Below are 72,089 nucleotides of genomic sequence, written 5' to 3' on the forward strand. Positions count from 1 at the left end.
GAAAAATTTAAGACAGTGACATATACTCTAAAAGATGGGAAACAAGGTCAAAGATGTGATTTAGTCATTGAAAAGATTTCAGTGTATGAGTTCATGAAGATTTTTCATGAAAAGATTATTTACGAGTATGCAAGGCATACCCATAGAGCTCGATGGCTAGATTTTCAATTCAAGTTGTGCAAGGATACGTTTCCATTAGATACCATTGTTTCAGTTGTAGATTTTGTAGAGAATTACACACTGCAACCACAAAATGAGGTGCAAGAAAAGTATTATACTTCTCAACAGGTTTCCATATTTGTTCACATAACATTCATGCATTCACCTACAAGTACAGAGGATGACAGGAAGATTTTGAGGAAGTACCATTTTTACATCAGCGATGATCAATCACATTCTATGGAGTTTGTACATGGTTGTTTTCAACTATTTTATGGAGTTTGGCTAATAGGGGCATAACATATCATTAGCACATTATTTGGTTACACAATTGTGCATCTCAATTCAAGAATGCAAGTATGTTCTATTGGTTGAGCAAGATGCACAGGTTGTGTAGAATTCAATATATGTGGAATTTCACAGAGGCTAGTCATGGTAAGGAAGAGCATGATGGTGCAGGTGCATGCATTAAAAGAGCGTTGGCTTGTGAAGAACTAAAGTAAAAAGATGGAGCAATATTGACAGATGCAAAATCCATTGTCCAATGGTGTAACGCTACAATGGGTCTAGGTAAGAAAGGTGAGTCTATGGTTCATAGATTTTTTAAGTTGATAGATAATACTAACATTGCACCATATCAAGATTGTTGCACACTAACAGGATCTAGTGAGTTACACTCTTTTAGAAGCTTTGATGTAGGTTCATGGAGTATCCACACACGGAAAATGACATGCTATTGTCCATCATGTGCAGAAGAAAATTGGGATGACTATGAGTCGACAAAATTGGTGGACAAATGGGATATATGGGTTTTGTACCCAATTGACACCTATCATCCCCCACAAGCACTAGAAATGGTAGAGATGGATTCGTCTATTGACATTGAATACTTGTCAGATCTAGTGCAACCTGGTAATATATATATTTATATATCTTTGTAATTTCAATATGTAAGTTTATAACTTTTACCCAAGTAGTTTCTGAATTAATGACCACTTTTTGTACATTTGTCACTCCAGGCCATGTTTTTGCTGTTATTGCACCTGAAGACAATGAAGAAGGGATAGATTATTATTTGTGTCATTGTGTTGAAACCAAACAAAAATTGGATCACTCAATTATAGATGGTGAAGGTTTAGAGTACCATGTCGATGTGGTGGTTGTAACAGGCACATGGCTTCTTTATTATTCAAACCTTGTTGTTGCATCAAATGTTCACTTGATAAAATATGGTAGAAAACTACATAATAAGATTCTTTGGAAAGTTCGCGAGTCAGACCATGAGGCAATACTTGAGACATTAAAAATTTGAGTAGATCTAGTTGGCTCATTAGATTGAATAGGGGGAGAGAGAGAGAGAGAGAGAGAGAGAGAGAGAGAGAGAGAGAGAGAGAGAGAGAGAGAGAGAGAGAGAGAGGGATAATTCCTATCTTAGATTTTTTATTGTGCTAATTCTTCATTTGCTGGTCACCAAAGAAGAGGGCTAATAAAGTTGACGCACAAGTGATAAAGGGTGAGATGCCAAAATCATCTATGAAATGGTATTATCAATTCACATCCACAATATTTATTAGTGTTGTTTTTTCAAGTACCATTGTATGTTAATCATCTTATGCTCGGAATTATAGAGGATCACAATAATCAAAAAGTAAGAAGGAAAATAGGTATCGATCTAATGATAATGGGGCAGCAAAAAATATAGTTCTCTCTAAGGATAATATAGCTATTTAATGTAGCTATTTAATTCATGGATATTTGATGGTCATTTCCCTCTATTTTTTAGTCCTTTTTCACAACACTATTTCTAACATGGTGTTGTTCAAGTTCATGAATGATCACAATGTTCGTGACTATACAACAAGTGTGTGTGTTTGATGCAAAGCCCTCCTATATTCCCCTAGGAACCAAAACTCAACTCTAGGATTCTCTTGTATTCTTGGAATCTACCCAAGGAATTAGACTCTACTAGGGTTCAAGAGGAGGTTTCTGACTTGGTAACATCTTCCTATAACCATGTCTAAGAGGTTATAACCCAAATCTTCATTTTTTCTTCTAAACACTCACATTGTTCATCATGCACCTAGTGTACCCTGGTGCCTCCAACATACCAAAACTCATCCTTGGCTTCATACCATTACCCCAACCTAACATGTTCCAACTCCTTTCATGCTCTCAGCAACTCATCTCTTACACTTTCTCGATTTTCCCTCTTCTAGGCTTGTTCCAACTAGTCCTTGCCAGTCACTAATTTGTTGTTTTCTCCAAACTTTCCCACATAACTTCCTAAAAAATTGGGTGATTAAAATACCCCTTTCCTCACTCTAAAATATACTTCAAAACCAACTACACTTGTTTTGTAAAATATCACTCAAAACTAGCTATTTCAATCTGCCAACTAGGCCTAGTTTAAGGCCATTTACAAAGCAACTCACAATCCCTTGACTTTTGGAACACCCATGACCCAAAATAGTCTTAAGAGATAACTCAAATGCAAGGATTCTTCTATTTTTTTGGTCTCATGATCAACTTCACAAACCACTAATAGATGTTTGAACTATCCATAGCTAGGAATCCCTCCTAGAATTTGTGACAAAATTGAAGAGTAGTGAAGTTCTCAAGGAAAAACCTCGAAAGTAGTTCCAAAGAGAAAAAAGAAGCTAAGCCCTATGTCTCATATTCTAAAGATAAAATCTCACCTCATGTTTCTCTTGAAGAATTTTCTCTTGATAAAAAAATGTGAAAAGAAAAGCTTCGACTACTAAAAGTAACCTTGACAAAACTAGAAAATTGAAACCCCAAAAGAAGAAAATATATTGGCATTGACCAGGGAGATTTTGACAAGGAAACCCAATAAGAGGAGGATAGAAAAATTATACATGGAAAAAAATAAGAAAAATTAGTCTATCTTAGGAGAAAGGACAATGTTGAGGTTTAGAAGTAAGAAAGACACTATGAAGAAAGTTAAAGAAGAGGAAGCGGCTTGTAAAGCAAAGAAAGAGTATACCTTTGTGGATCGTAAAGAAACCATTAGTTCTAAGGAAAAAGATTATGAGAAAGAGGAATAAATTGAGGATTCAAAGGACGAAAAGTCTACTCATACTTTAGTAAATCAAAGGAATGTGCAAGAAATGAGGAATTTAGAGTGTAATTCCCTACCCATGTAGGAAATAGGAAGGAAAACCCTATTCAAGAAAGCCAAATGCAGAGTGCTACTATTGAAGGAAATGTCATGGGTTATATTGAGACCCTACACAATATAACTCTTGCATCAAAATAGGTCATTCCTAATACTATCTCAATGGAATAATTTTATTCTTTTTTCACTTCTATATGTATGGTACAAGATGGTCTAATAATCTGAGAACACTAAATAAGTACTTGAAAATAACTAGGAAGGAAGAAGAGAACAAGGATATTTAGGAAGAAGAGGATGAAGAAAGATAGAAAAGATAGCCTAAAGGCATCACCAAACACTAGGAGGATATCAATAGTTCTAAATGATTTTATGCTTTGTTAGTGTCGACAACACTACTATGGTTTTCTAGACTTTGTTGTTATCTTTCTATTTTAATAACATGCTTAAGAATTCAAAGGACTTCATTCCTACTATTAGGTAGATAGGGTCATGTTATAGATAGTATGTTGAACCTTTCAATAGCTTTGTACCTTTCTCTACGCTTTGTACTCAAGTTATTGGTAATTCTTATCATATCACAACTATTCTTCATGGTTCATGCCCATTATGTGTTTCCCAATCTCATGAAGGAAGTTTTTGATCAATGAATCATATATAATGGAACATATCTTGATGTTCTTGACCTTATGTGGACTTGAATCTTGGCTTTCCAATAATTTCACATCTCATGGAAATAGATCCATATTATTTGGTTCCTAGCCTATATTTGTTATACATTTTCTTAGCATTTGGAAATTTAATATTTATTATGTTGATGTGTTGGTCACATAATTATATAAATTTAGGTAGTTATCCTTAATCAAGAAAGTATTATGAAATTAGTAACAAGACTAGATCTCAGAATTTCGAGGACAAGAGATTTGAATTTGAAGTTAGAGTTGTATGCCTAACATGTAAAATTGCATGTTACAGGCTCATTGTAACTAAATTTCTAAATCTAGTAGTTTCATCATCCTTGTCTCTCAAAGAAATATCTTAGTATGAAAAACTATACTAAGGAAAATTATTTATTAGATATCAGATCCAGGGTTATAGAGATGATGAAGTTAAAAGGCTTGAAAGGTATTTGAATACTTTTATAGAGCTTCAATACAAGATAAGATTAAATAAGTTAAGTTTCAAAAAATAACATAAGATTATTACTACCCTAAAGACTAAGTATAATATTAAAAAAGATGAGAAAACGTAAGGAGGAAGAGGTGGAATATTTCAAGATGGAATTTTTAGGTCAACTCAAAATGAGCAAATTTGTAACAATGTGCCAAGTGACCCTTCTAGGTCTTGATGGGCAAATCTCACAAACAGTCAACTCTAGTATGTTTTCAAGCTTTAATATATTTTTTCTAGCCTATCTAGCATGTTCCCATCAACACCTTTCAGTTTCCACACCCTACAAGCCAAAATGCACAATTCACACAAATGTTGTCAATGCATTTTCACAAGTCTGTGATAGAAGCAAGACAAAATGATGGATAAATTTTTATTTTTTCAAATGAATCCTTGAATAAATGATCTTTCTTGATACCCTTTATCCTTTTCTAAAACATATGTAAGACTTAGATGCAACTCCTTTAGAAAATCTCTGAGATTCTACACACTGCCCCTGTTTTCATCAATGAAGCAAGAGTGCATTTACGAAGCAACATATAGAAATATTCAATGTATGGACTTCAAACTCTGGATTGGCTCCTAAAATGACTTCAATTATAAAAATCCACTCTCAATTTTAGTCTATGGGTTCCCTAACCCCAAAAGCCCCAATTCACCTTCTCAAAACCCTTATTCCTAGGGCATCACCAATCTCACATGTGCCAAGCCTTCTTGGACTAATTCAAAATTTAGACATCTATGTTTTATCACCATAAACATGAATCAACTCACAAACACTACCCTCATTAAGGAAAATCTCTTCCTAATTGATTGTGCCCTCTAAATAACCCTTGTTTTCACAACTTTATTTGATTTGGTGGCCACCAATCTCAAGTTAGATCTTCATTTCATGGTTAGAAATATTTTTAGAAGTTAGATAAATGGCATTCCATGAAGAAAAAGTGATCATTTCATGGAACGACCATGATTAGATGCAAAATACTATCAAAATGCTTAGAAATAAGACTGCTAAAGCCAACAGTATAGAAATTTGATGAACAAAACTTCAAGTTTGAATGCTAAACTGAGTAAAGAATCTCAAAAAATGTCTACTAAGATGTTACCAATCATTCCAACACATGAAAACACTCACAAAGAAAAGAGATCTTCAAATTACTCTTGAAACCAAGCACTTTCCTTCTATTTTTCTGAGATAGTCCGTATAATCTGTGTTTACAATCCATACAAAAAAAATATTTATAGACTTGGGAGATAGAAACTAAACCCCTTAACCAACTCCAACTAGTTTCACTTCCTATTCCTTCATAAAATTTAAACTATGGAGTTTCTCTCCAAAATGCCTATGTAGCCGTTACATTCAAGATTTAAATTTTTTAACTATTAAACTATGTTTTTAAAGACCTTTTTGAATCTTTTAACTTATCAAATGACATGCTAAGGTTGTGACAACCTATAGGACCCTATCAAAGGACTCTCCTACCCTATGAAATCCCTAGATCCTATTCAATGGCTCAATTACAACTTTTCCAACATTGAAATCCATCAAGACATCATACAACATTATGACTTTTTTGTGCTTTCAAATGCCATGATTGGTTGAAGGATTGCCCAATTGACTCTAGGAGATTCTTCATGACCTCAGTGATAACTTGGACCTCCAATGTGCCTCTAATAAGCATGTGATGCTCTTGCATCATAGCCTAAGCTTCTCTTGAAACTCATTTTATAGCTCTTAATTTCAAAATAGATACAACTTTTTTATTGTAACATGTAGGCACAAATCTCATAATTTTACTCATGTCCATCATCATCACTTAATGGTGTAGGGGCACCAAGGTCATTCTATGAAGATACATTCATTGAAGACACCAAGGACTAAGGATCCAATGGACTTCTAATATAGGAAGACTCTACCCTGCAAGTGGACTCCACTTCACAAGGCCAACCCTCAAACTTAGGGTACTCAAACAACTTGGATCAACACTTAGGAACTCCCTACCACCAATAGGCCTACTAAGTCAAATACTTCTTAAATGGTTTCAACACTCAACGTTTTAGATGGAAATGGTTATTATAAACTCAAACCAATAAGAAAAATCTCAAACTTGAGGTTTCTCAACACACAACAATTAAATTTCAAAACTGTTACCAACACTTCCTACTAGGACAATTTCTAGTTTTAATGGTCAAAATCCCAAACCATAAAAAGGACCCCCTTCTTATTTTGTATTTTTAAACACTCTTCAACATCCCCTAAGAGATTCCAAAATATTAACCAACAACTCGGATCCAACATCAAGTTATGCCCACTTTGTGTCACTGTCCTAAATGGCCAGTTTAGGCTGGGTTACAAGGAAAACATAAAAAAATGAATTCAAAAACTTGGTTCAACCCCTTGTATCTCTTCTATATATCAAAATTGTCCTTCTACACCCTTCACTTGGGTTAGATTAATCAGTTTAGTAGCTTGATCCTTCTTTTTCCTTCAAATCTAGACCAAACATAAGATTATGTTCAATCTAGGGCTTGCTAGTAAAATTAGATGCCATGCTCCTACAGCTCTAAATCTCTTCCATCTCAAAGAACCCTCTCCTAACTTGTATTCCACAAAGCAACATTGAAATCTCACACTGGGTTTGCAAGTTAGGATTCCATCTTGCTGAAACTCTCAAATTTGGAGTAAATCTGACCTACCTACACTAAAACTGATATAATGTTTTTTAATACAAGATAAAGACCTCAAACCAATTGAAATGGAATCCTGACTCAATCCTCTATCCAACAATATAAGACTTGTACGACCACCAATCTATACAAGTCATACATAATTGAAAAAATAGTAAAAAAACCATAAAATCTATGTTTTTTTATTGACTAATGCTATCCACCATCCATATAATGACCTTTTCCATGTTTGGGGATCTTAATTACATGCCTTCAAGTAGTTATAACTTCCATTTGGATGGTTGGAACACCATATAACCTCATGTTCAGTATGACAACTATTATTTGCAAAAATTTCTCTTAGCAACTTTTTGCACTTTTTTGGAATTTATTGCACTTTTGTAGGTTGGTTCAGTGGTTTTTAGTCTATAATATTCATTTGGAATGATTAGGACTCATTTAGGTTGGTGGTTAGTTGAAATTCCAAAAAGTGCAAAAATTGCAAAGTTGCATTAGCAACTTTTGCAACAATTTAGCAACTCTTAGGAAATAATCATAAAATTGTCTATATTTGTATATTCCTTTGAGGTTTTACTATTTCCAAAACATTTCTAAGTCATAGAATTGGAATCAAGTGAAAAATATAAAAATTGTACTTTTTGTGCAAAGTTGCATTGTTGAAAGTTGTAAAAGTTGTTCAAATTTGCAACTTAGTGGAAAAAGGGTTCTAGGATCGAACTATTTGCTCCATTAGCTCTAGGTGGAAAGGTAAACCCTATTGCCAAACTCATCCTATCACATTTAGTACTCAAACATTCTTAGGCATGTCGAACAGGAATATCCCTAAGGGTCACTAAATGCCATAGGGCTGCGATCTTTGATAGGGCATATCTCAGAGCTCGTGTGAGGTATGGATGCAATTCTAGTTCCTACAGGATGGTATTGCAGAGACCTACAATAACCTCTCTCACTTTTTGGAAATCACACTCTATTTTCATTTTACGATGCCATCTCGAGTGATGCTAAAACTTGCAGTATTGGCTAGTACAAAGTTGCCAAATGCCAAATCTCTCTCACCTTTCATCGTGGGTTTGAACTGTCTACTTTGTTAGCTCTGGGTGGATAGGTAAAGCCTATCCCTAATCTTTTCCTATCCCCTTCAATCCTCTAACATTCTTGGGCACACCGAACCGGAATGTCCCTAAGGGTCACTAAATGCCATAGTGTTGTGATCTTTGATGAGGCATATCTCAGAGCTCATGTGAGGTATGGATAAAATTCTAGTTCCTACAAGATAGTTTTGCAGAGACCTACAATAACCTCTCTCACTTTTTGGAGATCACACTTTGTTTTCATTTTACGATGCCATCTTGGGTGATGCTGAAACTTGCAGTATTGGCCAGTACAAAGTTACCAACTACCAAATCTCTCTCACCTTTCATCATGGGATCAAACTATCTACTCTGTTAGCTCCAAGTGGTTGGGTAAACCCTATCCCTAACCTTTTCCTATCCCCTTTAGCACTCAAATGTTCTCGGGCACGCCAAACCGGAATGTCCCTAAGGGTCACTAAATGCCATAGGGCTACTATCTTTGACGGGGCATATCTTGAAGCTCATGTGAGGTATGGATGTGATTCTAGTTCCTATAGGACCATGTTACAGAGACCTACAATAACCTCTCTAACTTTTTGGAGATCACACTCTATTTTCATTTTACGATGCCATCTCATGTGATGCTGAAACTTGCAGTATTGGCCAATACAAAGTTGCCAACTGCCAAATCTCTCTCACCTTTCATCATGGGATCAAACTATCTACTTTGTTAGCTCCAGGTGGCTAGGTAAAACCTATCCCTTACCTCATCCTATCCCCTTCAGTGCTCGAACATTCTTAGGCATGCCAAACCAGAATGTCCCTAAGGGTCATTAAATGCCATAGGGCTGTGATCTTTGATGGGGCATATCTCAGAGCTCATGTGAGGTATGGATGAAATTATAGTTCCTACAAGATAGTGTTGTAGATACCTACAATAACCTCTCTCACTTTTTGGAGATCACACTCTGTTTTCATTTTATGATGCCATCTCAAGTGATGCTGAAACTTGCAATATTGGCCAGTACAAAGTTGCCAATTGCCAAATCTCTCTCACCTTTCATCATGGGATTGAAATATCTACTCCATTTGCTCTAGGTGGCTAGGTAAACCCTATCCCCAACCTGGTCCTATCCCCTTTAGTGCTTAAACATTCTTAGGCATGTCGAACCAGAATGTCCCTAAGGGTCACTAAATGCCATAGGGCTATAATTTTTGACGGGGCTATCTTGGATCTCATGTGAGGTATGGATGTGATTCTAGTTCCTATAGGACCATGTTGCAGAGACCTACAATAACCTCTCTCACTTTTTGGATATCACACTCTATTTTCATTTTATGATGCCATCTCGAGTGATGCTGAAACTTGCAATATTGGCCAATACAAAGTTGCCAACTGCCAAATCTCTCTCCCCTTTCATCGTGGGATCAAACTATCTACTTTGTTAGTTATGGGTGGCTAGGTAAACCCTATCCCTAACCTTTTCCTATCCCCTTTAGTGCTCAAACATTCTCGGCCATGCCAAATCAAAATGTCCCTAAGGGTCACTAAATGCCATAGGGCTGCGTTCTTTGACAGGGTATATCTTAGACCTCGTGTGAGGTATGGATGCAATTCTAGTTCCTACAGGATGATGTTGTAGAGACCTACAATAATCTCTCTCATTTTTTGGATATCACACTCTATTTTCATTTTACGATGCCATCTCGAGTGATGTTGAAACTTGCAATATTAGCCAGTACAAAGTTGCCAACTACCAAATATCTCTCACCTTTTTTCGTGGGGTCAAAATTTCTACTCCATTAGCTCTAGGTGGCTTGGTAAACCCTATCCCAAACCTCATCATATCCCCTTCAATGCTCAAAAATTCTCAGGCATGCCAAACTAGAATGTCCCTAAGGGTCACTAAATGTCATAGGGCTGTGATCTTTGATAGGGCATATCTCGGAGCTTGTGTGAGGTATGCATGCAATTCTAGTTCCTACAAGATCATGTTGTAGAGACCTAAAATAACCTCTCTCACTTTTTGGAGATCACACTCCATTTTTATTTTACAATGCCATCTCGGGTGATGCTAAAACTTGCAGTATTGGCTAGTACAAAGTTGCCAACTGCAAAATCTCTCTCACCTTTCATCGTGGGATCAAACTGTCTACTCTATTAGCTCTAGGTGGCTGGATAAACCCTATCCCTAACCTTGTCCTATCCCCTTCAATGCTCAAACATTCTTAGGCATTCTTGAGCATTCTCCACTACACTAATTACAAACACTTTTGAGTTTTTTAGGAGTCATTAAGACCTTCAAAATTGACTTGTAACTTTTTATGCCAACTTCAAAAACAAGAAATTTTATTACATTAAATCTAGGCATCATATTTCAACAAAAATTTATTAGTATTCTTATTTAGCCCCATCCAAAGTTTCAAGAAAGGTCTAGGAATAATTTTTGCTGAAATGTAAAATTAATTTAAATAGTAACCTTATGCAAATTCAAGGTTGACATTGTCCATGAACAAATTATTGCTCAATCAACCTTGTCCTCTCCAATTTAGAGTTCTCCCTTGTCTACCAAATTAGTCTACAAAAAAACTCAAAAAAGCCTAATCATTTTCAAATTGATTATGTTTGAGAAGGGTACATTGCACTCACCTTCAAGGTGTGAATCTCTTTGTAATGATAACATTGCTCTCACAAAAACCATAATATTGAAACCCAATGAATGCATGAAAATACCATATTGTAGGTCATGTGTCTAATGGCTTATTGTTTACTCATTTTTTTGATATTCATTACACATCCAAATTGTCACCAACTCTATAACTCTCTATCCTCCACTAAAAACATCAAATTGCTAGAGGCAACTCATTGTTCTATGTTGTTTGTCATGACTAGGGGGGATGATAAGAGTATGAGTAGATATAAAATATTTTCTACAAAATATAAATATATCCCTATGTGACAATGGATAATCAATATCGACTAACTTTAAAGATGTTAAGAAAAAGGGGAAATTTAGTTTAAAACATTGATAAATTGTTAATGAAGATAAAATATTTAATGGACTTATATCAAAGGTAGTGATGTAAAAATATATGATATGAGTCAAAGGGGGAGAAATGAACTATTGGCGAATGTTACTTAGGTAGAGAAGTGTTATAGTTAAGATATGAGTCAAGCAGAGACATGAAGTAGAGAAGTGTTGCAAGGAGATGAAGGTTTTATTAATTCTATGAGTATTTTCATAAGGGGGAATATATAATAGAAAAAAGTGGAAACATTATTGTGTTTCATCATAATTTTAAGATGATAAATATTGGTGAGTAGAGGAGGTTTGAGGCCATGCACCAATTATCTAGTAATTACTTTGAAAGCCAAACCTAGTGTGACCTTATTAGGTCTATGTACTTTACATGGGTTAGCTGCTATAGGAATGGAATTGGGAATCTAGGTTTTGGAGTGTTAAATAAATTTCAAAAGGGTGTCTTAATCTATCCATAGAATAGTTAGATTTCAACCTAAGAGGAATTTAAGTCTAGAAGATCAGAGTAGGAGACTTACAAGGAATTCTATGATAGTCAACATTTTGTACTGTATGACAATTGGAGGATTAAACCAAGAGTTGATTCTCAATCAATTCAACATAAGGAAGGTGTCCCAATAGAAACTTGGGGTTGGTGAAGCCATTGGTGAAGAGTTACATTTATTGGCTTGGAATAGGGCTAGTATCCCTAAAACAAAAAGGTGCAAGATCTTGACTGGAGAAGTACTCACCTTGGAGGAGTTCACAAATGACCCTATCACTTTGGATAGGCCACAAAAATGATATCCTAAAGGAGTAATATATTAGGAATGCCACAAGTTTAGTTTGGTAGATTAGGAAGAAGAAAGTGCTTAAACGTCACTTCTTGCTCAACATCTCTACATTAGTGAGGGGGAGATGAAGAGGATAGATGGCTACATAAATATGGAAAAAATAGAAATATAAAGAGGGGGGGGGGGAATAAGAGAGAGTGAGATACAAGGATAACATGAGCCAAAACTACCAAATTGTAGTGCTTGAATCCTTCATTAGAAAATCAACACCCAAATTTGAATACGAGTCTACAAAATAACATGTTCCTTCCACTTGTCATACTCTTTTATTTCCTTTTAAAGATGCTCTATGATTTTCCATAACATGCATTGTAAATTTGTTAACAAGTATAGCTCCCTCTTACAAGTATCTTATGTGTCATCTTAGATTCGTCCCCCTCTCATGTGAGATATCTCTCTTTCTTATACATCACAACTATTTATTAAACTTTTTATTTTTACCTTAATCTAGTTACTATAGAATAATAACAACACATTCCAATCAACTTGTGATTATGTTACAATCATTAATGTATGCAAACACATAGAACTATCAGTGATTATGTTACCTTTATGATTTTTAAAATGACTTTTTTTTTTCAAATAATCCATCTTTTCTCTACTATCTCTAACATTTTTTAATTGATGATAAAGAATGGTGATTATGTATTGAAGCTCAACAACCTAATTTTGTTTTTTCTTCTTGTCTATATTCTTTTTGTAACAATGATTTTTTCTTCCACACAAACTTTGTGACCACTTGTGATCAAATTTTTATCTTATTTTTAACATAAATGTTTAGAGAACTTTTGATCTAATTTTGTTGGATAGAGTAATTTCAAACTACTGATTTCTTTCATGGAGTTCCTAATAAATCTCAAGGTTCTCATTTAGGTGACCAATTGCCAGGAGGTACATGAATATTGCCTAATAAAGTTTATTGCCAGGAGATCCTAATCAATCTTGATTGATAAAGTTTATTGCCAATCAATATTGTATCAAAAATTCAAACTAATTAGGTATTGAATTAAACTTTTTAAACAAATGATAGAGAAGGAAAACTTTAAACATGAACAAGATCATAAATCATATGAAAATGACATATTGCAAATGATTAACTTATGCTTAAACAGTGATAGATTTTATTGTTAATAAATATATTCTATCAAAGTTTGAATAGATTAGGTATTGAATTTAATGTCATACATAAACATATCTAATTTAATGTCATACATGAACAAACATATAATATAAAATGATAACCAATAATGTGATGTACATTAACAAACACATAATATATTATGATAACCAATAATGTCGTATATGAACAAACATATCATATATTAACCAATAATGTCATAAGTCAAATAATGTCATACATCAAATATAGAATGTCATATACATCAAATGTGTATCGAATATGTCCACTGATGCCTATATATATACATGTCTAGATAAACTATATATTTTCCTTCCCATGAGGGGAAGGAAACAAGTCTCTTGACATCCTCTACCATCGTGTGGAGGGAGACGATGGAGATGATGGGGTCCTCCTGACATGCTCACTCGACCTCTTGTTGAGGCTCTTCTCCAACTCCAACAGATACAAAGAAAGTAGATATGAATCAATATTTATTATATGTTGAAATCAAATATATGTACACACAAAATCAATTATTTTCTTGCCACCATCAAATAGTCACTCTATGAGTCCACCTCGAATGCTCGTGGACAATCAAGCATGATGAGACCCTACAAAAATTCAATAAATATAATCACTTATAAATAATATTAGAAATGTTGAGACTAACTATTATAAATAAAAACTAAAATGAAGAAAATTCTTTCATACCTCCGCCAATGGCTGTGAGCTAGCCACAGTTGCGGCCACTCCACTATCAACAAACTGTCGTAGATGAGGAGGTGTGTCCAACATCATGAGCTGCATGTCATACAATACACGTTACATCTAACATGAAACATGAAATAAATATAAACAAATGAATTAAATTAACATGAAACAACTGTACCTATGTGAATCTCGTATGATGTCTATGCTCTGAGTCCGTAGTAAAGGTTGAGGGTCTTATGGAGAACTGATGCACATGAATAATTTTTTTTTGTCAATCCTTAATATGAATACATAATAAATATATGTATTAATTAAAATGATTAAATTGATACATACCTCTGGACTCATGGAAGGGACAAAAAATGGGCTTGGAGGATCGCTGCTAGGCCCAACAACACTCTGACCTTGAATTTTGAACAATGTCAATAGATGCTTATTAATTAATCATTCACTATACATATGAAATGTGATCAAATTAGTAAATTATAATTCTAATTTACCTATGTGTCAATGCCAAATGTGTCATTTAGGAATTGATCGTTGACAAGCCCATCATCCACACCATCTCTAGCATGAGTGCCAAATGTGCATAGGGATCCACATGAAGTGCACATGTGACCACAATGCACAGAAGGCTCTCCCTCAACTAGTGGGCTCGTGGAATGGATGAAGGTCTGCATCAAAGCATTAATGGTCCCTAGAGTGCTAGCCTCTACATGTCCCTTCACAATTGAAGGAATAGTCACATGCTTGTGTTGTGGCTTGACCATATGTGTCCTAACTAGATTAGGGTCACGACGTGCTCCTGGCCTCTCAAATGATGACCCCCCACCTCTACCCTAGGAGTCTAATATATCGAAATAATTAGGGATCTCCCCAAGGACAAACTCACAATATAATTTCTTCAAAAATACATGGGGACCTCATGATTGTAGCAAGGAGGGGCATCAAAAAACATCCACCATCTATCCCAAAAATTATTTCTAATAGCATCGTGTATGCACCAATGGATGGGGAATCGTTTAGTACCCTCTTTAACAATATTTTTCTCACAGGGTTTTCTAAATAATGCACAAATACTACCTTTTGGTATTTCTTTTTTTTTAACATCTTCATATGACAATTTATTTGCATAAAATATTTTTTGTTCATCCCTCTTAACCTGCTAAATATCTAAATGACCACTAATTGAGGCTATCTGGGTGTTAATGGATTCAAGGGATGATGCCAATTGAGCCCTCATTGGATTGGTTTGTCTAGATTCTTTCAACCAAGCAATGAGTCTTCCTAATTCAGTTTTGCCTCTCTCTATTTCATTTATTATATTTTCTTGTGTTCCTAGTGGAGGTCTTGCAATTGGTTCAGGTTGTGGAATTTGTTGTTCTTCTTGAGGAGGGTTTTGGTTTAGAGGTTCTTGAGGGTTTTGAGGTTCTTTTGGATTTTCTATTTGATTATGGACATTTCTTGATAAAAAATCAATTGAAATCCAAATAAATAAACAAATCTAAATGAAATTTGTAAAAACCCTACAAAACAATATAAAAAACTTACAAAACAATATGAAAAACATATCAAACAATGCAAAGTTAAGTTTATATCACTTACAGCATCATCATGGGTGTGCTTGTGGTCTTGGATTTTGTCGATGAGGAGGCATTTTGGCAAAGGATGGTGAAAATGTTGGATTTTTAACTTGCATATGCACTGCTCTTGGTTGGAATAGCAAAAAATTCTAATGAAAATGATGGGTTGCGAGTGTGTAGCCCATCATATATACTTTTTTGGTTTTTCTAATGGTGCGTACATGCTATAGTGCACATGCAGTATAGTGCATACGTGCTATGGCTCAGGATACCCAAGCCATAACACATGCGCACTATTGAAAATAGGAAGAAAAAAAAAAAACTTGTCACCTGTTTGGCACCACAACTTGGTGCATATACCCATAACCCACAACATAATTGAGTTATGAGAAGGAGAAATAGAACCATTGTAGAAGCTTCTAGGACTATGATATATGATCAAAACTTGAGCATGTCATTTTTGGCTGAAGCATCTATTACATTAGTCTATATTCAAAATTAATGTCCTCACTCACTTTTGGACAACAAAAATCTTGAAGAAACCTTTTCAGGAATGAAAGTTAACATTATTCATTTGAGGATATTTGGATGTCTTGTGTATGTTCATGTACCTAAGGAGAAAATGAAAAAAATAGAACCCATTGGAAGGAAAGGAATCCTAATTGATTGTAGTGAAATAGTATAGGGTTACAAAATCTACATACCTAGACAAAAAATAAAATAGAACTCAGCTAAGATGTCATCTTTTAAGAAGACACTGCTTTCAAAAGAGCCAAAATATTAGATCAACTAGATACAAATGATTCACCCTATTCCCTAGAAGAGGTTCCTACTCTTGAGATTCAGAGGGAGTACCCTAAAGAGACTTCAAATGAAATGAGATCCTTCTAAAGAGTCAAGAAGAGAGTCAAGTGATGATAATTATAAGAGGCCACTTCAAGACGGAAAAACAATATAGCAAGGAGATGAATTTGTAGCACCTTTAGGAAAATTTAGAGAAAGAAAAAAATCTTGCAAATTAACATAGAAAGTATTCATGTGTGAGATTCCAAACTCTAAACCTTCTAATGCTTCTAAAGTTCTCAAGCATCAAGTTTGGAAAGATGTAATGGTAGAAGAATATCAGTCAATACTAAAAAATGATGTTTAGGTCATAGTTCCTAGACCTAAAGGGAAATCTATTGTTTCATCCAAATGGCTCTTCAAAGTTAAGTATGTTGCAGAAGGTAGCATTGAAAAACATGTTAAAAATAGATAATACTTGGGGGGGGGGGGGGTGGTGGTGGTGGTTGAATTAGTATTTTCAATCTTTTTACCCACAACTAAATTTTATTAATTACTTTTCCACATGCATAAGAAAGAGAACCAATAGTGCTAAAGAAAAAACAACCATACAAGAAGATAACTCATAACACCATATTTTATTAACTAGGGAAATCTAGTCAAGGGAAAACCCTGGTGGGGATGGAACCCACAAGATGATTCACCATATAAAGAATTTGATTAAGGATATTGACCCTGTTAGGAGTCTATGAATAATGTATAGTATCTCAAGCCCCTATTAGGAGACTAGGCCTTGTTAGAAGTCTCAACCCTGTTAGGAGTCTATGAAGAATGTATAGTGTCTTGAGTCCCTATTAGGAGATTGGGCCTTATTAGATGCCTCAACCCTATTAGGAGTTGCTTCAACCTTGTTAGGAGTTGGTAGATCATATACAAATGTGTACAAGAAGAGCCCACTGCCCTAACATGCAACTATACAAATAAGTTCTTCAAGAAAATAGATATACATACATAACTGGATCACTTTCCATACTTCACAAATCTTTTGAATGTTAGTAACTGCACATAACTAGATTACATGCTATACTTTGCAATTCTTCTAATTTTTAGTTCTTCACACAAAGGGTAACTAAGAATATATTAAATTGCATCATATCTTGCATCACATATCATTACTTCGAATGGTATTTTTGATTATTCATATTTCACACTAACTTTACAAATGGAGTTCTTTATTTATACCAAACATATTGGTAAATTCTTCCTTAGTCAGCTCACATATCATTCTTAGAGTCAATTCATCAAGAATTAATAATAAAACAATTATTCAAGTTGTTTAACACATTTTGCTGGCATTCTCTATTCTGCATTGTATCATCATTGCATCACTATTTCCTTCATAACCTGAACTCGGTTGGTTGTATGAAAATGCACACCAGTATACATCATCAATATGATGTCATTCATCTCTAGTTAATTTTGCAAGAGAATATTCCAAGGGAATATTCCACTATCATCAAATTTGTCATGCTATTGTAACATTGTCTAATAGTTAGACAATTTTCCTTCACAAATAATCATGACTAATTTGCAAAAGAAATATGTTGCAATAAATGAAAACCATATAACTTACCTTATTTGATTGATTGGTCATATTCCCAACAATCTCCCCCTTTGACATTGATGGAAACATTTTATGAAACTTGGCTAAGTCCCAAACATGTTGTCATACCAATCAAAGTAAATAACCATAACATAGTAAAATCATTTTATTCATGTTTTGAAATGATTACATCCCTTATAACTTTAATTACAAAGTTAGCTTGAAGAAAAAATTACTACTATACTCTTGAATATAACTATCAATTACACTTTTCCTTATTTCTCCCCCTTACAATTACAATTTTCCATATTTCTCCCCCTTTGACATCAATGACAAAGGTGCCAAAAAAAAGAAGGAAAAATCTATCTAAATCTGGTAACTACATCAAAACTTGGAAAAACAATCACTAAAGTTAGTCTTGAACTACACAATGTGTTTCTTCCAACTATCTTTCAGTGCATCAAATACATAAGGCATATGTGGCTAACTCTGTTGCATTCAAATTTGTAGCCACAAATTTTTCATATGAGGATTTTTTTGCCAAGCATTCCTCCAACTAATTTTCTAGCAATTTACCTGTGTGGATAAGTGATCTTTCAAAAGAGTGAATCTCTTCAAAACTTTCTCTTTCTCTTCTTGAGTTTCCCTTATGTTTTCATGAAGTGTCTACATTGTATGCTCAATGGTATCTAACTTCTAATTCTATTTCAGAAAGTTTTTAGTGAGCATTTGAAGCTTAGTTACCTTTTCTTTGATTTTATCATCAAAAATTTGAAGATGGATGTATGCCGAATTTCACTTCGCATAAGTTTGTTTCTCTTCTTCTATACTCTGTCTCAATGCCTTAATGCATATATTCAAAGTTTCTATATCATTTGTTATATTTGTACACATGGTATTAAGGAGTTTACCATCATGCTCCATTTGTGCTTGAATTGTAGCCACATTAGTAAGTGTTGTGAACTCATCATGAAAATTTTTACACAAAATTGTTGTGCACTGTTGAATATCTACAGGTGTGTCAATAGTACTTACTATCTTTTCCATTCTATCTAGAACTGAAGTCAAAGTCATCTTAATAGACTTGACTAATTTCTTCTTTTCAAGAAGTTTACTTAAATAAGATATCATATTTATCTTCTTCCTCTAACTTTATTGTTGCTACTAAGACCACTACTATTTTTGAAGGTGTAGTGGGTGTTGTAGCTGTTGTTGCTAATGGCACACTTGAAGTAGCTGCTTCAATGCTAGATTCAACTTTCTATTCCTTTGGCTCCTGATCTTCTTCTTCATCAAATGAGCTACTATAATACACAATATTTTGAACAATATTGGAATTGAAATCCTTAAATGGGTCCTTAGTTCTATCAACTATCACATTAGTGGTATCCACTTGCATAGATTCACTACCAATGGTGATATATGGTGAATCACTGGAAATTGGTGTTTGAGTTGGTTGCTCAAAACTATGAGGTGGATTTTCTATAGTAGGACTTGCTTCCTCTGTCTGTGCACACTCCTTAGACATTATAAGGCTTGCCTTCTTTGGCTATGCACTCTTTTCTAACATAGGGCTTGTCTTTTCTGGTTGTGCACTCTTCTTTGGCATAGTAGACATGTATGTGACTATAGCCTTTTCAGTTTCTACATTTTCTTTTTCATAATTTCCTCCCATGAGGAGAATGGATCTCTTTTTATTTCTTAATAGTGGTTTTATTCCTTTCGTAATTTTTGTTAACTCTTCCTCATTATTTATAGTACATAAATTTTTCACCATATTAATTCTTATTTGCTTTTCTTCCTCAATTACTCTTCTTTTTTTGTTTAAAAGTCTATTATACAAATCTTTTGGTATCTAACCTCTTATGCTATCAAACCTTTTATCTTTTAAGATCATATTTCTAACTATAGCATTCTCTAGTTATCTTCTATCCATATTATTTTACAAATCATAATATTTTTTTAATTACACAAAATTATTGTCATTAATAATTTGCATGTTGAGATTCTCTACCTTGGGTTTCCATGCCTTTCGTTCAGCTGAGGTCTTTGCTTCTTGATTAGTTGGCTCTATTGGTCCATCACCAATTTCTTCTTTAGATTTAGAAGAACTAATTTGTGAGGTTCTTCTCTTCTTTCTTGCACCACTTTTAGTCTTTTTGACTCTCTTCCTAGGAGGGGTTTTGGTCTTTTCAAGCCTTGTAGACTTCCTAGGTTCTAGTGCTTCCTAAGTCTTTACTAGATTCTTTGCAGGTTATTGTTGTGCCACTACTGCATATGGTATAGTAGGTGCATGCACACTTTTTTGGATAACTATGACCTCTTCAGTAGGTCCAACCATTGCAATGGGTGTAGGGGTCAATAGCTCATATTGACCACTGGCCTTCATTTCCATGGCTATCCCTTTTACCTCATCAAATTCCTTTCTAGACATTCTTGTTTCCTTCAAAATAGAATTGATAACCTTTTCCACCTTTTTCTTAGAGTACTTTATAATATGACTTGTCTTAACTTCTCTCATCTTTTTAGTAAATGTCCCCCACCTAGGACATTTAGAAACAACTTCTAAGTGTAGGATTATCTGTGCATATCCTTCAATTATTTTCTCACTCATCTTGTAACGCATAGGCTCAATAAACCTAACTTGAGGAACTATAACCTCCATACAAGTGAAATCTATTTCAACCATGAAGCATAGTTCATCCCTATACTTTTCTACTAGCACAGGAGGTATCCTATACCTTTGCTTCATTTCATCTTGGAAAGATTTCATTATACTATTAATATTACTGTCTCTAACTATTTCAGGTCTGGATCTATATGTATGAGTGATTGTTTGCATTGCACACTCACTTCCATCCCAATTTATGATACCAAGAAACTTCTTAGTTGCATAGAAGAATATGTGAGTTGGTAGGGATTCAAATCTAAAGATTTCCCTCCTAGACTTCTTGATTCTTGATATATTATCTAACAATTGTGTTTGGATAATGTCACATAGATTAACATCGTTGACTTTTACTACCAGGTAAGCAGCATGAAGAAATCCTACTGGTACTAAATCTATCCTAGATCCATGATTGAATTTGCATACCAAAATTTTGCAAATCAGTCTTACTCCATTATCTTGAATGTTGTTGACCTTCATGTTTCTGCCATCAAAACATGTGTCGAGATTTGTTTCAACTATCTTGTAAACATTCTTTATGTTCACTAGATTGCATCCTTCATTGTTTAAGCCTACGATTTTTTGAATTAGGTCATTATCAATACATATGATAGATTCTCTTAGCCATAGAAGATCATCATGTACTCTACTTAGAATTATCCTTGTCCATTCATGATTGTCGAAGTCTATATAGAACATATGCTTAACTAGGTTTAAGTCATTCTAGGAATTCATGTTCTAGTTTTAGTGACATCATTTTTACAGATTTTCTCCAATTCCACTTTCACTTTCGCAATGACTATAACCTCTTATATCATCTACATGAAGAATATTTTTTGAAACTTGCAAAAATGTTTCAATAGGGTCATTAGGCAATGAGACAAATGGGTGTTTCTTTAAACTGTATCTAGGTCTATTGCTTACATTAAAAACTTCTTGTCTTGCCATTTCCAAAAAATTATGCTCAAAAAATTCAAAAAATACCTTAACTTCACGTATTAGGGTTTTTGGTGAATTCACATGTCTACAAACCTCTTTAACACTTCAAATATTGCTTCGATCTTGCATTCAAAATTTCACACAAAAAAATGATGTTTGTAAATCAATTCATGTCTGTTAAATCTTTCACAATCTGTAGTTCACATTAAATGCACATCTTCCACTTGTTTTGTATATTGTCTCTACATAATAGAGAGTTTATTCTTCTTATATATCCTTATCCTGATCATATTTATTAGTGCACACTTAGCTATAGACTTTTCTCGATATCTAGTGTGTACTATTAACTACATAACCTATGATATTCTTTCTAACACCAGTTATCAATAGCTAATGCTCTGCTTCACTGAGAATGCTTAATTCTAGTAGGAGTCACAAAAAAAAAGTGATTTTACTATATTTTCAAATAAATTAGGATGAGCTTCTTCCTAAACTGTTTGAGAGCTTCCAGCTTCTCTTGCTTTTACAAATATTTCCTTAAATTCTTCTATTACCTCCTTCATTTCTTCCTTCAGACTATCATCATTTCTTCTATTGTTCCTTCTATAATTTTGATTCCTATTTAGGTTTCTCCTATCCATTATGTAGAACTTTGTTGTGTGTCCAAAGTTATTACATAATTGACATATAGGTACATTTCCTCTTTGTTCATTCTATTGGTCATTAGGTGCTCTACAATTCCTTGCAATGTGTCCAAGATTGTTGCATCTATAACAAACAATTTGTCTTCTTTCTCCACTCTCATTACTATGAGATCTTTATCTATTGTCTACATGGTTAATGTTCTTAGACATTATACTATTTGCATTATCATTATCAATTTTAGTTTTCTTATAATCTATTGCATAATGTTCATATCCATGACAATTATGACAATAAAATTTTGAAATAGGTTTAAAAGACTTACCTTTCCAATTGTCTCTAGTATGTTCAAGTTCATCACACCAGGCATGGGATTCCTTTCTTCTAATATCCTCATCTTGATTAGATTCTTTAGATTTCTTAGATTGGGTAACATTCTCTTTGTCTTTAGATGTATCATCTATTTTGCTTATGCTTAGATCCTTTTTGACTTCAGGGGTATCGAGTTCTTTTCTCTCAATAGATTTCTTGGTGGATTGTCAAAGGAAGAATCCAAGTCCAGTCTTGTGATAACTAGGTCTTTGTATAGATATTTGTTCTTCAATCTGTTCACTATTGATATATAATTTATCAAGTTGTTGTTTGGTTTTTACCAACTCACCTTTCACAATAGTGTTGTATTTTTCTAATTTTGCATGTTCTAACTTGATAGATTCCAATTTCGATGTTACCTTGCTTAACTGGGACCTTAGATCTTCATTTTCATCTTTTATATTAGAGTCATTCTTTCTTCCATTTTTCTTGAGACTTAACTTGAGTTCAACTATCTTTAACTCATGTTTTATGATCTCATTTTATTTCTTTAGATCTTCAATATCATCATCACTGGTTTTCTCACAAGGTCCTTTTTGCTTCAGATCATCTATCTTGTTCTTTAATTTACCAATGTAAGCTTTTGAATCTCTGTATCTATCTTTAAGTCCATCTCTTTCATCAGTAAGAATATCAATACATTCAAAAGCTTCTTCAAGATTCTTCTTCAAGTGTTCCATATCCATAGGGATCTTATTCAAGGTATTAAGCCTCTTCTGAATAAGTAGGCTCTTATACCAATTGTTAGAAATAGATAATACTAGGGAGTGGGGGGTGAATTAGTATTTTCAATCTTTTTACCCACAACTAAATATTATTAATTAGTTTTCCACATGCATAAGAAAGAGAACCAATAGTGCTAAACAAAATAAACAACCATATAAGAAGAGAACTCATAACACCATATTTTGTTAACTAGGGAAACCTTGGCCAAGGGAAAACCCCAGTGGGGATGGAACCCACAAGATGATTCACTCTATAAAGAACTTGGTTAAGGATATTGAGTCACTATTAGGAGACTGGTCCCTATTAGAAGCATCAACCCTATTAGGAGTTGGTAGATCATATACAAATGTGTGCAAGAAGAGCCCACTGCCCAAACATGCAACTATACAAATAAGTTCTTCAAAAGAATAGATATACATATAAACCTAGATCACTTACTGTACTTCACAAACCTTATAAATGTCAATAATTATGCATAATTGGATTACTTGCTATACTTCACAATTCTTTGGATTGTCAGTTCCTCACACAAAGGGTAACTACACATATATCAAATTTCATCATATCTCACATCACATATCATTACTTAGCATGGTATTTTTTATTATTCATATTGCACACTAACTTCGCAAATGAATTTCTTTATTTATACCAAAATATTGGTAATTTCTTCTTTAGTCAGCTCATCTATCATTCTTAGAGTCAACTCATCAAGAATTAATAATAAAACAATTATTCAAGTCACTTAACACATTCTATTGACATGATCTATTCTACATTGTATCATCACTGCATCATTATTTCCTTCATAACTTGAATTTGGTTGGTTGTATGGACATGCACATTGGTATACATCATGAATCTCTAGTTAATAGTGCAAGAGAATATTCCAAGGGAATATTCCACTATCATCAAATATATCATGTTGCTATAACACTCTCTAATACTTGGAAAATTTTCCTTCATAAATAATCATGACTAATCTACAAAACAAAAATGTTTCCATAAATGAAAACCATATAACTTACCTTATCTGATTGATTGGTCATATTGGCAACAAAAAATAAAGCCCATTTTATGGCTATAGGATTCTCTCAAAAGGAAGGAATAGACTTTGAAGAATCTTTTGCACCAATTGCTAGGTATACCCTAGTCAAAGTTGTAATAGCCATTGCAGTAGCCAAAGGTTTGAAAATTCATCAAATGGATGTGAAAATTTCCTTTCTAAATGGAACTATTAAGAAAGAAGTATACTTGGAGAAACTTGAAGGGTTTTTGACTCATGATACTACCTCTTATGTGTGTAAATTAAAAGGGGCTCTATATGAACTCAACAAGCTCCCTGAGCTTGATATGAAAAGAATGAAAAATATATAATAACTCTTGGATTCTCCAAGAATGATGTTGATCCAATTATTTATTTTAAAGTAACTAAAGGTGATATGTTGATTCTAATCCTTTATGTTGATGATGTACTGATTACTAGGGAATACCATTTCATTAATCAATGTAAGAAAGAATTGACTTCTAAATTTGACATGAAGGACATAGGGATTCTTCATTACTTCCTTGGATTGGAAGTTTGTTAAAAGTCAAGAAACATCTTCCTACATCAAAAGAGGTATATAATTGACATTCTAAAAAGATTTGGAATGTGAAACTGTCAACCTATGTCAACACCTATGGAAACAAACTTACACAAGCTAAAGGAAATAATTACTAAATCCAAACTTATCGATCCCACTTAATATAGATAGATTATTGAGTCTCTGATGTACCTTGTGAATACTCAACCCGATATCAGCTATGTTGTGAATGCACTAAGTCAGTTCATCTATGAACCTTGAGAAGTACATCATGTTTCTTTGAAGCATATATTAAGATATCTTCAAGGCACTATTAGGTATGAACTTAAATATGAGAATATCATCTTGGAGTTACATGGATATACTAATTTTGATTGGGCCAAAAATTTAAAAGAGTGGAAAAGCACATCAGGATGTTGTTTCAATTTAGGATTATGGTACATGGGCACCTAGGTGGGCTCATGAAGACCTAGGGCCTATGTTTGTTTTATTTTATAGTGGTTCTAGCCACACCACTAGGATAATAAAGGGATTAGTCTAGTCATAAGTTAAGGTATGTGAAGTGTGGGAAGCCTTTGTAGGCCTTAGTTGCTCCTAGTTGCATGATTAGGTCAATTAGGGAATTTTTGTGATTTGGAGAGTAGAATGGAAAAATAAGTAATATAAGGTCCTTCATAAATCTTTTAAGTCCTTTTGGATCTTTTGGTATCCTTTGGAAAAAGTTTGAGGGCCAAACTCATAAAGATGTAAAAGTTGCTAAAAAAATTGTCAATGTTGTCATTGACAACTATTTGTTGCAATCGAAAAACTTTGTGGATGTGGCTTGGTAGATATCTAAAATAGTTAGTGATGCATTGGGACGAGTATTCAATTCCATCCTCAACATTTTGAAAGGGTTGGAAGTCTTAGTTAATTTGTGTGTACGGATTGGACAACAAGAATAGAGTTACAATTCTTATTTTTTGAGAATTTTGGCATTTTATTGATTGAAAATGGAATTGTAGAATTTGGAAGTGTTAGGGAAATTCATTTTAAGGTTCTGTATAGTACTAGTTTGTGATTTTTTAGGTTTCTAGTTGGTTAATAAAATTGTTGTGTTTCATGTCTACCTATTGTTCTGAATCAAGTGATTGAGCAAAATGGAGGCATAGATCATCTTACCATCATGAAACTTGCACAGGCATTTGGGATTAGGAAGATGACCAAGAGGGGCCCTAGGAAGCAAGGGAAATATTTTTTTGGCGATGTCCTAGGCAAGCCAGAGAAGCATGGCTAGGGATCAGAGTATACAACATGGGTGTTTGGAGGGATTGAAAGAAGAGATAACTTCAATCAAACCATGGAATAGGGTAGAGGTAAGAGTGTTGAAGTATCAACTACTAGGGAAGGAAATGGTGGAAGATATTTGGATGGAAAATCTAACATCTTCTTAGATAGACATAGTCTCTTTGCAAACCCTACGTTTTAGGCGCTATTGTGGCCTGTATTTTACAAATGTTTTGGGGGCCTGAGACCTCAATAATCCTTTAATACTTTGAAAAGGGTATCTAAATCAATGGTTACTTTAACCCATTATTAAGGACTTTTGTAGGCTATTCAAGATTTTCATGAAATGGAGGGCTATTTTCTTGTAGCCCCGCTGTAAGCAATTTTGTACAATTTCATGTGATTCTTGGAACTCGATTAGGATTTTAATACCATTTTTGGTAGTGAGTCTTGAAGGGGATCGTAGTACAATATGAGATTCTCATTGCTTCATTTGGAGTGATAATCATGGTGTTGCAGTAGATTTTGGAGTCAGTAAAGAGATAGCAATAAAGGCCAAAGTAAGCCTAGGAAGTAGAAAAAGGGTTATTGTTCTACCTAATTGGTTTTCACTAGTTAAATGGAGTGGTTCCTCATAGATAGGATCCTAAGGAGAAGTAGGGTACAAAGATACTCTATTAGGTTAAGAGAAAGACCTAAGAAGACCCTAGAAGAAGTTTGGGTAGGAGAAAGACTAGTTGCTACATCAAATTAGTTATGATCTCATGGATCTGCAAGAAAAAAGCTTTAGTCACTCATAGTTCAACTGAGGTAGAGTACATTGCAGTAGGAATGGGTGAAAGAGAAGTAGTGTGGCTTCAAAACATGCTTGTGAGTTTATTCTAGGAGCATTTGAAACCCACCACTATTAACTGTAATAACCAAAGTTTCATCAAGTTATCCATGAATCTAAAATTTCATGATAGATTAAAGCATATAGAAATCCCTTACCACTACATAAGAGACATGGTGGAAAGAAGAGATATTCAGTTGGAATATATTAATAAAAGTGATCAAATAGCTGACATTCTCACCAAGCCTCTTCCAAAGGTGAAAGTTGATCATTTCAGAAAGAAACTTGGTCTAGTTGAAATGTGAGTTATGAGATTGAGTCTTAGCTAGATATAAATTTTGTATTAATATAATTAAAGGTGTTTAAAGTCTAAACTCTTTTGTCATATGTGTGACTCTATGACTTATAGGCCTATCTTATGTACATTATTAAAAGGTGATGATCTATTATAAAGAAATGTTGACTCTAACATTATAAAGTGGCAACTTTATAATTATTAGATTACTATCATAATTAATATCATGTGACTTGATAGTCATGTGGACAAGTCATGATAATTAAAAGGACATATTGATAGATGTCATGCGACATGATATCTATAGAAGATCATTATGCTCACTTATAATTGTGGATATTATGAGATGTAATATCTATGGATATACCATGATCTCTTATGGTAGACATCATGAGACTTGACTTTTTTAAGCATATCACAAGTTAGGTGATATCACTTTTCAAAATAAGGAGAACATATATATATCTACTTTGTCTTCCCCAGCTAAGAGGGAGTGTTAAATTGTGTAGCTTTAGTTAGACAATATCTATGATCAATGATATATACATATATATCTATATATTTATCTATATATATATATATAGAGAGATATATATATATATATATATATATATACACCAACATGGTTTACATATGAATACACACACACACACACACACACACACACATAATCCAATTGAATGATATTCTACATATGATCACTACATCTAAACTGATGTTCATATATATATTTATCTAAGATTGTATCTTAGTAATGATTAAAATATATTATGATCCCTATTTGTTTAGATCATTATCAATCTACATAATTATCATTATCGTGTGTGATTGAAATGAGTTCATTATAGTCATTGATATAAGTTTAGACTTTTTTTTGTGTCTAACTAAACTCAAAATGGGTATGATAGTTAAACACCAAACATGTGTGACTATGAATGGGCATGTCTCCATTCGGAGACATGCCCATTTACTCTCACTACCTTCCTTGATATATACTTGATCTGCCTGATATTTCTAGGCATCAAAATCTATTAATGCAATCATATATGAAGGAACATAAGCACCAGACAATTAAGAATGTCTCTATTATATTACTATAGAGAAATACATATATTGTGAAGTAAATCAGATCCATTTCCATTAAAGTTTCAACTTGTAATTAAAATCATGCACCAATGAACATTATATTGAAATCTGATGAGAAATTTACATTATCAATCTTCATGGCTAAAAAAGTTGTAATAGATGTTGAAACTTCCTCAATATTTACCTCATACTACATAGGATTTAGCCATAACATCCTTGGTCTTACTTCTTGAACATAAGTGAAATATGTGTCAACAACAAAGAATATGTGACCATAGTATTGATCCACTATGAAATTAGGTATTCTGAACCTATTTTTCTTTTTTTGTTAGAAATATTTAAAATAACTATCTATTATGGTCTCAAAATTATCACCAATATAAGTAATGAACTCATTTATCTTCTCTGTTACTAGCCTTGTATTGTCCCAAACTAAATCTCTGACAGTGGCAAAATAGTTTTGTAAATAGAAGAATAATAATACAACCAAAGAACTAAACTTATATGATATGTGCTTGGCTTTTCTGATAGCCCCAAGTTCTTGGCAAGTTAAGTAAGTTGCAACTTGGCCAAATCATAGCTATGGTCCTTCTTCACTAGTTTGTATCCCATGTCAGTTGCTACATAGAGTACACTATTTAGTTGGACTAACTTCAATAGAACTTGTGATAAATTACTTGTACGACAAATTTAGTCATTGCATCCTCAATTCTGTTGATTGACATACCTCAGCCATTCCATTTTTTCTTCTTAAGGTTTTCAATTACATCCCTTTCTTGGAATTGAATAGTCTTCACATGATCTAGCATAGGGTAACCAATCACATGATATATTACAATCTTTTCTATTTTGACTGATCCATTCTCCATCCATATTTTCATGCCTTATATCCTTCTCAATATAATATTTACCCATTGTTGGTAAACAGATTTGTCACAGTACAATTTGCCCAACAGAGTGTGTGGAAAATTTTTCACAATAGTTGGAGAGGCCCTTGGTATGTGGCCTTCCTCTGTGTTTAGAGGGGCAGCTCCCTCATATGATATAATTTTTAAAGGATTTTCAAATAAAGAATTTAAACTTCAAAGTTCAAGAGAAAGTCATGAAAAATGAATGCACCACACGCCCTCACAACCTTCTTCGATTAACAAGATCGATAATAGAGGTGCCCAAGAGCTACGCTTGAAAGCAACCAATATTATTAAGCACATTCAGCATCGTTCGTAAACACTCACATAGCACCATGAGAATGTCTACTACAACGTATAACAATTTGGATTTTAAAATAAGAAACCCAAGCACATCTCATTTCATTTTCTTGCACCAAGAAAGCAATGGAGATTTTTCAATTTCAAAGATAAAAAGTGTACATACTTTCCAAAATTTATCCCTAAATCAAAATTTCAGCATAGTGTTCCCTTTTTTTTTTAAACCAAAAAGTCCCTTTACAAAGCCAAAAGGTGTCCTTATATAGATATAGAGGTTAATAACTACCTCTTTGTGGTTAATAACCACCTCCAAAATACTTAATTTTGGAAGGTTAATTAACCTCAAGAAAATTAACCTATACAAGGAAACTTGCAAAAACAAAACTTTAGCTAGAGTTCCTAAAGATGTTTGCATATACAATCACTGATTCTTCTAGCTACTAACTCTATCTACTTGTACACAATTGATCTATCTCAAAAAACCCTGTAAGCATCTAGGATGATCATCATTGATTCATAGTTCAGAATGAACACATTTTCCATCTTGAGTTTGGCTGTGAAGTATCTATCTTGAATTTCTTTTGACTCTTGTTGATAGGCTGAAATGTTACAATCTCCCAGCATGACTGCAACTAGGCTAAGCTTCATCATAGTTTTAGCGTTCGATACATGGTTCTCTATTTTTAAATGAATCTGAACACTGAAGGAATCAAAGAGAAACTGACAATCAACATGCTAAAGATCACTTACTGGCACCCCACTTGTGATAGTAGAAATTAATTCATCTGTACTTTTTGTTTTTAGTTTCTCCAAAGAAGCTATTACCTTTTCAAACTCAGTGATCCTTTTGCTGATGTTTATCACCTTCCAACCAACACTTTTACTCCAGATGTGTGTTTGGCTGTCACTTGGATCAGCAATAATTTTCTCAAGAAGTAGGGTGCTCGTATCTAACTTGGCCATTTCTTTTAATTCATTAGCTACATTTTGCTAGTTGCATTTATGTTCCTTGCTATTTTCCAGCTCCTTAGAAATTTCCTGTATCTGTGCGATGGCTTTCCCATAAATCTCTTTCACTTCAGTTATAAGTTTTGAAGCATCTTCTATCATCCTGTTTATCCAAGCTTCGATCATAATAGTATGTGACTTGTGTTGGTCGATTCTTTCAACAACAATATGATCTAAAATACCATCAAGACCTGTTAGAACTGGTGAAGTGACCATGGCTTGGGCATTAGAAGGATTTCTGATTGAATTAATATAAGCCACCATCATCTGAACTTGTTCCTTGAGTTGCTCCTTAGCTCTTTTCTCTTCCTTTGCCCTTTGCAACATCTGAGTAGCAATCACTTCAAAATTCTCGAACTCTCTTTCTGCATTAGAAGGACCAAGATCAACCTTTTCTAGAATGAAATCTAATTCGAATGCTTCATCAACACTTTTTTTAATTATAGGCTTGGCTAATTCCACACACAAATTAACTAAATTTTTATCAATAGCTAACCTAGAGATCACATTGGTCTTTTTCACCTTAGGAGGCTTCTGAAGAATACTAGAGATTACGTCAAATGGAGGTGGGACCATTTGAACAACTTTCTTCCTCTTCTGAAGACTATCTTGGAACCATAAATGCGTAATTTTTGAAGCTTGTACATCACTTGTTATATTTTCAGCAACCATCATTAAGTCTTCTAAATTAGATAACGGGTTATCTAACTGTGTGATGTCTATTATGGGCATATTAAGAGGAGAAAGACTCAAGTGAGGAATCACTACATCACAAGGGGATGTAACAGGGACATGTGATTCAGAAATTTGAGGACTTCTTTGGCCTTTTTCATTAGATTTATTCCTTTCTTGATTCTTTCTACCTTTTATTCTTGTCCTTTCTCTTTTGACTGTAAACTTATCTGGCTGATTCATATCTTCATCCTATCCTAGAGCACCTGTATCTAGGTGTTGTATCTTCTCACTAGAAGTTGCTTCTATTGCCATCTGAGATGATTCCCCTATATTATTTCTCCTCTCATTATTTTGAAATTCACCAGTTGCTTTTTTGGCTCTAACTTTACTGATCCAGAATCTTGTTCTTTTAAAAACATAGGAAGACCTCTCCTTCAAGCTTTTCAATTCAAGAATTCACCAATCAATAGGAGGGAGCTCAGGCAATTCAATTTTCTCATAATAGTAAGGATCAATCAAAGAAACCACATCGTTATCTACACCTATCACATCAATTTCTATCTTGAAGTCTATTACCTGTCGTATTGTAAGCCAGATCCAATCTCTTTTCCTAACTTCAAAATCATTTTCATAGTCCTCCCAAAAATTTTCTAGAGCCAAGAAGTGACCAAGACTGGGATTTAACTTTAACTCCTTCATTGTGTAGCCCTTATTGTCATAAGGGAAACACATTGTGTATGGATGCAGATTTATCATGGTAATAGATCTTTTGATGTTCCTAGCATCTAATGCTATATCACAACTATAATATTTGATGCTGATAGGAAAAGCTATTTCATCTATCCTCCTATTCTGGTAGAGTTTATTGATTTAACTAATTTTCCTGCACATTTCAATTAAGACCAGTTTATCATCAACAAATCTAGGTAGCATCAGTGGAAACCCATCATAGGCAGCTAACCTAATATAAGTAAACTTCAAGAATTGTAGGAAAACGCTTCCATATTTTTGTACTTTCGTCACTGCTTTTGATGAAATTCTGAGTCCGATGTTCCCTTGATTTTCCCTTATAGTTAGCATGGTGAATGTGTCATTCACTCTTCTAAAATGGTGTAGGCTATTATCATACTGAATTTGAGGAAGATGATTGTAAATGATGGTTGTGTCATCATAAATGCCTTTCTGGTTAAGTCCTGACCAACTTTTGGTGCTTTCAATAGCATAGAAAAGGTATGAAGTCATATAAAAGTAGTCATTTTCTTGGAGTCCCATGAGCTGTCTACGCAGTGAGTCACTGATAATTTTAGCCCAATCAATATTTTTTTTTCCTTCACAAACCATATTAATGAATAGAAACATCCAACCTTCGAACTCGTGTGAATCTTGAAGACCAACGATCCTGCTCAACAAAGTTACCATGTTCGCCACATCTTCTTTTAGTGATGATTTGTGAATGGATTTGCCTGATTGAGATTTTCTTCTTCTTGGTTGGAAGAACCATGATCTTGCCATAGTATTTAAACATTGGGTTTGATTGGCAGTAAAATATTCCTTTGCAATTCTCAGGTTAATGCTAGCATATTGCATCCTAGTGGGCAATCAGAAAATAGTAGCAATAGAGGCAGGATCTAGACGGACAATTACTTCACTGTTCAGTGAAATAACTTCTCTAGTGTTGGGATGATAAGCCTTCAAGCACTCCAATACTAAATCTGGGCACTATACTGAAATGGGATGTCTGCCTGCTTGAGCCAAGCCTCTTTCCCATTTCTTTCCAGCTAATGGAGTCTTTTCTTCATTCACAAGAGATGACCAAAAGTCTTGAAGGAAGACACTTCCTAAAATGGTATCATCGATATCTGGAAGTGTACTTCTTAAAACAAGAGCATAATCTAGCCTCTGATACTTGTACTTCATGATTGATTATCGATCTTTCTTTATCAAATTTGTTAGATGCCTTCAACCTTGTGTCACACTCTTTACTTCTGACCTCAAAGTAACAAATCAACCACCCAACCAAAAAGATCTATCAGCATTATAGTGGACTGAAAATTACCATGTTTTGTAACAGACATTCATAAGAATTTGATCTTGCCCAGACTATAATTCACTCATAAATCTGCGTGATATTAATAATGCTCCAACTCATCTGCAAATTGTTGATTGCCTAAGAAAGTAAGGATGCATCTGAATTTGAAATGAATTAAGGAATCAAGATTTTATAGCTACAGTTCAAGAATGGATATTTCATTTATTCAAACATTTTCCAAGCACTCTATATGTTCTATTTGTGCCCATCACCTTTTTTTATTTTGGCATTATGTCAAACAAGTCAGGGGCGATCTCAGATGTTGCTTACATCCTCTGCAACTTGTTCATGGATCTAGAAATGAGCAATTAAAATTTTCAAACTATCTCTACCTTACCAGCTCAAGGGTAACAATGCAATTTGGCAAAACTGACAAATGGATCGACAACAATTGTTTCCTGAAATAATCTGAATAATCACCTTTTACCTATAATGAGATTGTGTCAATGAAGGATGCAGACACCTTGCATCTCTCATGTATGGAGGCAATAGGGAATCTTTGATAAGGAACGATTAAATATTTGTGTTTGATTAAAAGCATCATTTAAAGCCAAAGCCTAGTCAAACTAGATTATCAATCTTCTTTCGATTCACAATTTGGAATGTGGGAACAAAACTGTGAATTCCAAAATGTTATGATCATGGTGACACCTTTTATAAAGTTGGTGAGTTGATTATGTATTAAGCAGTATTAATGGTTCTACCTTTTGCGTGGAAGGTTTGTTCTCTGAGTTTCACAGCAATATATGCGTATAGCATTTTACACGACCCCAAATAATATCATCATTCTGCATAGATTCTACTCCGAAAAGCCTTGCTGTCACAATATATGCTACCTCTCTGAAATGCCCTTACCAAAATTTATGTCATGATTCGACTTTATATCATCTGACTTGCCAAACTGTGAAGCATCTTGCTTCTGTAATAGAAACAATAACCACAGGTCGAAACTGACTCTAATAAAGCCAAATCATGGGCTAACAATGTATTGCATGAGGTGGCGCACTATTATTGTCTTTTTTTTTAAAATGTTGCTTTCCTCATAGAGAAGTGGCTCATCTTTCTCCATATTTGTGACTGCTATATCCAATGCTATTTGTCCCTCACCATCCTAATCATTAATCACCCTTTTTTTGATGTACCTGCTAGACAATGTAGTAGTGGTGTGATAACCTCTGAACTCCTGTCAAATATTTGCGCTGCATTCATTAGAGATAGCTAAAGAGCATTTCTTCCCTTATGATCTATCAATTCTATACAATCTTTGATATATTCTAATATCATTTTTACCATTTCCACATTCCCCTCTGACTCTTTATGGACGAATTTCAAACAAGTTAATAACTGCCTTATAGAAGTTAGGAAAAATGTGTTTTTAGTGGTTATCATTAACCTTTTGAGACTTTAATGGTTAGGAAAAATGTGTTTTTGGGCATTAACATTAACCTTTTGAGAGGTTAAGAAAAACATATTTTTGAACGTTATCACTAACCTATTGGGAGGTTAGGAAAAACACATTTTGGGTGGCGATCATTAACCTTTAATAAATTGAGGCTCAAAAGTCAGATTTCAGTGATTTCAAGTGTTGTGCAGAGCTGCTAACGAGCATGATACATGGAGGCTTAAAGACTCAAAAAATTCAAAGATAGAATTGCCAATTTAAGGCTTAAAACTAGGCAAGTTTTAAATATTAAGCATGGCTCATAAAATCAAAACAAATTTTATAGCTGGGCAATAGCTGGCTCTAACTGGTGACAAGGACTATACAGGATGAGGCTCGAATCCAAAATGAATAAATCAATGCCTTATCCATTGGACTGTAGAGTCATTTGAGGGACCAATTTACAAAGGAGGGAATGAACACCAAAAATAGGACAACAAAAAGAAGGACCAAAACAACACAAACTGACATCAGCACACCAAAAATGGGACAACCTATATACAAAAAGGTGTACAAACACCTTCTACTGATGATAATGCTTCAGGTGTTGCCCATTATAAGGTAAGGGTAACTAGGTACCACTCAGGTATGACAAAATAATAGAGTTCTTTCTGCATACCTCTTTGATCTGGAAAGGGCCTCTCCATAAGGAGTCAAATTTTCCATGTAATCCTTTTGGCTCTCTATGCTTATCCCAAAGCAAGACAAGATCGCCTTCTTGAAACACCCTCTGCTTAGCCTTTTTAGCAAATAACTTCTTAATATGGGATTGATGTTCTTGAATTCTATCCACAACTACCTCTCTTTCTTCTTCCAACTTTGTCAAATACAACATTCATTTTTCAAGAGCATCTTTGAATTCATGATTCTCAATAGCATTTTGTAATTTCAAGGTGGATAGTTCCAAAGGAAGAGGAAAGGTTGGCTCAGTTCCATACAGGATTTCAAAGGGGGATAATCTTGTTGCTCTCTTTTTAGTAGTATGATCTGCCCACAGTGCATTGTACAGGTACTTGTGCCAAGATCTTTGATTAACATCTATCAATTTTTGCACAATGATCATAATATTTTTATTGCTTGATTCTGCCTAACCATTTCCTTGTGCAAAATAATCAGAGGAATGAGAGAGAATAATCCCATATTGATAGAAAAAGGATGATATCTCTTGGGAAGAGAAGTTGGTAGCATTGTCAGTAACAATTTTGTTCAGGACACCAAACCTAACCAAAATGTTTTGTTTGATAAAATTGCACACCACTTTTGAAGTTTTTTGTTTGACTGGGATCGCTTCCACCCACTTGGTAAAATAGTTAGTTGCCATCAAAATGTGAGTGTGTCTAGCAGTGCATGAAGGATGAATAGGACCGATGAAATCCAAACCCCATTATTGAAAGGGTTCTTTGATTACCACTGGCTTCAAGGGCAGTGCTACTAATTGGACTCTTCCTTTGAAGTATTGACAAGAATCATACTTCTTCACCCATTCTTCTACATCTTTGAACATCCCAGGCCAATAAAAACAATTTCTCAGGATTTTGTAAGCCGTTACTAATGTGGAGTAATGACCTCCACATGCTTCGTTATGAAATAACTGAAGCAACTCCTTTCTTTGTTCAGAATCAACACATCTCAGAAAAGTACCATCTATCCCTTTCTTGTATAAAGCATCACCCCAGAAAATGTATTTTGTAGATTTCAATTTTAAGGTTCTCTTCTCTTTAGGTGATAAATGAGTAGGACATTCTCCATATGTCAGAAAATAGGCAATATTTGAAAACCAGTCATCAACATTACTAATGAATAAAACTAAAGGCATTTCTTCCTCCATCTCTTCTTCACCTTTAGAAGACCCTTCTGCAATTGCCTTACACAAACCTTTTCCTCTGACAAGCTTTGTAGGTTTGACATCAAGATCATATTCTTGTACTTTAGCTATCCAGGAGGCCCTTTTGTTCACACCAATTTCTTGTTGTGTCAGTATAGTCTTCACTTCTGAATCAGGAACAAATACCTTGGAGTGAGAGTTTAGGATGTAGAACCTAAATTGTTTCACTGCTCTGACCAAAGCATATGCATTCTTCTCAATCAAAGAATATTTTAATTCATGTTTCTTAAGAGGGATGCTCATGAATGCTATTGGGGCCTCGGTATGGTCTTTATCAGGTTGTGTAAGTATAGCAGATAAAGTGTTCTCATATGCATAACAATACAAATGAAAATCTTTAGAAAAATCTAGATAAGAAAGGGTAGGGGCATTAGCAATTTCAGTTTTGATTTGTTCAAAAGAGGCCTTACCTTCTTTTGTCCACTTAAAATTAGTATTCCCTTTCATCATATCCACAATTGACTTTTTTATCTCAGAGAAGTCTGGTATGAACCTCCTTATAAAGTTTATCTACCCAAAGAAAGACCTGACTCCTGGTTTACTCATGGGAAGTGACAATTGTTGGATAGCTTTCACCCGTTCAGGATCTATACAAATACCCTCTTTAGAGACAATATGCCCTAGTAATTTACCTTTTGTCACCCCAAATATAGACTTCTTAGGATTTAGTGAGATGCCTTGAGTTTGACATCAATGCAAGATAGCTTCGAGATGATGCACATGATCTCTTCTTTGTTTTGAAAACATTGTAAGATCATCAAGATACATCACAATGATCTTATTCTTGAAATCCTCGACTGAATGATCCATGGCCCTTTGAAAGGTGGCCCCAGCATTTATCAAACCAAAAGGCATATGATTGTAGGCAAATGTACCCCATGGAGTGGTAAAAATTATTTTTTGTTGATCTTCTCGTGTGACATTGATCTGGTTATAATCGGAGAAGCCATCTAGAATTGACATGAGTTCTGAGCTAGATACCAATTGCAAAATATGATCCATGATAGGGAGCCCATAATTATCCTTAAGTGATGCTTGATTCAAATTGCAAAATTCAACACATATTCTTATCTCACCATTCTTCTTCCTGACAGGAATAATATTGGCTACCCATGTGGAATGGTGAATGGGATAAATAATCTTTGCTTTAAGCATCTTATCGACTTCATTGAAAATAGCGTTAGCTACCTTGGGATTGAATTGTCTTTGCTTTTTCTGAAAGGGAGTTGAACCAGGCTTCAAGGGAATCTGATGTTTAAATTTCCCATTCATGAATTCCTTTAGATCTTCATAACCCCAAGAAAAAATGTCTTGGTAGGCTCTCAATAACTTCTTGAATTTTTCTTTCTCTTGAGATGTGAAATCTTTCCCTATTAGGACCATCTTTGGGTTTTCCTCAGAACCAATATTTATTTTCTCATAACTCGAACAATTAGAATGTTTAGTGTCTTCAACTTTCTCTTTCCTTTTGTCTTCTTTATCAAAAGACTCTCTAGGGTGACTAATCCTCTCGAAATGACATTACCTTACAATTGAATAACCTCAGGATCATCTCCTTGTTTTCCATTATGATTATGCGACCCTCCAAATTTTAGGTCTGAAAATGGAGGCCTTCCCTTGAGGAATGCAATTATTTTCCCATCATCATCAAAAACTTGCCAGTGTCGATCATTATGAGGCACACTAGGTCTATGAATCATCTCTACTGTATAAACATCTCTGTTGAACTCAAGGTGAGGAATAAGTAGAGATGCAGAGATTGCAAGACAATCTGCTTTAGAATTTTGTTCACGAGGGATAGCATATAAAGAAAAAGCATCAAAATGCTCAATCTCATCCCACACTCTATTTCTATATGCTTTCAGTTTGGCATTCTTTGTTTGGTATTGTCTCTGCACCTGGTTAACAATTAATTTTGTATCTTCTGATACCTTGAGTTGCTTGATTCCCTTTTCTTTTGCATACTCAAGACCAAGTAGAAGGGCTTCATATTCCATAGTATTATTAGTGGTTTCAAAAGCTAACTTATAAGCTTTTAGAAATTTCTCTCCTTTCGGTGATATGAACACTATCCCAGCACCTAAACCAGAAGAAGAAGAACTTCCATCAAACTCCATTGACCATAATTCATTGGTTATATCAAGCATGAGAGGATTAGTTACATCTCCTTCAGTGAACATCATCATGTACGTTCCATGCCTAGTATCAATATACAATATTTCAGCTCTTGGATCATCTGATTTCAAAATTGTATATTTAGCTTTGGGTTCAGGGTCAAGCTTAACTCTCTTATTTCCAATTGGGATAAGGGCATGAGACATGTCCATCTTGATTTCACCACCAAGATCTTTGCAAAAACTTCTGCTCAAAAGCATCCCATAACTAGTAGGAATATCAGCAACTAAGATGTTCAGTTTTAACTTCTTCTCTGGATGTGCTGCAAGTGCTACTTGAGCATCTTTCAACTAGCTAACTAGTGGAACTTGTTTTTCCTCCATAGAATACACTTTTGTAGAAGGTTTATTCAGAGAAAGACCCAAAGCATGTGCTACCTTTGAAGGAATAACATTATCAGATGCACCAGAATCAATGATACAATTACTTAACTTGCATCCAACTATATAAAGAGAAACATAGAAAGGCTCAGGTTTGTCTGACAAAGATGATGCAACAAAAGATTCTTTCTCAATCATGGGTCCTTCCAAATTATCTTTTGCTTCTATAGAAACTCTTGATTCATGGTTGATAGTGATCTCAGGTGAACGTTTCCCTTTACCAACACATTGGATCAACCTTTCTAATTGATGAGGGTTGGCTTTTAGGTAATCTAATTGAGAAATTTGTACTTTGGTCTTCTTACAGTAGTCAATAAAATCAAAAGAGTCTTCAATGATAGGAGGAATTTTACCCTTATCTATCTCCTTTTCTTGTGAAGGCTCTTTCGGAGTATGCTTACGAGATAGAATCCTCTTAGCAGTCTCATCAAAAGCTTTTTCCTTTGCTTGTTTACTCCACTTTTCTTCCAATCTCTATCTCCAACTTGGTGTAGCTGCATTTCAAGGATGATTGTTGATATATTTAGTTTGTTCATCATCAGATTCATATTCTAGGAAATTTATAGAAGAGGTCCCAACAGTAGGTTCAGTTACATCTTCAGGAGCCACATATTCTTCTATCTTCTCTGCTGTCAAATGCATTTGCATGAATCTAGCCATCTCGGGATAGTTTGCACCATCATGATCTATTGTTAGGTGAAAATCACACATAGCAACCTATTTACCAGATGATGAGGGATGTTCAATGGCTAATCTTGGTGTTGATTGGGGTAGCCATTTAGTTTGTCTATTTTGCTGATATGGCATATAATTCCTCCTTGGAATATCTTGATACAAAGGTAGAGGATTATGAGGCAACTAATTTTTGAGTTGTAACAGATCATTAGCCAATTTTTGATATAAAGGATCAGTGGCAGTGACAGGAGCTTGTTGACCTTTTCCCTTTTGTAGATCACGACTCCTTTTTCCTGAACTAAGCAAGTCATCTTCAACCACGATAGCCAAGGTTTGCACGACTGCTAGATTAACAAGTCTTGTCCTTCATATTTGAAAGCTTATGTTAAAAGGTTGAGCATTGATGAAGAAAGTCATTTGACTTTATTTAGTGGGTCTTTTGTTGATAGGAATTCGATTCACCATCTGATTAAAATGAGCAATGAATTCTCGCATTGGCTCATGAATTTCTTTCTTCACTGAAGTCAACTGGGAAAGGAGAAAATGTTCATCTTTAGCAATTTTAAATCTCCTCTAAAAAGCTTGAATCAAATTTACCACGAAGTAATTGATCCAGCTGGTAACTGTCCAAACCATTTAGCTGCGGCTTCAATGAGTGTTTCCACAAAAAGACGAACAAAAACATCTTCATGTTGGATTGCAAGGACACTACTTGTTGTAAAGAATGCACTTATATGCTGATAAGTAGTAACTTTTTCGTCACTGAAAAACTTGGGAAGAATTTTTTGAGAACCAATGGGCATGTCATGTAACTCGTTCGCTAAATCTAGACAATCAATAGAAGCTCCCCATGGGACTGGTGGCTACGGTGCTTGATGTGCCATAGTCAGAAGAATGATATTCAAGGGCTGCAAATTTATAGCTAAAGGTACAAGAGTACCTGGCAAAATTAAAGCTTGAAAAGTCACAGGAGAAACAGTAGCCTTAGTTGGTGAAGAAGACCTACTAATAGACTTGACCTTTTTCTTCTTCTTAGGAGTAACTGGCTTAAAGTCTAACTTTCGAAGGGCTTCAAAATCTTCGTCTACCAAAACCTTTTTTCTGTCAACCCCCGTGTATGGTTTATCATCCAGCTTAATGGTTATTATTTATTTGTCCTTGAATATGACCAAGATTATGTCTGTTTCTTCTTAGAATGACCACTTTTCTTTCAATAACTACAATGTCCTAACCAATAGGGGCTCTTTGCAAGATTTCTTCAAACTCTTCTTCTTCTTCAAGAACTTGATTCACTTGATAATATTCCTGTGCACATTGTCTACACCTCTAGGCTAGAGTGTTCAAGTATGAGATGATATCATCCTAGGTGTCTTGAAAGCCGAGGTTCGGTTGGAGAATAGAAAAATGTTCTCATAATGAAGCACCATTGTGCTTCATTATAGGCGACTGTTAATCTTTCTTGTTTAGTCTCCCCAGCGGAGTCGCCAAAAATTTGTTAGTAAATAGATTTGTCACAGTAGAATTTTCCCAACAGAGTGTGTGGCAAACTATTCATAATAGTTGGAGAGGCCCTTGGTATGCGGCCTTCCTCCACGTTTAGAGGGGCAGCTCCCTTATATGATATAATTTTTAAAGGATTTTCAAATAAAGAATTTAAACTTCAAAGTTCAAGAGAAAGTCATGAAAAATGAATGCACCACACGCCCTCACAACCTTCTTCGGTTAACAAGATCGATAACAGAGGTGCCCAAGAGCTACGCTTGAAAGCAACCAATATTATTAAGCACATTCATCATCATTTGTAAACACTCGCATAGCACCATGAGAATGTCTACTACAGTGTATAACAATTTGGATTTTAAAATAAGAAACCCAAGCACATCTCATTTCATTTTCTTGCACCAAGAAAGCAATGGAGATTTTTCAATTTCAAAGATAAAAAGTGTACATACTTTCCAAAATTTATCCCTAAATCAAAATTTCAGCATAGTGTTCCCTTTTTTTTAAAACCAAAAATTCCCTTTACAAAGCCAAAAGGTGTCCTTATCTAGATATAGAGGTTATAACTAGCTCTTCGTGGTTAATAACCACCTCCAAAATACGTAATTTTGGAAGGTTAATTAACCTCAAGAAAATTAACCTATACAAGGAAACTTGCAAAAACAAAACTTTAGCTAGAGTTCCTAAAGATGTTTGCATATACAATCACTGATTCTTCTAGCTACTAACTCTATCTACCCGAACACAATTGATCTATCTCAAAAAGCCCTGTAAGCATCTAGGATGATCATCACTGATTCATAGTTTGGAATGAACACATTTTCCATCCCGAGTTTGGCTATGAAGTATCTATCTTGAATTTCTTCTAACTCTTGTCGATAGGCTGAAATGTTACAATCTCCCAGCGTGACTGCAACCAAGCTAAGCTTCATCATAGTTTCAGCATCTGATACATAGTTCTCTATTTATGAATGAATCTGAACACTGAAGGAATCAAAGAGAAACTGACAATCAACATGCTGAAGATCACTTACTGGCACCCCCCCTGTTATAGTAGAAATTAATTCATCTGTACTTTTTGTTTTTAGTTTCTCCAAAGAAGCTATTAGTTTTTCAAACTCAGTGATCCCTTTTCTGATGTTTATCACCTTCCAACCAACACTTTTACTCCATATACGTGTTTGGTTGTCACTTGGATTAGCAATAATTTTCTCAAGAAGTAGTGTGCTCGTATCTAACTTGTTCATTTCTTTTAATTCATCAGCTACTTTTTGCTAGTTGGATTTATGTTCCTTGCTATTTTTCAGCTCCTTAGAAATTTCTTGTATCTATGCAATGGCTTTCCCATAAATCTCTTTCACTCCAGTTATAAGTGTTGAAGCATCTTCTATCATCTTGATTATCCAAGCTTCGATCATCATACTATGTGACTTGTGTTGGTCGATTCTTTCAATAATAGTATGATCTAAAATACCATCAAGACCTATTAGAACTGGCAGAGTGACCATGGCTTGGGCATTAGAAGGATTGCTGATTGAATTAATATAAGCCACCATCATCTAAACTTGTTCCTTGAGTTTCTCCTTAGCTCTTTTCTCTTCCTTTTCCCTTTGCAACATCTGAGTAGCAATCACTTCAAAATTCTGGAACTCTCTTTCTGCATTAGAAGGACCAAGATCAACCTTTTCTAGAATTAAATCTAATTCAGATGCTTCATCAACACTTTTTTCAATTATAGGCTTGGATAATTTCACACACAAATTGCCTGAAGTTTTATTAATAGCTAACCTAGACATCACCTTGGTATTTTTCACCTTAGGAGGCTTCTAAAGAATACTAGAGATTACGTCAAATGGAGGTGGGACCATTTGAACAAGTTTCTTCTTCTTCTAAAGACTATCTTGGAACCATGAATGCGTAATTTTTGAAGCTTATACATCACTTTTTATATTTTCAGCAACCATCATTAAGTCTTCTAAATTAGATAACGAGTTATCTAACTATGTGATGTCTATTATGGGCATATCAGGAGGAGAAAGACTCAAGTGAGGAATCACTACATCATGAGGGGATGTAACAGGGACATGTGATTCAGCAATTTGAGGACTTCTTTGGCCTTTTTCATTAGATTTATTCCTTTCTTGATTCTTTCTACCTTTCATTCTTGTCCTTTTTCTTTTGACTGTAAACTTATCTAGCTAATTCAGATCTTCATCCTATCCTAGAGCACCTACATCTAGTTGTTGTATCTTCTCACTAGAAGTTGCTTCTATTGCCATCCGAGATGATTCCCCTATATTATAACTCCTCTCGTTATTTTGAAATTCACCAGTTACTTTTTTGGCTCTGACTTTACTGATCCAGTCTCTTGTTCTTTTAAGAACATAGGAAGACCTCTCCTTCAAGCTTTTCAATTCAAGAATTGACCAATCAATAGGAGGGAGCTCTAGCAATTCAATTTTCTCATAATAGTAAGGATCGATCAAAGAAACCTCATCGTTATCTACACCTGTCACATCAATGTCTAACTTGAAGTCTATTACTTGTCGTATTGTAAGCCTCATCCAATCTCTTTTCCTAACTTCTAAATCATTTTCACAGTCCTCCCAAAAGTCTTCTAGAGTTGGGAAGTGACCAAGACTGGGATTTAACTTTAACTCCTTCACTGTGTAGCCCTTACTGTCATAAGGGAAACACATTGTGTATGGATGCAGATTTATCATGGCAATAGATCTTTTGATGTTCCTGGCATCTGATGCTTTACCAAAACTATATATCCGATGCTGATAGGAAAAGCTATTTCATCTATCCTCCTATTCCTGCAGAGTTTATTGATTTGACTAATTTGCCTGCACATTTCAATTAAGACCAATTTATCATCAATAAATCTAGGTAGCATTAGTGGACACCCATCATAGGAAGCTAACCTAATATAAGTAAACTTCAAGAATTGTAGGAAAACACTTCCATATTTTTGTACTTTCGTCACTGCTTCTGATGAAATTCTGAGTCCGATGTTCCCTTGAATTTCCCTTACAGTTAGCATGGTGAATGCGTCATTCACTCTTCTAAAATGGTGTAGGCTATTATCATACTAAATTTGAGGAAGATGATTATAAATGATGGTTGCGTCATCATAAACACCCTGCCAGTTAAGTCCTGGCCAACTTTTGGTGCTTGCAATAGCATAGAAAAGGTATGAAGTCATATAAAAGTAGTCATTTTCTTGGAGTCCCATGAGCTGTCTATGCAGTGAGTCGTTGCTAATTTTAGCCCAATCAATATATTGTTTTCCTTCACAAACCATATTAATGAATAGAAACATCCAACCTTCGAACTCGTGTGAATCTCAAAGACCAATGATCCTGCTCAAAAAAGTTACCATGTTCGTCACATCTTCTTTTAGTGATGATTTGTGAATGGATTTGTCTGATTGAGATTTTCTTCTTCTTGGTTGGAAGAACCACGATCTTTCCATAGTATTTAAACATTGGGTTTGATTGGCAGTAAAATATTCCTTTGCAATTCTCAGGTTAATGCTAGCATATTGCATCCTAGTGGGCAATCAGAAAATAGTAGCAATAGAGGCAGGATCTAGACGGACAATTACTTCACTGTTCAGTGAAATAACTTCTCTAGTGTTGGGATGATAAGCCTTCAAGCACTCCAATACTAAATCTGGGCACTATACTGAAATGGGATGTCTACCTGCTTGAGCCAAGCCTCTTTCCAATTTATTTCCAGCTAATGGAGTCTTTTCTTCATTCACAAGAGATGACCAGAATTCTTGAAGGAAGACACTTCTTAAAATGGTATCATCAATATCTAGAAGCATACTTCTTAAAATAGGAGCATAATTCAGCCTCTGATACTTGTACTTCATGATTGATTATCGATCTTTCTTTATCAAATTTGTTAGATGCCTTCAACCTTGCGCTGCACTCTTTACTTCTGACTTCAAAGTAACAAATCAACCACCCAACCAAAAAGATCTATTAGCATTACAGTGGACTGAAAATTACCATATTTTGTAACAGACATTCATAAGAATTTGATCTTGCCCAGACTATAATTCACTCACACATCTGCATGATATTAATAATGCTCCAGCTCATCTGCAGATTGTTGATTGCCTAAGAAAGTAAGGATGCATTTGAATTTGAAATGAATTAAGGAGTGAAGCTTTTATAGCTACAGGTCAAGAATGGATGTTTCATTTTGTCGAACATTTTCCAAGCACTCTATATGTTCTATTTGTGCCCATCACCTTTTTTTATTTCGGCATTATGTCAAACAAGTTAGGGGTGATCTTAGGTGTTTCTTACATCCTCTGCAACTTGTTCATGGATCTGGAAATGAGCAATTAAAATTTTCAAACTATCTCTACCCTGCCAGCTCAAGGGTAATAATGCAATTTGGCAAAACTGACAAATGGATCGACAACAATTGTTTCCTAAAATAATCTGAATAATCACCTTTTACCTATAATGAGATTGTGTCAAAAAAGGATGTAGACACCTTCCATCTCTCATGTATGGAGGCAATAGGGAATCTTTGATAAGGAACAATTAAATATTCGTGTTTGATTAAAAGCGTCATTTAAAGCCAAAGCCTTGTCAAACTAGATTATCAATCTTCTTTTGATTCACAATTTGGAATGTGGGAACAAAACTATGAATTCCAGAATGTTATGATCATGGTGAAACCTTTTATAAAGTTAGTGAGTTGATTATGTATTGAGCATTATTAATGGTTCTACCTTTTGCGTGGGAGGTTTGTTCTCTGAGTTCCGCAGTAATATATGCGTATAGCATTTTACACGACCCCACATAATCTCATCATTTTGTGTAGATTCTACTCCAGAAAGCTTCACTGTCACAATATATGCTACCTCTCTAAAACACCCTTACCAAACTTTATGTCATGATTCAACTTTATATTATCTGACTTGCCAAACTATGAAGCATCTTGCTACTGTAACAGAAACAATAACCGCAGGTTGAAACTGACTCTAATAAAGTCGAATCATGGGCTAACAATGTATTGCATGAGGTGGCGCACTATTATTGTCTTTTTTTAAAAACGTTGCTTTCCACATAGAGAAGTGGCTCGTCTTTCTCCATATTTGTGACTACTATGTCCAATGCTATTTGTCCCTCATTGTCCTAATCATTAATCACCCTTTTTTTGATGCACCTGCTAGACAATGTAGTAGTGGTGTGATAACCTCTGAACTCCTATCAAATATTTGCGCTACATTCATTAGAGATAGCTAAAGAGCATTTCTTCCCTTATGATCTATCAATTCTATACAATCTTCGCTATATTCTAATATAATTTTCACCATTTCCTCATTCCCCTCTGACTCTTTATGGACAAAGTTAATAACCACCATATAGAAGTTAGGAAAAACGTGTTTTTAGTGGTTATCATTAACCTTTTGAGATGTTAATGGTTAGGAAAAATGTGTTTTTGGGCATTAACATTAACCTTTTGAGAGGTTAAGAAAAACGTATTTTTGAATGTTATCACTAACCTATTGGGAGGTTAGGAAAAACATGTTTTGGGTGGCGATCATTAACCTTTAATAACTTGAGGCTCAGAAGTCAGATTTCAGCAATTTCAAGTGTTGTACGGAGCTGCTAATGTGCAGGAGACATGGAGGCTTAAAGACTCACAAAATTCAAAGATAGAATGGCCAATTTAAGGCTTAAAACCAGGAAAGTTTTAAATATTAACCATGGCTCATAAAATCAAAATAAATTTTATAGCCTAGCAACCCTATTTAACCTTGAAAATATTTGGAAAAGCTAGGGCACAGGTTAACCCTTTCTTGACAACAAGTTTATTTTCGTCCTTCAACAACACACAACTTGTCATAAAAAATTCTCATGTCAAAATCACCTACTTCACTAATCTTGCACATGTAACACAACCTAACATCATGTACCATGATCACTCTGAGTGGAATCATAGATAGTGCACTTGGAAAATCTCTTGTCAGTACAATCTCAGTGTATACCCTGAACTTAGGTGGAGGACAAGCCTCATTTCAAACCAATTGGGCATTACTTTCCTTCAATACTTTCTTCTTCTAGTTTGCAAATTTCATCTTGAAAATTAGGATATAAAATCAAACAATTTACTTGTAAAACCAATGACACATCCTTAGATCTTTACAAACTTCACATGAATCTCTCTTCAATCGCCTTTGTGTTCCTCTCAAAGTTCTTAATCAATAGGTGAATAAAAAATGACCCACTAAATCTACTATATAGGGTCAAATCATTGAATTAGGTCTTCAATTAATGCTTCATACTTAGGTAGGTGTAATATCACTATCTTGGAAAACATAAGAAAACTTTGAAAAAGAATACCTTCCTCTTTTACCAACTTGGTTCATACTTCAACTTGGTCACCACTCAGTTATCACTATTAATGCTTGACACTGACTGCCCAACAATTTTGTGTATGTAGAAATTACTCGATTCCCACTTCTATCATGTCCTAGTGCATCTTATCTTATCCAAATATGGCTTCAATTCATCTAATGTTAAAAATTGGTAATTATATATCATTAAAATATAGTTTCTTACAAAACTTCAGTTCTTAGTTTGAGGTGGTGTGATCACCTATTCCATTGATTGGGTGACCTTGACATCATTTTTTATAATACTACTATTTTTTTCCTTATTTCTTCATGTTTAATTCATCTATTTTTCAGTTGTTCACCATTAACAACTTCTTTTCCTTTATTCTATTTATTTTTAGGTGTTATTGCTCTGGTTCTACAGTTTTTGCTCAAATGACCAATCTTAAGATAATTGTAACAAACTAGAATGTCATTCATCGAGCTCTTGGGTTTGTTCCTAAAATGTATCCTTATACAATTTTCTACAACATGACCATATTGACTACATAAATGAAAACTATACCATGTATTGTAATCCCAATGTACGTGTTACCTTTCTTAGGTGTATTTTCTTGCTTCTTGGATTTCCAATTAGGTTTTGCCTTAGATTTTCATTCTTGTGCTCTATGGCCATAATTCTGACAATTATAGCAATACCCTTTAAATCTAGGTGCACAAATGGTGTGTTACATGATTTTGATCTATACTCATGTGCCTATTGTCCATGCTTGTTATACTTAACACAATATCTATTGAATTTAGGCTTAGCATTGAACTTACCATGGTTACTCCTTCAAATATTTATTGTATGGCCTAGTTTTCCATAGTGATAATAAGTAGGTTTGTTGTTCTTGGCTTTTAATTTCTTTATTCTCCACTCTTTGATGATTCTCCTTGGTATATGTTAGGTGATTAGTATAGCTTAGTCAAGAGGTTTTATTGGATCTTCTTTGCATTCTCATCAGTTCCTCAAAGTATCTCATAAATTCTTTGGGTGTGTTCATCCTCTCAATGAATTACTTTTCATATCTCAATTCATTTTTTAGTTGATCATTTTGTGATCTTAGATTTGCAATCTAGATTTGATAATAAAGTCGTTATTATAAAACTATAGATCCTAATATGCATATATAGTATACTCACCAATGCAAAAATATTGGAACATATCTTGAAAATTTTTAACATCTTTTTTAATGCTAATGGATCATGATTTCATTGTATTTGGTTGTAGGGTACCAAGTACAAAAACTAAATGAGAAATTGAAGTTGTAGGGTAAAGAAAGCATATCTCCATCATTTGAGGGTAATTCCAGGTAAGGATTGAATCTATTTATGGTTTGCATCTAGAACAAAAGTATTGATGACAATATTTTTTAAAGATTCCTACATAAAAATATCTACCTGATCCCCCCTTGAAAAGAGTTTGAATCTCATCTTATATCTTGCATGGATGTGAAGAGACGCACCCCTCCAAGCATAGATTGGTTGGTTATAAGTGGTTTTTATACACAATTTTTAAATAAGGATAATTTCTCAACTATTTGTAAGATAGAACTTCTCACATCATCTACCCTTAACAATGTCTTTGTTCAAAAGTCAACTCCTTAAACATCAAGCAATCAAACTTTGATCATTATACTAGCTGTTGATCATATTGCAAGGTCCAACTTCTAATCTCAATCAATTTTTTTCATCATACTCCCATCATCAGAGATCTTTTCCTTCCCTAAGTCCACACCCTCAGGCTACTATTTAAACACACTATTTTCCATCCTTAATGCCTATTGACAACTACCATCACTATCAACATGTAGACAAAAAAAATGTAATGTTCTCTCTCTCTCCCAACCAACCCATATTACATCTTTTCATTTATCTAGTCCTTGGATCAACCCTTGAACCCTTAGTCCTTGACTCCCTTTAGGCCTAAGGATGTTACTTGTGACATACCCTTGAACTAATATCTAATACTAAACCCCCAATAGCATCCTTAACTTTGTCAAACTTATGATAGTTAACTTAACACATGGAACACTCACCTATCAAACTAAAAAATGTATCCCCCCACTCTTAAATCAATAGGGACACTTACTCCCCATAGATTGACAATTATATTACCTTGGACCACACAAAAAATAGGATTCTTACACTCCTAACGTTGCTACCATGGCAGTCACCAATCACCTTGGATCACCAGACAAATAGGGTTTTTATGGGGAAAAAAAAATTATACAAACTAGGGCTATCGTTGAAGTTTCAACGTCCATTAGTGGATCTATCAATGGTAGTTATCGTCAATGACATGATAAAATTGTCACAATCTCATAGGATTTCAACAATATTTTTTTGATGTTTTGACAAGGCCTATCCTTGATCGCATGGCAAGCTTGTTAAAATTTTGACTTTTGGTAATGATAGTTTGATGTGGCCTCCTGAAAAGGATTGGGCTCATTTTTTATAGGTTTGTTTATCAATAAATAGATAGCACTACATTTCATCAAAATTTTGATGAAATTATAACTTGATAGAATTTTTTGACAAATGATTGTCGAAAAAGTGACCAACACTCATTGAAAAATTGGAGAAAATTTACTAGTGACTCATGCGATGTGAACAACCATTTTCTATGATCCAATCAACTTTCTTCTCAACCTATGACACTAGGGATCTTTCTTCTCTAACTTCTTTCTCAATACTTTCTTCTTTTATAGCAACAAATCCTAACTTATCATCACTTTCACTCAAAGGGTATGTGCAGGATTATGGTGGGCCAAAAAGTGGAAATATGAAAATAAAATCACGTTTCATCCAAATTTGATAATTTGAAATGGGTTTCCTAAGGACATTATCAAGTTTCCATTTATATAACATATGTCAAATTATGAATTTAGTAAGTAATTATAACTTATTTTCTAATGGAGATACCTATAAAGTGTTGTTTTACATACTAATTGAAAAAAAGTTATAACTTTCAAACAATATAACCTTTTCAAAATCCAAAAGACATGTCACATTTTATGATTTTTCTATTATGGGGAAAACAAAAGAAAATCTTAATTTTATATAGTTTTGAATGAGTTAAGGTGGTTAGACACGAGAGTTTTTTATTTCAAAAATATTGTGTGAGAAAATTCAAAATTAATTATTTCCTTTGAATAAAATTACAAAAAAATATGAATCACATCCATGTATGAGCCTACTTCTTATATCTAGAATCTTTTAAAAAAAAATCATAATTTGATTGTGATTAAGATGGTGAGACATAAACCTACTTATTTTTTACTGAATTTTTTGTACTTTTGCATTGAAATTTTAAATTTTGAGCACTTAAATTTTTTTATCTAAAAAAGGGCTATCATTTTAGAAACTGTGTTGAATTTACAAAAGATTATATTCTTACAATTTTTTCATCTTAATGTTCATAACTAGTTCAAGATTTCACATCAATTTGACTAACATTGATATCATGATTTTTCATTCCCACTTAAGGCCATAGATTGGCCCATCATGATCTTGAACATACCCCAAAACTCTTTCATCTAATTCATAATCATCATTTTCATACAAAAATTCTCTAGGTTTTCTAGACTTGAAATTATTTTTGTACTTCACTATTTTAGGGCATTTAGAAGCATAATAAAAAAATTCATCACACGTCGAACATTTATTTATTTTCTTACCATTCATTTCTCTTCTTACAAGCAAGGAAATTCCTTCTTTTATCTTTTTTTCTTCTTTAGATCTTGATCTAGTGCTGCTAGCATAATCTTTGCTGGTGCTTGTACTTCTTGATAGGTTAGGGAAAACACTCAATGTGCTAAAAGTAGTTTCTACTCTAAGTGAATGTCTAGACTATTTCAGTATATTTTTTGTTGCTTTTGATCTTCCAAGAAGAGTCTCTTTAGAAAATACTTAGTACAAGGTATCACTTTCTCGATCATTTGCACTGTCTCCTAGAGTGGTGGTGTCAAAGTTTTCAAGATTTTCCATATGATCTCATATTCTTCTTTAGTTCCTTCACAAACCTTTATTCCTACAACAATTTATGATATTCTACCAATAATACTTCTTACAAATTGATAGTCCATTATTTTAGCTTTTTGAAATAATCATATCCAATTTTGTATTCTAACCCTTTTAGCATATTTATCACCTTCAAAAGTAGATTCTAAAGCTTTCCAAATTTCATAAGATAATCTAAAGGATTTTACATCACAGTACTCATTTTTAGGAAGAGTTGAGAAAAGTACTTCTCTAGAAAGAATGTGACCATAAACAAATCTCTTTCACCTTCACTGCATTCTTCAAGTTTGTTTTCTTCAATAGTAGTCTCCTCATTTTGTTTGATCAACCAATATTTTGGACCCATGCAAGGAAGATGTGTCTTCATCTTCTCTTCCATGTGTCATAGTTAACTCCATCAAATTTTGGACATTCTTTTCTAAAATGAAACACCATTGATCTCCTTAAGGTATTAAGATTTTCCTTCCAGGACTTGCTACTTTTATACCAATTGCTAGAAAGTAATGTCCACTAAGATAACTGAGATGGGTGGGGTGGGGGGTGAACCGATTATCTAATCAATATAAATTTTATCAACCTTATTAAATTTCAAACATGTGATCAATATAAATAGAAACTATAAAAATATACACATACACAAGAACACTAGATATGTTTACTAGGGAAACCCTTATTGGGAGGGTAGCCACAAAATGATTTACTAATATATAAGTTCCTTGTAAGAGGATAGAATTTGTTAAGAGCCAAAAAAATACATTTAGTACATACCAATCCCTATTAGGAAAATTTGAATCCCTATGAGGAGATTCCAACCCTATTAGGATATGTGCCAAACCTACTAGGAGTTGTAGAAGGTAGAAGGGCCCACTTTCCAAAAACCTTCAAGAGAAAGACCACAAAAATCACTATCCAATTGGACTCTATAATATTCCTTTCACAATAATGGAAATATAACTAATCTTAGCAACTCAAACTCTTTCTCTTTCCTCTTACTGTGCATCTTTCACACATAATACTTCTCAAATCTCAATACCAGATACACAAACTTGCATCATAATAATCCCTTAGATTTCTTATTCTCATTTACTAAAATTCTTCACATATACTTGATCCACTTGATACATGTTACAACCAAGGAAACAATACTTCCTTTATATCGAGTCATAAAAATAATTCATTGAATCATCCTTGAGGCTTTCCCAATTACAATTACAATAGGACCTCATTAAGATAAAACAATAAACAATACATGACATCTTTTTATAATTACATAACACTTTCAACTCATGGTATTCTTAAATATTTCACATGTACGACCTCAAACCTATGCACCATTGACTGAGAAATTTTCTATCACTATCGAACTTCACTTATCCTAATTTTATCCTTGGTAGGAGATATAATCAAATTACCACAAACTACTTATTAGGAACTTTATCTACAAACTATCTTTTACGAATCATGAAATTTTTTAACTAGTCTTCGAGTTTCTACATGCACACTTAACTACTTAATCAAGACATTCTTTAGAACATGTCATCAACTACACTTGGTCTCATCATCAATCCTCGATCTATACTGTCTTTATCTTCATCTTTTACTGTGTCAATCTTCTCAACATGTTGACATCAATGATAATCATAGTCATGAATGCAACACACAATCATGCTATCAACCTCTTTAATGCTCTAGCAATGCTAGGATACTCCCCCATAATAATATCATCAACCTTCATGCTAACATTTCAAATCATTTCCTTTGTAAATTTAATTTATAGCTTTTATTAAAACAATCAAAATATTTTCAATGTTTTTTTTTTCTTTACTAAAAATATATATTTTCAGAAAACATTATTTGATAATGGGTGACAATTACTATTTTTGGCATCTATTGATTGAATATTTAATTTAGTTAATTTTTAAAATGATATTATTCAAAAGTCAAAAATATATATTAAAAAATATATTATCATTTTCCCATTATTAAAATTTTATATAGTTTTTGCTTGAGAACAATTTTTTTAATTTTTTTTGATACGTAATAAACTAGGAGAACCCAAACTGAAAGTAAACATATGAGTTTCACAAACAAATGTCATAGATTCGAACTGAATTTATCCTTTATTATCCTTTACTTGGATTACTTTATTGATTTAATCTTTTAGCTCCATCTTTAACTATTTTGCTTATGATATATTTTAAGGCACCCTTATTTAAAGTACTTGTCAATTAAGCTAAGCTAAGATCACGTTGTTAGACATTGTAGAATTATATTTAAAATACAAAAAATACTTTCTAGTCTTTAGCGTCCAAAATATAAAAATGATTTATTTGAGTTATTTCGTAGTTCAACACAAAATAGAAAATATTCCATTCTTTAACTTGAAACAAAAGAAAAGTATTTTTTAGTCTTCTTGATAGAATGATTAGAATAACTAGGGAGGGGGGGGGGGGGGGGGGGCGGGATGAATTAGTTATCCTTAGGTCTAAATGTACCAATTAAATTTTTAAACACTTCAAATACTTCATATATAGTCATTAAGTAGCTTGGCCTTTATAGAAATATACCAGAAACATAAACTTGCAGTTCATTGTCTCAATAATAACAAACTCGTAGAATGTAAAACATTAACACTACAACATCTCAAATTACATCCACATAATTATGACACAGAGATTTAACGTGGAAACCCAATTTGCAAAAAACTACTAGTAATATTTTACCAATTTTTCACACTTTTGAAATGAGATTTGTTAGGAGCCAACCCTATTAAAGGTTACATTACACACTATTAGGTGTGACCCTATTAAAGGATTTAATCACCCTATTAGGAGTGTCCCAGTTAGAGTAATTAAGAATATTCCAGTAGAATGTCACCTTCATTAAAGGATTTGCAAATGATTGTTAGGTCAAGGGTAAATGCAAGAAGTTGGGTACCAAAACCGTGTAATTCCTTGAAGAAAAAATATTGTTTCTAGAAATGAATACCCATTTTAGGTTCAGTTGTCCAATCCTAAATTTAAAAAATGGGTACTCATTTTTTTTTGAAATGGGTACCTATTTCAAAACATGTACCTATTATTTCCAAAAGGTGTACCCATTTCAAAATGGGTACTAGTTTCTAAAAAATTAAGATAATTAGTTTTTGGTGATTAAAATGTATACCCATTTCTTAAAATTCAAATTTCACATGGCATAGGTTGCATTGTATTTTGGCTTGGGATAGACTTGGTACAACCAAGCTTGTGCTTGTTCTTGAAAATTTTCCTAAGGAATGGGAACATGAAATTTTTGTCTTGCCATAATTTTTTGGAGGACATTCCAATTGAATTCTTTGAGGAAAAGAAAAAACCCATTATAGTAATCTTTGTCTAGTATCTAAAAATGTAATTTTTTTGAGTAATATTACTTATTTCACTATTTTCACAATATTTATGAAGCCAAATTGGTACCTAAACTTCAAATAGTGTGGTTAACTAAAATTTTAATAACCTTTTTTTTAATATTTTTTGAAAAATGAATTATATGTCATCAATCTACATAGAGTATACTTTAATGTTTTTTTTTAAATTTAAAAAATATGAAGTTTTCATCAAATTATGGCAGTCATACACTAGAGGTTTTCAAAAACCACTTTATAGACAAATAAAACTTTATGAAAAAAATGAGGAAAAATATTATCATCAATCTTTGGTGTGTTAGGTACCTTTTCCCAAAAGGAATTAGAAAATTTAGTTTTTGTGCTCTAAAAAAAGGTGGTTGTACATGTGTGTGGTATGATCATGAAACAAACATTTTGAAAAAGTGGGTTTTGAACATGCCTACCAAAATGTAATTTATACCATTTGGGTATTCAAAAGAATTACATATTTGAAAATTAGACTCCAAGCACTAAATTTTCTATAAGTTAAGTGTTACAAGATTCAATCTTTATGTGCCTCAAATTTGGACATTAAGTGATGGGAAATTTGAAAAATAGGAATAAAATTTCAACTTTTTGGCCAAAGTGGGACTCAACTTCTTGCACCCACCCTCAGCTTTGATTAAAAGATTTCAAATTGATGCAATGGTTCGAAAGTAATAGTAGGTTGATTTGATAAATACAACTCACATTGTAAATATAAATCATAATGTAGGTCGTATGTTGATCCACTAACTAACCTCCATTATCATCTCTGTCTCTGATCTATTTAGCAATCCTTCATGTGATCTTAGTTCACCACCTCACAACTCTTCTTAGCTTTCTTCTTTAGTTTTCCAATCAATAACATCAAAAAATAACTATACCTCTTTTCTAACCCTTTAGATTATCCCATATCCCTCCTTAAATATGTAGCTTGAACTTTTTTTGCCACTGAAACATCACCATAGATCTTAGGGTTTGGTTAGATTCATCGAATCCTTCCTTATTTTCATTTTCTTCTTCCTCTTCTAGAAAGTTCTTCAAAATTCTCTTAGAATTCATGCATCAAATGCTCAAACATGGTTTCCCTCGAATTAAATGATCTAGGTCATCCATCCTTATCTTCAACACACTTTCCATACTCCAATAATTCAACTCTATTGGTCACGAATTGAAATTCCTTCACAAACTTAAAAATGTTGTCACTCATCTAATGCTCAATCATCATTGAATTATTTGATTGATACTAACTATTCTTTTCAACATATTTTCTAATACTTGGTCAATACTAATGTTTTGTGAGCACTATATTCTTCTCAACTTATACTTTCACTTGGTCAACACTAACATCACTTGACACATACTTGAACCAGTTCCTTAATCTTTTTCTTTGCTACTTGGTTAAGCCTAAGTCTTTGTTATTTATTTATCATTTCTTCTAGGTTTTAACACAACTATATTCTCCACTTAGTGTTGTGATTAAACAACACATTATCTTGCCAAAGTCTAACTTATCAAGTGCCCATTGTAATTCCACATAACTCAACCTATTCACTAGGTCCTTATGTTATCTTCTCTTCTCAAATATTCTTCATCAATCATCTTGGTATGGCACTTTACACAAGTAGTAGTTGTCTCACCAATAAGGTTTGACATTAATGACAATATAACAAATGTTCCAATTGTAGTTTCCAACACTTCTTTCTTTACACATCAGAAAGTTGTATGCCAACTTACTCAAAAAGAGTATCAGAATCAAAAATTTCATCATAAGGATTGTTTGGTTAATGTACTATAGATTAATATTTATCAATGTTTTGCCATAAATCAACCTAATCCTCTTTCATTAACTTATCAATTCACTCATAGGTAGGAGGATATATCACATGAAGAAAAAATATTAAAAAGTCCACATTTCTTCTAATGGTAGACTTCTATTTCTTGAATCCCCTTTGATCCTTAGTAAATAGGATGGGAAATGTAGGAACATTATTTCCTCCCAACATATTTCTGTCATAGTTACATGGCCTAGTAATCATATGGTTTACATTTATATTTTACCAACACTTTTTCAAGATCACCAAAAATATATATTAGGGGATGGGAGAGAGAGATAGAGAGAGAGAGAGTAAGGGATGGGAGAGGGTGGGATAGGGAAGAGAGAGTAGGGGGTGGGAGAGAGAGTAGGGGATGGGAGGTTCAGATAGGGGAGAGAGAGATAGGGGAGAGAGTAGGGGATGGGAGAGGGTGGGATAGGGAGAGATAGATTTTTCACATAGTGTATACATACTATAGTGTGCGTGCACTTCATAGTGCATATGAACTATATGAAAACATCAAAAAATGGTTATAATGAAAACACGGGTTTCATGCTATTGAAAATACCAAATTCAATCATTGGATACGCTATTTGAAGGCTTTTTTAACATTCTTTCATGCTATTGAAAACACCAAATTCAATCATTGGATACACTATTTGAAGACTTTTTAACATTCTTTCTATAGAAAAAGTTAGTACACTATTTGAAGGCTTTTTGACAAATTGTTGAATATATAATAAATTCATTGAAATTTGTATGTTTGAATGAATATTTATTTGGAAATGGTTAGAAATTTGACAAGTTGTTTAATATATATTGTGTATTCATTGAAATAATTGTAATTTGTATATGTATTTGAATGATTTGTAATTTAAAAATTGTAAGTAATTCAAATGTTTGAATAATTTGACATATAGAAATCATCATCATGCCAAGGAAGAAACCAAAAACTTAGACAACAAAAGAGAGGGAGAGAGATTTGGAAATTAAAAGAGATAAAATGAAACTACTAGGTGAACAAAGAAAATTGCAATGCAATAATGAAGAATTGTCTTTCGAAGAGAAACAAGAACCACCAATACAAAGAAACAATGAGGAAGAATTGGAAAGACAAAGAGAATGAATGAGACTCTTACACTCAAGAATACAATTGAATTGTGAAGCTACACCATCTTTCAATGTTGTTGTCATATCATCATCTCATGTTGAAGAGACACTAATTTCTATGTCCCGAGATGTACACACTCCATCCTGTCATGTTGAAGGCACAACATCAACATATCAACTAGGTGATATTCCACCTTTTGCATCTTATTGCCAAGGCACTTCATCTTTTGTTCAAGGTATGCAAAATACTCAACCTTATGTTGATGTTCAAAATGTCGAGAAAATAAAAGACATTATAACACCTAGAATTTGTTTTAGAAGACCAAAATATTTGATTGATATTAATACTAACATTTTGAAATCAATGCCTGACAAGATTAGAAAGCGTACTTGTGAGATCATTTTTTGAAGAATTAAATATTAAAGGTTAGTGCCAATGATTTGTTGAAATGATGAGGAATTTGAAATTTAGGCCCATCATGAAGACTCTTGGGCTAAGAATGATGGACGATTCAAATGAAAAGAACATTGTAAAAAATTCAATGAGTGCATATGACAAAGTGGATTCTAAATCATGCACCAAAGATAGTAATATCACAATATGCATACTTACATCAACAATAGTAAGTACCCAAATGAAGAAAGCTTGACTAATGAGAAATATAATAAAAACATTAAAAATCAGTAGAGGTACTCTAAGGAGAGCCATGGTAAGGCATGAGAGATTGGAAGATCCAACAAAAAATGAGTTATGGAAATTTAGCAGTAGACTACTATGAAAGGATAAAGAAACTAGTGAAGCTTTGAAATTATTGATTGAAGATTTTTGGACAAATAACACGTGTTTCCCCTAATCAAAGAGATGTTATAAGAAGGAGGATTGGTAGTCGAAATCATGACCCACATGTGAAACATCTTTTCCACTCAACTTACATACATTTTTTTGCAAAATTTATTGCTATGTATCCTCTAATTTGAATAATTTTCAATAATTTTTTGAGATGGATAAACCTTTTTATGTGAAAATAAATCACACACACACAACTTCTTGTTGTAGGACACATATTGAATTTTCTAACAATTTTGATGTTTTTAGGCATATATGTATTTTTTTCACTCTAAGTTTTTTTTACAAGATTGTTACATGAATGAGCCACCTAGATCCCCAAAGAAATTCATATCCAAAATTTTATGTGAAATAAGGGATGGTCAGCAATTTTACAAAATGTCATGCTTGGATGGTACATGCTTCGTTTGTAGTTCTGTGTAGCTTTTATCAAATTCTGAATAAATGGATAGTATACATGCAATTGGAAATAAAATAGTAGATTACAAAAAATATAAGATAGTGACATATGCTCTAAATGATGGGAAATAGGGTAAAAGATGTGATTTAGTCATTGAAAAGATTCCAATGTATGATTTCATGAAGATTTTTCATGAAAAGATTATTTACAAGTATGCAAGGCATACAAATAGATCTTGATGGATGGATTTGTAATTCAAGTTGTGCAAGGATACATTTCCACTGGATACCATTGTTTCAATTGTAGAATCCGTAGAGAACTACACACTACAACCACAAAATGAAGTGCAAGCAAAGTACTATACTTCTCAACAGGTTTCCATATTTGTTCACATGAGATTCATGTATTCAGCTACAAGTATAAAGGATGACAAGAAGATATTGAGGGAGTGCCATTTTTACATCAGTGATGATCAATTATATTCTATGGAGTTTGTACATGGTTGTTTTCAACTATTTTGTAGAGATTTGGCTAATAAGGGTATACCATATTGCCAACACATTATTTGGTCAGACAATTGTGCATCTCAATTCAAGAATGCATGGATGTTCTACTAGTTGAGCAGGATGCACAGGCTATCTAGAATTCAATATATGTGAAATTTCACAGAGGATGGTCATGGAAAGGGAGAGTATGATGGTGCAAGTACATACATTAAAATAGTCTTAGCTAAAGTACAAAGATGGAGTAATATTGAAAAATGCAAAATCCATTGTCCAGTGGTGTAATGCTACAATGGGTCAAGGTAAGGAAGGTGAGTCTATGATTCATAGGTTTTTTTGGTTGATAGATAATACTAACATTACACCATATGAGGATTGTTGCACACTGATAGGATCAAGTGAGTTTCACTCTTCTAGAACCTCTCATGTAGGTTCATGGAGTATCCACATACACAAAATGATATGCTATTGCCCATCATGTGCAAAGGAAAATTGGGATGAGTGTGAATCGACTGAATGGGTAGACAAATGATACATATGGGTTTGGAACCAATTGACACCTATCGTCCCCCACAAGCACTAGAAATGGTAGAGATGGATTCATCTATTGACTTTGACCTTCTTGTCTAATCTAGTGCAACCTAGTAATATATATCTTTATAATGTCAATATGTAACTTTATAACTTTTGCCTAAGTCTTTGTTGAATTAATGACCAAATTTTGTACATTTATCATTGTAGGCCATGTTTTTGTTGTTATTGCACCTGAAGACAATGAAGAAGGAACATAAATTATTATTCAAGTGTTTTTGTGTCTAGGCCAAAAAAAAAAGGATTATTTGGTTATAGATGGGGAAGGTTTAGAGTACCATATAGGTGTGGTGGATGTAACTAACACATGGCGTAGACGATATTCTATGAAGAACCTTGACTTGTTGTTATTCAAGGATTGACAAATAGAGAGAAAGATTCTTCATCATTTGAACCTTGTTATCACATCAAATGTCTACTTGATAAGATATGGTGGAAAACCACATAATAAGACTCTTTGAAAAGTTTATGACTCAAACCACAAGGCAATACTGGAGACATTAAAATGTAGAGAAGACCTAGTTACTTCATTAGATTGAATATAATTTTAGATTGAATATAATTTTAGATTGAATATAATTTCAAAAACATGAAATTGTAAGGTAAAATGTTGTTAGGTTTTGGAAAATAATTTATTCGGTTACCTAATAGGTCCTAGGAATCCTAACTAGGGTCCTAGAATGGTCCTAGATGGACCTGTTTGGTCAAAAAATGTAAAGAGTAAAAATTGTTCAAAAGTTGCAAAGTTGCTCAAAAAGTTGCTTTAGCAACTTTTGCAATTTTCACAAAAGGTTGAAAATGATAGTTTGGGAAGTTTTAACTACACATGATTGGGTATTTGAGCATGGGGAAACATATTTTGGAAGGTTAGAAGGTTTTTAGCATGGAGAAGCACTCAAATTCCTAGGTTGGTCAAAAGTTGCTCAATAGGTTAAAAGTTGTTAGGGATGGGAAACTAAGGTATTGGTTACCTTATAGGTACTAGGAATCTTAATTAGGGTCCTATAATAGTACTCGATGGACCCATTTGACCAAAATATGTAATGAGCAAAAATTGCTCAAAAGTTGCATAGTTGCTCAAAATGTTGCTTGAACAAATTTTGCAATTTTTGCAAAAAGTTATAAATGGAGGTTTGGGAAGTTGTAACTACCCATGCTTGGGTATATGAGCATAGGAAACATATTTTGGAAGGTTAGAAGGTTTCAAGTGAAATTTCACATTCCTTTCTAACCAAGTTGCATTTTTTAGCAAATTTTACAACTTTTGCAATTTTGCACAAAAAGTGCAACTTTTGCAAAGTTCACTAGATTTCACTTCTAGGTCTTGGAAAAGGTTCCAAATTATTAAAAATAAACTAAAAACACCTAATCCTATGCTATCTTGACCAAAAACTCTAAAAAACCCAATTTTTCCTAATTAGTAACTTTTTCTCATATCTTGCACATAGTGGCCTAGGCATACATATCTTGCTCATATCTCTCTCATGTTCATCATGGGATAGAATTTTCTATTCCATTAACTCTGGGTGGCCAGATAAACCCTAGTTCCAAGCTTGTCCCATCCTATTGACTGCTCGAACATTCTCAGGCACGTCAAACTGAATTCACTCTAAGAGTCATTAAATTCCATAGGGTAGTGATCTTTGGTGGGGCACATCTCAGAGCTCATGTGGGGCATGTATGCAATTCTAGGTTCTATAGGATCATGTTTTTGACACCTACAATAACCTCTCTCTCTTTTTGGAGATTAGATTCTATTTTGATTTTACAACCCCATATAGGGTGATGCTAAAACTTGTAGTGTTAGCCAATACAAACTCGTCAACTAGGGAATCTCTCTAACCATTTGTCATGAGATTGAACTATCTATTTTGTTAGCTTCGAGTGGCTGGATAAACCCTAGTTCCAAGCTCTTGTTGTCCCATTGACCACTTGAACATTCTCGGGCATGCCAAATCAAATTGACCCTAAGAGTCATCAAATGTCATGGGAAAGTGATCTTTGAAGAGGCATATCTCGAAGCTTGTGTGAGGTATGGATACAATTATGGGTGCTACAAGATTGTATTTCTGATACCTACAATAAAATCTCTCTCTTTTTTGAGATTGTATTTTATTTTGATTTTGTGGCCCCATCTCAGGTGATGTTGAAACTTGTAGTGTTGGCCAGTACAAAGTCACCAACTAGTGAGTCTCTCTAACCCTTCATTGTGGGATCAAACTATCTATTCCGTTAGCTCTGGGTGGCCAGGTAAACCCTAGTTCCAAGCTCATCATGTCTCATTAACCATTTGAACATTATCAAGCACACCAAACTGAATTGACCCTAAGAGTCATTAAAACCCATAGGAAAGTGATCTTTGACAAGGCATATCTTAGAGCTCGTGTGAGGTATGGATGCAATTTTGGGTGTTATAGGATCATGTTGCCAAAACCTACAATGACCTCTCTCACTTTTTGGAGATTGGATCACATTTTGATTTTGTTGCCCCATCTCGGGTGATGTTGAAACTTGTGTGTAGGGCACCTAGGTGGCAACTAGATATGTCATCTCATCCAATGATGGAAACTCGTCTACTTCCTAACTCAATTAAACATTTCCTTCCTTCAACTAGTTAAAGAAATGATTGGAAATCAATAAACCTAAACAAAATAATAATTATTCACATAGAATCCACAAGCAAAACATCTTAGAACAAAAAAATTCTAAAATACTATTTTCATTCTAATCGAATCTAAAGATAATTTTGATATTTGAAGAGAACATAACAAATACTAAAATCCTCATTTTTTTTTAATTAATCCAAATCTATTCTGCTAAAGATATTGTTAGACATATTGGGAATCAACCAGTAGCAACACTTGCTATATATAATAGACTTAACAATATTATCAAAATTTACAAAATACAAGGTTACATAACAAAGCTAAAAAATGTACCACAGTCTAGCTTAAAATATTTTTTTTAAAAAGGGATCCTAACACAACTAAAGGAAATATTAAGAAAACCCTAAGAACCTATTAAAACAACTATTTACATATTTGAATGATGAAAAAAAATGAGTTCTTAATCTATTTCTTTCCCATCTACCATAGAACTAAGTTCATACATTGTATCATCTTTGGTCTTCTTGGGATTACTTGACATCTTTAGACTTAATAAAATAAACTTAAAGCTTTTATGATATTCATCACTGGAAATAGGTAAGGGATTAATATTTTCTCTTTTGAATAGTGGAAGCAACCAATTATTATTTCTTTATTTGATAATATAACACCAATGCATAAGAAAGTAAAAATTTGCCTCCATTTCAAGCCATGCATTTTCAAAACTAACCCTATCCCTAATTGTTAGAATTGGTGTTTTGGAACTATTTCCCATTTTAGTCTACCTATAGGACAATCCATATAATATATAGCATAAGGGATATCAATCATGTGATTTGTATTGAAGATTGTATGATGGAGGCCTTTCAACCAAGTAGGATAAAAATTTTATTATAGATTTTAACTATATCCCATTGTGTTATTCATGCCCTTAGAACAAGAATGATAAATAAGCCTATGATTTCACTATTCATCCTCTAGGTATAATTGTAATTATTTTGTGAGTCATCTTTTTGAAGTAAATGACCACCTATAAAATCATCTCATCCATCTCCAATTTTATAAGTATTCACAAGCATGAATTATATAGTAAATACATCAATCTAGAATCTAGTAACATGCACAATGAACGAACATGTGGCATATAAATTAGAATCAATGGATGACGTGATCAATGAGTAATGGAACATAATTACTTACTAAATATAAAAATAATGTTTTAAAAAATACCCTTTGTCCTTTTATTTATAAAATATTTTATCTTGACATATTCAAAATATATTTTACTAAATCTTATGTAGAAATAAAAAAGTCAATTTAAAAAAAAAAAATTTGAAAAATACTCTTTTAAATTATACATAGACACACATTTATACAAAAGTATGTCCATATACCTATACATACATATGTACTTAAATATATACTTACAAATCCACACACACATATATTCCCATACACACACAAAGACATTCATACATATATAGACATACTAACAAATTTATTAATTTACACAAACATATATTTGTGCATATATATAATTGCATATGTAATAAAATAAATATGAATGAAAACAATACCATTTGAAAGTAAATATGAATAAATATTTAGGAAGGCATGAAAACTACACAATTTGACAAAATAATCAGACTATATAGAAAAATAAGAACCACCATTATATACTATTTAAACAAATAGTGTTATTTAGTACCAAACTGATGATTATTAAAAGGAATATGTACAACATGAATGAAAAAATACCACCTTAAAATAAACAAAAAATATACATCAGAAGTGAAAATAGTATTATTTAAAAGTAAACAGAAAACAGTATCATTTCACATCATTTTAAAGTAAAGATAGATATATAAGAAATTGTAAAATCTATGGAATTGGATGAATAATCAGACTGCTCTACAAAGCACCCATCACCATTATATTATATAAACAAATACAACTTCACATATCTAATGTTGTGCAAAGGTATTCAGTACAGTCTCTCTATATATTGAAAGATACATCATGCCTATCCTTTTCATAAAGGAAAATCCATTAAAATATTCTTAGATCGGGTCCTATCAGCTCAGCTTTTATTTAACTTTCGTGATCATCAACTTGCTTTATCTAACACTCTTAAGGAAGCATACAAGAGAATATTAGAAATATGGCATCCTCTAGTGGAGTAGAACAACATCAAAAGACAACAACGTCCTGCATATACAATTTGTAGAGTGGTGGATACTTGCTCCTCACATACGCGTTGATGGACTCCACAAACCGGCGGACGTAAACCTTATTAGTATTGCGGTCATATGATTTCAGTGAACCTAATTTGTACCTTGCCATGTAACAAGCAAATATGAGTAGCTTGTTGGCCTCCTCCTCTGTGCCACATTCAACATCAACAGATGTAACATCGATATCATCGGCTATTAATTACTTGTCATGCGCATCCTTTCCACAACAATAATAACATGTGAGGAACCCTGTTTCCTCCTCCCTCCTGCAACCATTATCAACATCATTACAAACAATATATATATAATGGGCTACTAGCGACTCCTGCACTGCAACACAGCCAGCCTTCAACGAACATATTTGATTAGCATCGTTGAAGCCCCACTCTATGTAAACTGAGTCACAAGTTGAGCTACATGTAATCAAGCCACACTTTGAGTCACATTTGAACAAAACTGGGCCACCTTTACAATAAATATCGAGCACCAGTGGGTTAGTCAGGGATTCCAAGTCAAGAAAGGGTTGGACCTGAGCTCTTTCACCACCAGAAAGCAGAGCATCTACTTTGCCAGGGTTAACTTGGGATTTCAAGTCAACTATGATTTCAAAGTGAGGTTTTGCACAAGCCTCGACTTTTGCACCTGCAGAAACGAGGACGCATATATCACCACTCACAATCTTTGATTGCAAGTCATTGCTGGGTTTCAAATTCCCCACCCAGTTCCCCCAGAAATAAATCCGCCTCCTCATTACCAAAGGCAGCATGTCACAGAAAAACTGAACTGATCTGCAAAAGATTGTATTGATAAAGCCATCAATATACAACCTTAATTTTGTGCTGAACCCCATTATTGCCGCTGTAAAGCTTAGAGATGCAGGGATGAGCCAATGAATATGCTTTTGAGTCTTGAGGAACAGATCACGAAGTTTAAAATCGTCATCAACTTATCCTCTGACAACAATAAGTTGACAGGCAAGAAGTAATCATGGTGCAGACGAATAACCGCGCGGTTATCTAATATCACTGAATCCAGCACTTGTTCAAATTCCATGATATGTCCCGTGACCACTTCTTCCCATATTTCTTTATGATCTTTCACGAAGACCGTCTTTGTGTTGGAAAATTTAATACGGTGGTTGTCTTGCCTCTGGAGCCAAACGCCCACCTACCACCTGACGACCAACAGAACAGATAGAAAAACATGAATACAGTAGGTGAGATTTTCGAATTTGGAAATGAGAGGGAAAAATGTTTTAAGTCAGAAGACAAAAGGAATGTTTCTACATTCATTCATTAAGAAGAGTTTGTAGATCAAGCAGAACAGAGAGAAGTTGCAGAGCTGAGCAGAGAAGGAAGAAGGAAAGAAGTTTGTGCCTACAGTTGCACGTGTTTCTTTTCCTCACTCAGTAAGTTTGTTGTTGTTTGTTTTTTGTCCTGTTGAAGCAGTGATTGTTCCAGGCACCATTGGATGCAGCCATTAGAGTTGCAGGTTTACAAGTTTATTGAAGTTTGAAGTATTATCAGTTTAGGGTTATTTTAGGGTTTTCTGGTTGAAGCCGAATGTTCCCAGATTTTGTAATAGTTTAATGAAAGATTGAATAGAAAGCAAGCAAGCATACTTGAATCTATTGATCTTCCCTTGTATGTTGCATTTGAGAAATTTTTTTGAAAGCTTAAAGCTTTGGCTCTCTGGTTTTAATGGTGAATGCATTCACGTTGGAATTTTCTAAGTTATAAACTTTAGTTGAAGCCGAGCTCACTCGGCATCTATCATAGCCGAGCATTTCCTTTGGAGCCGAGCATATTCGGCATCTATTGCTGCCAACCTTTCAAGTGCTGAGCTCCTCTATGTGCCAAGTTCACTCGGCACCTGTTGCCTGTCACTCAGCACCATCAAGTGCCAAGCAACCTGCCACTTGGCACCATCAAGTGCCGAGTAAAACTGGCACTCAACACCTTATGTGCCGAGCACTTTTTTAAGTGCCCAGCAATTTTTTAGGTTTAAAGTTGTGAGTATTGAGTTTAAATTTTAATTTATATTTCTCACATGGTATCAAGCTTTGAGGCCCCACATCCATAGTGAGTTAGGGCATTTGTTTTTTCCTTGGGATATTTGACATGGCGGGAGATGCAGGAAATATATGGCAGCAACCACCATCATTTAATGGACAGAATTATGATACATTTGCAAAGAAGATAAAGACCATTATGGTTGCAAATGATTTGTGAGAGTTCATAGTTAATGGATTCAATGATATGACTGATCCAACTCAGTATGTTGCCCTTAAAAATGCATAGAAGACTCATTTGAAAGAGTCAAGGAGGAAAGATGCAAAGGCATTAAGTCTTATTGAAGCAGTAATGACAAAGAAAATTTTTCTTAAGATTGCAGCAGCAAATTATGCAAAGGAAGCATGGGATATCCTTGAGACGAACTTCAAGGGGACTGATAAAGTTCGTACTGTAAAGCTATAAAATATAAGAAGGGAATTTGAGAACCTTCAAATGAAGGAAAATGAATCAGTTGCAGACTTCATTTCAAGAACCTCTAATGTGATTAACCAACTGAAGTCAAATAGAGAAGACTATCAAGAGCAGAAGATAGTGGAAAAGATATTGAGGAGTTTACCTCATAAATATGACCATTTGGTCATGACAATAGAAGAGGCAAAAGACCTCACTGTTTTGACAATGGATGAGTTGATGGGTTCTCTTCAAACCCATGAGCGTAGGATCAATAGATCCACATCTTCTTCTACCCAAGAGAAAGCATTCAAGGCTCAGTCAAATTCAAGAGGAAGGGGGAGAGGAATAAATGGCTCAGGTAGGAACTCTAGAGGTAGAGGCCGAACAAATGGAGGACAAAGAAATGCTGCAGTAGAAAGCTCAAGAAGAGCAGATGGAGCAAGTAGCTCACAAAATACTTCAAAAGGAGGTAAGAAAAACTACAACTCAAATAAGAGTAATGTAGAATGCTACTACTGTCATAAATATGGGCATTATGCAAATGAATGCTAGAAGAAGCAGAATGATCAGTCAGGACAAGCAAATGTGGCGGATGTGAATATGGGAAGTGGACCCAATGCTGTTGCCTTCATCATGTGTAATGTTGGTGAAGAAGGAAGCCTTGAAGTTTGGTATCTCAAAAATGGATGTAGCAACCACATGAGTGGTAATGAAACCTTTTTTTCATTCATTGACAAGAGTTTCAAATCTGAAATTAAGATGGGTAACAATGGAACCCTACCAGTTGTGGGCAAAGGATCTATTATGGTCCGCACCAAGAAAGGTGAGAAAAGGAAAATACAAAATGTGTATTTCGCCCCTGGTATGAAGCACAATTTGATGAGCATTGGTCAGCTCATTCAAAATGGATGCAAAGTGTTGATGGAGAATGACACCTGTGTCATTCATGAAAAGGATGGGAGCAAGAACTTACTTGCGGTAGTTCAAATGACAAATAATAGAATGTTTCCCTTGAGGATTGAGACATGTTTCTCATCTCAAGTTAGTGCTACACCTCCCACACAATCAGCTCTAAGGAGTGTGATTGAAGACCCCTCATAGCTATGGCACCTCAGGTATGGTCATCTTGGCTATGCTAGTTTAAATTTGTTATCAAATAAAAGAATGGTAGAAAGTTTGCCACATGTAAGAAGTTCTTGTGACAAGTGTGAAACTTGTATTTTGGGTAAGTAACATAGGCTTCCCTTTAATTCTAGAAATTTTAGGAGGGCTAGATATCCATTAGAGTTAGTGCATACTGACCTAGTCGGTCCTATGCAAGTTACTTCCATTGGGGGGAGTACTTATTTCATGACATTCACTAATGATTTCAGTCGTAGGACATGGGTGTATTTCTTAAAGAATAAATCTGAAGCATTTGATAAATTTGTAGAATTTAAAGCCCAGGATGAAAGAGAATGTGGACATTATATCAAGGTCCTAAGATCAGATAGAGGAGAGGAGTATACCTCCAATTCTTTTGTAAATTTTTGCAGGAAACATGGCATTAAGAAAGAGCTCACAGCCAGCTATACACCATAGCAGAATGGAGTGGCTGAAAGAAAAAACAGGACCATTGTTGAAATGGCAAGGAGCATGATGAAAGAGAAAGGTCTCCCAACTAAATTTTGGGGAGAGGCTGTGGCAACAACATTTTATCTAATTAATAGGTGTCCTACAAAGGCAGTCCGTGACAGAATTCTAATGGAAGCATGGTCATGAATAAGATGGACAGTTGAACACTTAAGGGTGTTTAGATGTGTTGCATATGCACATGTGCCTAAAGAGAAAAGGCAAAAATTAGATGACAAAAGTGTAAAGTGCATCTTCACAAGGTACAACTCAAAATCAAAGGCATACAGATTGTATGACCCATTAAACAACAAGATGATGCTTTCAAGAGATGTGAAATTTCTTGAAAATCATTCTTGGTATGGTTCAATTGATGAGTCACCAAGCACTTCTAGTAAAGTGCCAATTATGAATGAAGAGGATGCTGATGAACAGCAAGAAGAAGGAGCAAATAGAAGAAAATGTAAGCAGGTTCAGATAGTGCCGAGCTCCTCTAGGCATGACCGAGTGTCAGTGTCGAGTACCAGTGAAGATCGAGCTAGTCGGCAAAGCAACAACAGTGAAGATTATAATCCCACACTCTCCTCCCTATTACCAAGAAAACCAAGAGTCTTAAGGAGATATACCAAGATGAAAGGTATGAAGATTATGATGAGAGTGTTAATTTTGCATTATTTTCTCATAGTGATCCAATATATTTTGAAGAAGTTGTTAAGGAGAAGAAATGGTGTAAGGCCATAGATGAGGAAATAGATGCCATAGAAAGAAATGAGACATGGGAGCTAATTGAATTGCCTCCAAAGAAGAATGTGATTGGAGTGAAATGGGTCTACAAGACCAAATGCAATGCTGAAGGCAAGATTGATAGGCATAAGGTAAGGCTGGTAGTCAAGGGCTACAAACAACAGTATGGAAGAGACTATGATGAGACATATGCCCCTATTACAAGAATGGAAACCGTGCGTGCTATCATAGCAATTGCAGCTCAGCACAAGTGGAAGGTATTTCAAATGGATGTGAAGTCTACCTTCCTTAATGGTGTATTGAAAGAAGAAGTGTATGTGGAGCAGCCACCTAGTTATGAAGTTGCAGGTGAAGAGAACAAAGTATATAGGTTGAAGAGAGCTCTTTATGGGCTCAAGCAAGTTCCATGGGCATGGTATAGTAGGATTGACTCATATTTGATGAGAAATGGCTTTAGCAAAAGCAATGGTGAGTCCACTTTTTACATCAAGGCAAAAGATGGTAATGTATTGATTGTTGTTTTGTATGTAGATGATTTGATTTTTACTAAAAATAATAAAGCTTTAATTGGTGAGTTCAAAGAGGCCATGAAAAGTGAATTTGAAATGATAGACTTAGGTCTCTTGAAATATTTTCTAGGCATAGAAGTAAAATAAATGCATGATGGCATCTTCATCTCTCAAGAAAAGTATGCAAGGCAGATCTTGGAGAGATTTAAAATGCAGAACAGTAAAGAAGCCCACACACCAACAGCAGTAGGTCTAAAGTTGAGCAAGGAAGATTGTACCAAGAGAGTAGATCCAACACTATACAAGAGTATGGTTGAAAGTTTAATGTATTTGAATGCAACTCGGCTAGACCTAATGCATGCAGTAAGTCTGATTTCCAGATTTATAGAAATACCAAAATATTCCCATTGGCAAGCGGGAAAGAGGATCCTAAGGTATGTGAAAGGTACTAAGAGATTTGGAATTTCGTATACTACAAATGATGATTTCAAGTTGGTTGGTTACACTGATAGTGATTGGGCTGGAAGTTTAGATGATAGGAAGAGTACTTCCAGATACATGTTTCATATGAGATCAGGTGCAATTTCATGGGCATCCAAGAAGCAACCTATTGTTGCTCAATCTACAGTAGAGGCTAAATACATTGCAGAAAATGCAGCAACATGTCAATCAATTTGGTTAAAGAGGATCTTGACATATTTGAATGAAAGGCAAGAGGATGGAACCACAATTTATTGTAACAACATCTCATCAATTGCATTGTCTAAAAATTCAGTCTTCCATGTGAGAAGAAAGCATATTGAGATCAGATATCACTTCATCAAAGAGTTGGTGGAGAATGGGGATATCAAGAAGAATTTTTGCAAGTTAGAGCAGCAGTTAGCAAACATATTTACTAAGCCATTAGGCATTGGATCTTTTGTACACCTAAGAGAGTGTCTTGGTGTAAGTGATTTGAATCAGTTGTGATCCTTGTTTGTTTGGCTCGGGACAAAGGGGGAGGGTTGAAAAATTTAATACAGGGGTTGTCTTGCTCTTGGAGCCAAATGCCCACCTACCACCTGATGACCAATAGAACAGATAGAAAAACATGAATACGGTAGGTGAGATTTTCAAATTTGAAAATGAGAGGGAAAAACGTTTTAGGTTAGAAGACAAAATGAATGTTTCTACATTCATTCATTAAGCACAGTTTGCAGATCAAGTAGATCAGAGAGAAGTTGCAGAGCTAAGCAGAGAAGGAAGAAGGAAAGAAGTTTGTGCCTACAGTTGCACATGTTTCCTTTCCTCACTCAGTAAGTTTGTTGTTATTTGTTTTTTGTCCTGTTGAAGTAGTGATTTCTCTAGGCACCATTGTATGCAGCCATTAGAGTTGCAGGTTTAAAAGTTTATTGAAGTTTGAAGTATTATCAGTTTAAGGTTATTTTAGGGTTTTCTGTTGAAGCCGAATGCTCCCAGATTTTGTA

Source organism: Cupressus sempervirens, chromosome 1, assembly GCF_028749045.1.
Source record: "Cupressus sempervirens isolate cs-2001-9-10 chromosome 1, ASM2874904v1, whole genome shotgun sequence".
Taxonomy (NCBI): domain Eukaryota; kingdom Viridiplantae; phylum Streptophyta; class Pinopsida; order Cupressales; family Cupressaceae; genus Cupressus; species Cupressus sempervirens.